The sequence below is a fragment of the Amblyomma americanum genome, chromosome 1 (genome assembly GCF_052857255.1).
Source record: "Amblyomma americanum isolate KBUSLIRL-KWMA chromosome 1, ASM5285725v1, whole genome shotgun sequence".
Classification (NCBI taxonomy): domain Eukaryota; kingdom Metazoa; phylum Arthropoda; class Arachnida; order Ixodida; family Ixodidae; genus Amblyomma; species Amblyomma americanum.
In genome coordinates, this window is record NC_135497.1 from 151,217,985 (window position 1) to 151,290,073 (window position 72,089).

The 72,089-nt window shown below is 45.0% G+C and overlaps 1 protein-coding gene across 1 annotated transcript; it reads right to left on the bottom strand.

Moving 5' to 3' along the window:
- Positions 1-1,011: 1,011 nt before the first annotated feature.
- LOC144113941 (DNA topoisomerase I, mitochondrial-like) lies at positions 1,012-54,560 on the bottom strand. The gene is made up of 17 exons (XM_077647353.1): positions 54,337-54,560; positions 53,803-53,845; positions 45,225-45,417; positions 43,611-43,908; positions 41,743-41,988; positions 36,833-36,933; positions 34,117-34,207; positions 33,298-33,431; positions 30,477-30,592; positions 26,119-26,363; positions 21,588-21,775; positions 14,993-15,536; positions 14,787-14,901; positions 10,284-10,411; positions 4,059-4,153; positions 3,811-3,960; positions 1,012-2,463 (listed from the first exon to the last, which is right to left on the bottom strand). The coding sequence occupies exons 1-17, from the start codon at positions 54,388-54,390 to the stop codon at positions 2,361-2,363; spliced, it is 2,844 nt and encodes a 947-aa protein (XP_077503479.1). The 5' UTR covers positions 54,391-54,560; the 3' UTR covers positions 1,012-2,360.
- Positions 54,561-72,089: the final 17,529 nt, after the last annotated feature.

The following is a 72,089-nucleotide window of genomic DNA, read 5'->3' on the forward strand; positions in this document are numbered from 1 at the left end:
CCGGTGTTTAGCATCATCCGCTTCAAAAGGTGGTTGCTGTATCACAGCCTGATCCAATGATTTTGTGAGTCTGCAGCACCGGCCGATCATGGCGAGATGAAGTGAACATGCTGACCACCAACCTCAATGGTCAGGCACACGTTTTTTACGAGGTTGAACAACTTGCAGGCCGGTTACAAGTGTTTAATGGTGACCACCAACCTCAATGGTCAAGTGCACGTTTTTTACGAGAGGTTGAACAACTTGCAGTCCGGTTACGAGTGTGTAATGTGAATGTTTAAGCGTTAGTTGTGGTGTGAGAGGGATTAGGCATTTTCGTTCCAGCTTCCTTCACAGCATTTTTCACTCTCCTCTCTCAGCAATGCTCAGGCACTCACCGGCTTTCAAAGCAATGTAAGTATACACTGGCACATCCGGACGCGCATCAGCTTGCCGAGCAAACCGCCACTGCAAGTGCTCCTGTCAAGGGCATGCTAAAGTGGCTTCGGGTGCACAGCATCTTGGCCGATCACACCATCCCCACAGGAGCTCTCCTCAAAAGATAAATGTGCCCTGATGCTATCGGCATGCTGCCAAGGTCTGTGCTGTATAGGGTGCAAAACTGGGAAGCTGCTAAGAAGAGCTAACCTTAAAAAAATAAATTCTCAACGACAAAGTGTAAGGAGGGGTGGTTCATTACTGAACCCATATCAATGACCTGCTGCAATACAATACAGCACTTTGCCCCACTCCTGTGTTCTTCGTGTACACAGTGTACAGTCCCAGTCATACTACCGAGCACGCTTCAGCGATCAAACTTTTGACACGCCTTGCCAAACAGAAATTAGGAATCACTTTTAAAATATGATAGCACATGCTGATAGTCCACTCTCGCATGTACTCAAGAAACCATCATATCTTCTCTACAGAACGCGGAAAAGTTCAAACGCCAAAGCGTGCTCTGTAATATTGTGGCCACACCTGTACATGAAAACAGGGAGCATGAGGGAAACAAAGGCACAGCACTTTGGATCCTTTTTTTTAAACCTTTACTGCTGATATGGTAAGACAACGCTTGGAAATGAATAATGCACGTTTACAGATGGTCCAAAAAGAACACAAAGCACCACTGCCTCACAATTTCTTTTTCTCCAGATGATGCAAATGGAAGGCAAAATCATTTACTGGTGTAAGATATGCCTAACTGAAAACTAAGGGTGCAGGTATACATTAATGACAATGTGCAAGTTTGACAGATAAGCTTCATTTCCCAAAAGCGACGACAATCGTACCTAAAATCTAGTGCATTCATATTGCTAGAAACAACATAAAACAAACCGATGGCAAATGTTTAGGTTTACTTATTTTGAGAGTGCCTGTTCACATCTCAATCACCAGGCATGCAGATCATGTACTTGACAGCAACGATTCGAAACCCCATTCTGAGTACTGTACTCAACAGTCGTCGTGCAAAGCACACGCAAAAGTGCCATGCTACAGTTCCTTACAAAGCTGTCTTGGTCATGATTCAGTGTACAGTGGTCAGGTATATTAATATTCAAACAGAAAACATGGTTTATCACCATAAAAGCTCACTTGTATGCCACCAAGCAAGAATCTTACAATGGTATTTGCTATGGAACTGCCTAAAAAAGGCAGGATGAGAAAACAAATTTGAAAAGCTCGCACACACATACACACACAAAAAAAAAAAAACAATGCAAAACTGAGAGTGAACATACTTTGGACATGATCCTTAGCCCTCCTTCCACAATGAAAAGGAATTGTTTTGTTAGTGCCCAATAACAATAACAGACGGCAGAGGAAGTCACAATTGCCATATGTGTACATGCACATGCACCAAGGGTGCTTTAGCCATAAATAAAAGTTATCTCGCTTAAAAGCAAAACATAAAACAGCAGTGCTCCCAGCATATACATTTCGGTCTGCTTACATTCCTCGATACCATCAACAAAGACCACAAGTGAGAGATGAAAATTGGGAAAAAAAAAAAGAGAAAGCCATAACGACTTCACATGATCATGAGCAAAAAAAAAAGAAACAAGGACAAACAGCATCTGGTTGAGCAAGCAGAGAGACCTGAAATGATACAATCTGGCTAGGTGCAGGTTTTCTTTGCATGGCTATGGGACAGTGAGAAGATGGGTGGCGGGAACAGTGGAGGGAGGGTTAGGATCTCAAAGGAGGGCTCCAGCCCCCATGCCCTGCACCCCTGGCTATGTCCTGGGTGTCGAAATTCCAGGAAGAGCTCAATGGCTGGCTTGGCCTGCTGGCGGGCTTGAAGGGCACAGGGGCTGGGGCAGTTTTCATGTCGGTCCCAAAGGGATCAACATGGTAGCGGCTAGCAGGCAGGCCTTAGCTCAAAACTGATAATCTGGGCCCGCCATTTCTATGGCCCAACGGAACTTGTCCCGTTGAGTCTTGTTGTAGATCTTGTCAATGGGGACATCCCACTTTTTGCACCTGAAAGGTCATTTGCAAAGACATCAGTATAAACAGAAGTATAAACATAAGCATTTATTTTTGCAGTGCCAAATGCAGTGCAATCATCACTGGAAATGCCATTTCTCACTAAAAGAGGAGGTGTGACAGGACACACTACAAGTTATTTTCCCAGAATTCAAGCTATTTCAGCGATGCTAGCAGAATGCAGCTGAACAGCAGAGCACCAGTTAGAAAACTGTCCCAGCAATAGCTGGTTACTCTGGCAAGCCCAGACACAACAATACAACAAAATCTCGTTGATATGTTTTTAAAAAAGCTGCGGGAAAAAACATATTATACGGGAAAAAGTATGACCAGAACAGCCTAATTTTGAAAAATGCAACAGTTGAATGAGGTATAAGGACATTTATTGACAATTTCACTTCATAAAAATGTCAATTAGCATTTCTTGGCGCAACATTTGAACAGATCCTTTTCTAGTGCTGGCAAAATTTAGTCTGCTTTGCGCTGTCTTGAGAGTGGAAGGAACTTCGTAGTACATCCAGTCCGTCGAATGCAATAACAAATGTAACCAAAATCTCTTCGACATTTTTGAATGCTTCGCCCTTCTGCACCTAAGTACTGCAGGGAAGCCATCACGGCTGCTGGCTGTCGCATTGTCTTTGGTTTTTAAGCTGCGTTCCCTAGAGTCGGCCCACTCGTATGTAAGCACATCGCTGTAGTTCACTGATGCTTTGCACCCTTGCCCTTATGCACGGCGAAGAAACTCATGCCACGACCTCTCAAAAACAGCTCTCTCGAATGCTAGCACAGTTTTTACTTTTGTTGTTGTTCTTAGCGGCAGTGGTGCTTCGCCTCATCGACCATAGGCACTGCAGAGAAGCTGCCACAATGAATGACTGCCGCTGCATTCCAGCTTTTCATGACACGTGCCCTCACGTTTGGCAAATTTGTACGTTTAAACACGTGCGGTTGATCAATACACGCATTATACGACCACAATTTGAGAAAATTTTAAACGTAGTAGCAAGGAAATCGTGTTATCTGGGAGCGTATCAACCGGGACAAATATAGTGTAACTCTATGGGACATTTTTAATGTCCACGATTTTGAGCGTACTAACAGAGAAATCATAAGAAATGGGAACGTATCAACGAGGTTTTACTGTATATGCCTCCTTTCTTCTGTTTGTACGATTATCAGCACTCTGTTTCTCATCCAAATATAAGCCCCTGCCAGCAAAACATCTCATCAAAAATGTATATAAGAATGGTACAACCTTGAAGAAATTAAACCAACTTGCAAAAATACAGCATGTTTTTTAATGCAATAACTAGGCTAATCCATAAAATAATGCATTCTCACCAGGCAACACTGATTCTCGGGTCCAAATAGTTGAGCTTTGAAGTGCCCAAGGCAATCTGTTTGTTTTCTTCTTTGTCCATGGCTTGTACCTCCAGCTTCTTCATTTGCTCCTCCAATTGCTGCATGCGTTTCTTCTTGCGTTCCAACAGCCTGCACCATGTGTGAGAGGTCAATTCAAAGACCTCACCAGGCTACCTATGCACTGCAATTTGTTTTAACTAAACAAAAGTTTTACACGCTTCACTTACTGCTTGTCCTTCTCTGTTCGGGAGTTGTTGTAGTCAGACTTCAGCTGCTTGAGTTCCACTTTGCACTGTCGAATCTGCTCTTCCTTCTCCTCCATCTGTAGACAACAAAGAACATTAGCAACAGAATTGACAATGCAACAAATTCCACCGTGAAGACATTTATGAAGGCATGTAACCAAAAGATAATTTGTTCAAGGAACTTTCTTACATCATGGCCTTTGAAATTCTTCGAACTAAAAATGTACCTCTTTGGAAAAAGGACTTGGCTGACTACTAAAAACCCGTAATTACACAAGGAAATATTTGCTTCAAGCTTTCATCACCATTATTACGATGTTCCACAGAGGTCTATAGACCACTGCCCACACCTTACAAGCAGACTGAGTGACATCTACGGCCTCTAAAGCAGCGACATTTAAGGCTGGACATCTACAGCCTGTGCCACACCCATTTACCAAGCAGCAGTACAAGCAAGCAGACTCACTTTGGTATGCACACTCAATAATGTATACAAGGTTTTTAAATGGTCACTGAATTATGCTTATTCCAGGCTTCATGCCTTTCTGGGACCTGTTGCTTTAAAGTGTACCACTATTCCTATGCAATTAGACCAGTCCATAGTAAAGAAAGTTCACATTGCCTTTATCATGTTTATTTCCAGCCTTCACACCACTTAGAAAAGGCTGCACTGGGTAATGTTTTTCCAAATGTCATAATGTTTGGTAATGCAGAACAGAGGTTGTAAATCTTTAGCCTTTAGGTACCCCGAAGGCTTTCTAAAGGTGCTGAAGAACCCCACTTGTCTTGGCTTCCACACCTTTCTGCCCAACATACGCACAAAAAGGAGGACAGATGGAAGCTCAAGAAATGCCCCAATTCAATTAAGAATGACTGGCTGTAAAGTGAAACAGTACGCAATGAACAATTACTCTATGATTAGTCGCAAAATTAAGTGGGTAAAGGAAAGGTAGGGGTCCCAACATGCATGGATTTACAGTGAAGCCTCGATAATTTGAGCTCTGATAATTCGAAGCAGCGGCCTGCACTAGCTGGTTTAATTCAAAATCTGAGGTGCTACACAGGAATGCCTGATCCCAAATTGGCTGCAAATCATCTCTTCTTTGACTAATTTGCGTTTCACAGATAAAAATATAATGGCATTACTGCACGAACATTACTTTTGCTGAAAGTTTTCAGGAGAAGCAGAGTGTTCAGCCCAAGACCTCAGTACATCAGCAAGCCAGTGGACTCCGATTATCCCGACCACATTTGCAATACAAACACATGCGACATTCACCAGACTTGGGCCTCTTCAAATGAGGGCCCCAATTTCCCCAGAGCCTTATAGGGACACCGAGGAGAAATTGAAGTTTGCTTGTATCATTAGAATACCAGCTCCTGATCACAAAGACAACACTCTTAGTGAAAACAAAGCTCTTGTAAGAACCAAAATACAGGCATCGTCGCCACAGGCCAATCTCGCAAGTACAAGCGTGGTGACGTCATAGGACGAGAGACGCCGCCTTGGAGGAATTTCCCTTACTCCATGGATGCCACGAATCTCAGAGGCTGACAAAGGAAGGTTGCGCAGTTCAATATTGAAGTAAGTTTTGTTTTGAAACTGATAGTGTACTTTTATTACACAAGACAGACTAAAGACAACCTGAATGTTGGAAGCAAAGAAAACCGATGCTTGGTGGCACCGAACAGCAGAGGAACTCCAAGTGCTGCTTCAAGTGCTAGTTAATCATTGAAGGAGCCTGTTAAGGCTGGTCAAATGATCACCACGGTCAATGAAAAACTATGATGGCACGATGGTCGGTGATCATACAAGGCAGTTAGCAGTATAAAGAGCACTTGTGTCTTCGTATGCTCGCCCGGAGAAACGTTCCCGGCTGTGCCTATCAACGTCGGACTACTTAACGGAAATCATTTATTAGGGACGGGAGACAAGATACAAAGAAAAAGAGATTTGGAACCTGCAGAGACCGTGACTCCGCTCTCCTCCAACTCGTTTGTTTGCGGCTCCATTCAATAGCTTCGGCAGTTGGGCGGAGCTGTTCTCTTCAAGCTCTCGGCTAATTTAATCCATTCACAGTACACATCTGAAGGTACATGCAGGTGGGCAAGAGAGCCTGGTCCAGTAGACCTCGTACCTCCGGAAACGCGCGGAACCCGTTGAAGCGTAGTGCATCGGTTTTACTTTCAAGCCGCCAACTTTAAACGCGAGCGCCCTTGACCACCCATTCATTTTTTTTTTTTTGAAAAAAAAATAAAATAGCCTGGCCCTTGCAACCATGAGAAACCTCCTCGACGCCGCCTGCTGCCCCGTGCACCAACGCCGTTCAAGGAATCACAATCCATTGGCCCAAAAGCCTCGGCCAACCTCCGATAGGTGCGACGCATCGACCTTGTCCTTGCCCCTCGCGACTCCCCGCACTGGGGTTAAGATATTTAATTAGCAATGGCTGCTCACTGAGGAAGGGGGAAACGACCCGCCGGCGCCTAACCCAACCGTGCTCCCTCAAAAGCATCGCACGGTCTGTGGGGCTGAGGCCGCTGAAATGCAGGCCGGAGTTTTTGCGACAACTTCGTTGTTGGGTTGGGGGACGGGATCCATCGTAACGCTGGCAAAATGCAGGTGCAAACGTAAACGAAGCGACGGTAGCGACCCCCGACAGATGCCTTCAACGTGCGGCGGCGGTAGCTTTAATTTCGGCTGCTGCTAGACCGCACCGCTAGCCACCAGAAATCACGGAGTCTGCGTTTACGTCACGCTTCCCGTCACTCCGTCCTGTGACATCATAAGAGGACGCCGTGACGTCATAAGAGTGCGCAGAGTTTGAATCGGAGGGCGGAAAAAACTTTTTCAACTTCGAATCCAAATGTCTTTGAAATAAATGCATCTTCCACTCCTGGACAAGCGGCAACAAAGCCATGAAATGCAGAACCATCAGATTTTGCTAACAAAAAAAAAATTGATAGAGTTCCCCTCATTGTCCCTTTAAAAGGCAACTCCAGTAATTTTTGCACCTCCACAGATTTTACTGAAACTTTCAGGGAAAGTTCTCAGCAGTTTTCGGGTCATTTGTGCCAAATTTCGTAGCCAGGAAACGTCTTGTTGCAGCAAAAAAAAATAATTTAAAACTTCCCATTTCGTGCCCTCAGTCGGGGCGATTTCTATGCACAACGCTGTGTGCGCTAACTTCACAGTTTCGCACACTTGTTGATATTCGATCTGCATTTGCTGAAGGACAAATAGTCATGCTTGTTTTTGGTCACTTCAGACAGTGATTCCTGCTGTATACAGACAGCGTAATCCTGACTGTGCAGATGATAAAACAATACCTAAGCAGGTTTCATTGATAACCAGCAATGGCAAGATAGAGCTTTTGGGCAAAGTTAGTGACATGATGGCCGTAAAACAGTGTCCTGCAGCGTGGGGAATCAAAAACCTTGACGAAATAAACTTGTTTCTCAATGTTTGTGCAAGGCGAGTAAAGAGCACGTATTATTAGTTAGGGGCGAACAGCGATCACAGTGTCGTAGTGAGACACTCGCGCGCCTCCAACTTCGGCAAGAGGTGGCAAAGCAAAGGCACTCATCTTGGGTACCAGCCTCCAGACCTTGCCATCTGTACGCTGGCAATTTCCTTGCTACAAGCATGATTATGTCAACAGGAAATGGTGCGTCCACACCAGAAACCAGCCAGAACTCACTTCAGTGATTTCTAGTTAGCTTTGGTGCCACAAAAATATGCCTAAAATGTTCTCCCCCAATTTCTCACAACTGCATTATTCACACATTCAGAATTTTGGAGGAGCGATATCTCCAGTTTCATTTCAGGTATTACTATAATTCCATTTGCGCTAGAAAGATAAATGCAGAAGTTCTGCATAAATACTGACTTTAAACCACTGCTTCATTAAGAAAATTTTCGAAATGAATCATTTGTCTGTCACCAAAATGACCTTTTTCTCTGCCAAGTTTGAGCAACTGTAACTTTCGTCCAAATCGTCCTCCGATATTCATATATGCCTTATTGCACTTTTTGGTGACTCTAGATCATTTATAAATAGAAATTACCTCCACAAGATCTCAGGTTTATTAACCAAGCTTCCTTCAAACAAAAGACACTTTCCTTGATATATCTAGAGCCGCAATCAGCACATAAAAGTGCACAGAGTGAAAATTTTGTGTTAATCCATCCGTAAACAAATGAAGGACTAAAAGGGGTACCCCCTCTTAAGACATGCAATAAAACCTCTTTATCTGAAGGCTCCCATGTCATACGACATTTTCAAATCAAGTGAAAAAGAGAAAAAATTTTGCACAAGCACTGGCACTTCAATTTTTCATCCAACACAATTATCTGAGGTGGTCATCAAAACAGACTTCCAAATTCAATATTATGGCACCCACACGTTTTTCCCTGCGGGCTAACCGCACTGCTCACTAGAGTTGCATAACATCATGAGCCTCTCAAGCGCATCTGCTCCATTGCCACGGGTCAGAACCAGAAGTGCATCTGTGGCACGTCATTCTGTCATACCACTACGCAGTCGACAACTAGCTGCGAACATGACTGGCAGCAATCCTCTTGTTCTTGAGCACTACAATAAGACACACTCCACACACGAACTTGGGGCAGATAACAGCGAATGTGCGAAGCTGCATCCCATGCATGCTACTGCAGTTTCGCGACAGCCGCTTTAATTCTTCTCTTTTTCCTCTATAAACTGCATATCTTAGGCCACTCAGGTCAAGAAAAATAGACCTCAAAGCTAGCCTGCACAACCACATTATGTACAGTGTGGTCTGTGCGCTGCAGCATATATCTAACCATGCGGTTTCATTTTAGCATCTTCGGTTTGCGACAGCATACAGGCCCATGATGGGCGGGCCACACGCGAGGGTGCCGTTTAAACCATTTATCTCCATTTGCCTCCGACTGCTGGCTTCATGACTGGAGCACTGTGCGTTTATTGCTCAGAGTTGTGCACGTGCTGTTATGCCATCTTACGGGGAGCTATGTAATGCAGGCAGGCACGAGGACATTATGAGTCTTATATTTGGAGTCAGCTTTTTTTCTTTGCCAGCAAGGGTTGGGGGTCGACGTATAGGCAGCAATATACAGTATATATTGCACTTCTGACTTTTGTAGAGTTTTTGTAGGACGTGTTCACTGAATTTATGCACAATTTGGCACCCTCTTTTTCAAACCTTATATTTAAGGGGGGACACTGGTCTTATATCTATTTTCCTTATTTTTAGTCCAATCCTAATGAAACTGTATCAACTTGGTCAGTTTTTTTTTACTGATTTCAAATATGAAATTTCTTTTTAGATTAATTTGTTAGTTCCTAAGATGATTAATTTTAATTAGTTATTTATTAGTACCTCGGTATAAAAGAAATAGCTCAATAAAAAATAATTTTTAACCCATGGCTACATAGTATGGTGAGTAAAGAGTGCAATAATCACAGCAGTTTTTTCATTTTACCCTCATTAGTAATTTTACAGCACTTAGAATAGCAGCATTCAAAGTGTGAATATCGTGCATCGATAAACGTTGGAAAGTTACAAATTCTTGAAGCGTGATTGAACAATTGTGCTTCGATTATTGCATACATTGTGCCTTCAGCTTCACTTAGCAAACAGTATGACATGTCTATCTGTCCTAGACGTTGAGATATTGACAGACTAAGACAGCCAGGTGTCCAAAATTTTCATGATGTTAGATCGCCTGCTCCTGCACAAATTGAGCCCACACAGTGATCTAAATTTAATATTATGGTCAAAATACAAATTTCCTGGAGGAGAAAACTGGTAGAGTTGAACAATAATAGCTATAGGCTTCAAAAATGTCATTTCAAAAAATTGATTTTTAGGTCATTTTTCGGTCCCAAAGACCAGTGTCCCCCCTTAAAGAAGTGTGCAAATTGTACGAGTAAATACGGTATTCATGCATCGCTAGCTGTCGACAAGTTGGCAAGCAGAAATCTGAAAGCACAACTGGAGGTGATGAATTAAATGGGAAGGGGCACACTGAATACAAAAAAAAAATAATTAACACCATAAGTTCCCAAACTACCAGCTCTACAAATCCTGTGTCAACCAGGATGTCAAAACTTATTTCAAATCAATGAGGTTTCACTGTTTTAAACTCCAAGCCGAGGTTTTACTGATGATAGCATCCTGTTAAACAATGAACATCAAACTTGCCTTCTTTTGCAAGTTCTCCATCTGTTTTCCAAATGTCTTGGGGACGGCTCGCTGATGGTTGCAAAGGATGGCTACAGCTCTGTTTGCTCGATTGTAGGCCAGCATCTTTTCAGGCAGTGACATATCAGCTGATGGCAAACAAATATAAAAAAGAGAGAACATTCATTAGTGCCTAATACTCTGGAAAAAAAGAGGACTAGCTACCAAGTCTACACGATGGAACATGTGAAGCAGGAATTTATAAAAAGGCATACAGTGGGACCCCGATAATGTGTCCCTTATTCACGTGACGACCCGCATTTTACGGCGAATTAGTGCGGGCCCGGGGAATCTCCCAGAGAGATAACACATTAAAAGCCTCGATTATATCACGAAAAAATATGCGCGCCCCGCTTCGTACGACTGCCGGCGGGAACTGCCCGGAATGAGAGACACTGGCAGAGCACATTATTGCAGGCCTGACACAACCAAGTTGGTTCCAGATTAGAATCAAGAGAGAGACATGCATGCAACAATGCAATCGAACGCACGATGCCCTCTAATGACAGTTCTGCCGGCGAATTAGGCTCTGCCAACGTTTTTAGATAAGGACAGTCTGAAAACTTGCCTGTAACTTCCCCCGAGAATCGGCCCCACTTCCGTTGCCGCTTTCACCTCAAAAAGACGCGAGCACCATCTCTAGGGTTTTGACAGTGCCACGTTAGTTTTCTTTGTTTTATCCAACGTTATCCAAAAACGCTGCTCAACGTTTTTATATTAGGGCAGCAGGGCGCAGAGCGGACCCAAAACGGGTGCCGCCTAGGCGGTGGTGCTGCGGTCGCTTTGGGATGGGCGCGTCGTTTGCTATTTCCAGCTTGATGAGCGTCAGCAGACTGTGACCCGCGTGCGTACAGAAACGTATTGATAATGAATACAAACGTAAGTTGCGCCTTAGTCTCTTGTGTATTAATGAAACAAGACGGCTTAGTAGCATTTATAACCATAACCTTAGCCGGGCACGTTGAAGACGCGTTGGCAAACAGCTTATCACATGCGTATTAGATACGCATTCGAAAAGTAAAGCTACCGTGCTCCTAGTATCTATCACTTTACTTATAGAAAGTGCCTCAACCACCGTGATGACTATATTTTCACCAAGACTCATTAAAACAGGGAAAGTGGCTGAAGAAAAAATTTAAAGTATGTATGCCGCAAGAAAAAAGAAAGAAAAAGCATTTAGTGTCTTTTAAAGCTTTCACCAGTTCTATTTATAGACACTCAACTTTTAGTGACCTAATCAATAGAGGGAAGTTTACAGTCTACTTTGCCCAACCGCATATTACACACGGGAGAAACCCAAACTACGAGGGGGTAAGCGGCACGTCGTGTTTCTCTGATTTTCCTTCGTGGAACCGCGGAAAGAAGGGTTTTAAGTTTCAGCCGAGATCTACTGCCAAGAGCTCAACCCCGAGCATCTGGCCTCTCGTACTGCAGGCGTAGAGCGCATATGAACTTTGCAATACATGGACGAGCATAGCTTGAAGCAGCCGCACCCGGCGCACAGGATGCGAGGCGCGAGCCAGCGTAGACCAGTTATGGAGCAAACTCTCCACGTGACCCAGCGCAGGCAATGGGCGTAGCGGCGGCGAAGATAAAACCAAGAAAACTGGCGGTACTGCCAAAACCCTAGAGATGGCGCTCGTTTCTCTGAGATGAAAGCAGCAACGGAAGTGGGGCCGATTCCCGGGGGCAAGTTTTCCAACTGTCCCTATCTAAAAACGTTGGGCTCCGCACTTGCGACCTGCGGCAGTCGGTGCGAGGCTGGTCACCTGGCCTGTTTTTTGCACGCTTCGCAGATGAAGGCGTTAGGAAAATAAATTGTATGTTCATCGGCAGCTAGTTTGGAATCGCTTTCCACTGCGGCTTCAGTGCAGGGCACGTTAGGCCTAGTGACACCAAGCAAGCCAGGAGTGAGCGGCGCGTTGCTCGGCAGGCCGCATATCGCTGCCGGCACATTCGTGTCACAGGCAAACATCGTGTTTTCTTTTCCCTTTATGATGCAAATTCCTAGTACCGACACTGCGGCCTACTGCTGCGGAGTGACAGAGGTTCTATAAGTAGTCTGAACAGAAAGACATGTTGCTGGCATGGCCGTACTGTGCATCGCAAAATATCTTCGAAGAGCTGGAGCAGCCACATTTCTGGCGTGTCGTCCAAATCGTCGTTTTCCAGGAGCATGAGAAGTCTATAGTGCAGACAGGAGCACAAGCACGCCTCGCCTAAAGTCGCCTCTTCGATGCTGAACAGCCTGGCTGCGCACGGTTTCAAACCTAATTCTCACAGAACGAAAACGGGTGCTTTTATAACACGAGGAGAAAGGATTTTTGAAAGCCAGAGTAGCGGACGCATTTACTAAACGAACGAGTCACTTAAGCGAGAATTTTTACTATACGATGCCCGGATTATACGACGGTTTCGCGCGGTCCCCTGAAAGTCGTATAATCGAGGTTCTACTGTATTTCATAGCAACTGCATGTAAGTCGAATTTCACAAGCATTTATAACGTAATGTACGTTAGTAAATTGAATGCTAAAGTGTCTATCTTCCAAACTAAGAAAAAGCACTTTATACTAACAACCCATCAGTAATTAGTTGCAACCACTAGACTAATGCAAGACTTCACAAGTATATTCACAACCTGTAAATTATAGAGAATTGCTGATGAATCACTTTTAACTTGCCAGTGGTAATTCTTAAAGGGTTCATAATACTTAGTTCTTCAGCAATTATTAGTGAGCTGTGCAATCAAGTTACCAGGGAAACAAATAACCCTATCATTTCCCAGTTCTGTGACTTGACCACGTTTCCATCAACCAACTACAGTCGAGCCCACATATAACGGCCCCACTTAAGACGAACTTTCGCTTATAACGAACGACACCTGCGCTACCGTCAAAATATACATTATTTTAATAGCACAAAATCAAACGTATAACGAATGTCATTAAGCCCTGCTGATCGGTTACAGCGAACGGATGGCGTAAACCTGGCGCCGCGATGAGGAATAACCTGCCTCCGACCCCTTTGTGCGCCCAGCGTGCGATACGTTTTCCCAAGCCTCATCGCGGGCAAACTGCCAGCCCCGTTTGGCGTCACTCTCAAGCGGGCTACCCTTTCCCTGCCGACGCGCTTTCCAAGATCGCCCTCCCGCCCCTTCTCGCAACTCCGCTCCCCTCTCTTCGCTCTTGCAAATCCGTGCGTGGCCTCCGCGATCAACCGTGCCACAGGTGCTCATCACGGAGGCCACGCTCTGTGAAAAAGGCCTTCTGTGGGAGCCAAGAGGTGGCTGCACCGACGCTCACGGATGCCCCTCATTGGTCTCTCCGCTGACGCTTGATTGCCGCTTGTGCACGTTGCACGTCTACCCCATCACGCGCTTTTGTCACTCTTGTTGCGGGGCAGACGTTTCGTTGGCTTCATTCAAATCTCATGCCCTCGTAATTCGGGATGACGCTCGGGAACACCATGCCCATTTCCATTGTATTCAACGGTAGAGATGATGAAAGCGGCCTGGGCAGAGGTGACGGCCACTTGTGTGCGGAGCTGCTTCCGCAAGGCCGGCTTCGTCAACACAGTGTCTGATGCCGAGCCTGATGCTTTGGAAGATGACCAGCCTGGTGGCAGCGCATCATAGACTCCGACATGGGGGGGGTCATGACATTGGTTGGAATGATTTTATTTCTGTCGACGATGACCCCGACACTGCGGAACCATGCATGGACGAGGGCATCGTTTCTGAAGTGCGGGACGAGAATGACGCGGAGGAATCGGATGAAACTTCGGAGCTAGCACTCATAAGCGCGCCTGTAGCAACGGGTTACACAGAGAGCCTCACACAACTTGTCTATGCCAAGGGCCTCGGCGAAGAGCCCGCTTCTGCTTTAAATAAACTGGAAACCTCCCTCATCAGATCTGCGCTGCAAAAACAGATGTCCATCACGGGGCTTTTTTGCAAAGAAAAAATTTTGTGTTTTGAAAAACAACTGTCTTTACTTGAAAGCTGTGGTCCACTAATTACGAACTTCGGGATATCACAAATGGACACCGCGGAACGCTCATGTTCGTTATAAGCGGGCTCGACTGTACATGCTTTAACACATTCCTATATGCAAGCAATTCTCCTTATTTGAACATACAATAGGCTGAACTTATTTACAAGATTCTGCAATGGTAGCCAAAAAAAGTTTTTACTATATGTATGTACGGTGACATAATTAAAAAGGAACATGAGAAATGGTTAAACAGGCTCTTAATGTGGAGAAAAGTAGGTTTCACTGCAAAGTGAAAAAAAGTGCAGAGCTTGAGGAGATTGAAGCCATGCTCCTGTTTTGCAATAAAACCTACTTTTCTTCACTTTAAGAGCTGGTTTAACCATTTCTCATGTTCCCTCTAATCATGACACATGCTGTACATTCTACTGGGCAAGAAGCAAATATGATCACCTTCTACCAACAAAAATCCTACCTTCAGTTAAGAGCTCTAGCTGTTCTTGAAGTGTCTTAGAAGCATTGTAAGTACGGAAGACCTTGGCAGTCAGGCCTTCCATCAGCTCATTAAGGTGCTTGTTCAGAATACTTGTCTGCAAAGAGGTAAATAAAATACAAAATATAAAACTGCAATGACACTCGTGCATTCCCTTGCATGAGATTAGTCAATGAAAATATACTTACATTGAGTCTATCAAAAAGGTCATCTTGCGGTTTCTTGTTTTCCATGAAGAGCTTCAGGTTCTTATAAACTCGCTTCTCCACAGGAACAGCATTCACATATCGAATGGAGTCCTTTCCCAGGAAGTCAAACTCCACTACGAACTCTTTGCCATCTTTCTCATCATGCAGCTTGATGTGCTCCACACGCAAAGAGCAACAGCCTACAGTGTCAGCAGTTTCGCCCTCTTCCTTCTCATTGCCAGCTCTTAGAGCAAGCTTGTCAATGAAGTAGAGTGCAACAGAACGCTGTCGGATGCGCATCTCCTTGGACTTCCAATCATTCATGTAATTCTGCCGAATCTTGTCCACACAGGATTTGAGCTTGCGAGCCATCTCATACTTCTGCATGTCTTTCTCTCCCTTGAGTTTGGAGCTAGGATTCAACATGATGTACTTGGTCTGCCCCAGGATGTTCTCTGTCCATGATGACAGCCAGGACACACTGTTGTCGTGTCGCACCTCCTTCCACTTGTGTCCTGCCGGTGGATCCGGCACTTTGGCCTCCCTGCACAGAGAGAGCATCTTGTTCATGCTGCATGTCAAGCTAGATGAAGTTACAATTAGGATATGTACTTTTCGGTGTTTATTTCTGAGAAAACCGGTGGATGTTTTCTGATGTTTATTTCGTTTTGGGAAATCAATGCTTTTTTGGCTAGTCGTAAGGTGCAAACTCTAAAGGCGGTGATTATCGGTGAAATAAAAAAAATTCTTGGCCTACAAAAGGGGCAATGATGCAAATATTTAATTTTTTAACCTTATTCGTGCACAGTTGGTTGCAGTGGCAGGATTGCTGACCTTGTTGACTTTATCATGTTAGCACGCTTCTGCCGACAGCATCCAACTTCGAAAATGCTCACTTCAACATTAGTACTGGAGATGTTTAAAGGCACTCGCGACAAAATGGTGTAGTCGCAGGCATACAGTTTCCAAAAGAACAGAGCAACAACCACAGCACTGTCCCTATATCGTGGGATATTTCAACCGCCGGATAAAGCTTCTTCAAGATTCAGTCTGAAGGCCTGTTCATAAGGCGCAAAATCCTCTGGCAGCTTCGTTTTCCACAATTCACAATTTAGAGGTCAATTTTGGGGTCACCTGTGAGCTGCAAGTCATAGTAGTTGTTTCAGTGGATGTTCTCAAGCAACTGGTCTGAACACCTTGAAGAATGATGTACTAAAGCTGCTGGCTACAATCGCAGGTCCTCCTCTACCACATTCATTTGCCTGTCCACGCTTCAGTAGCCTTCTGCAGGTGCCCGATACTAATACCCCTGTCACACAGGCACCGCAAAGGCCTTTGAGAATCAGGTCCTTATATCCAAAGGCGTAAGGAGTGCAGCTACATGGCACAAATGTTGCGCCTTTGCCGTTAAGGGCCTTGGGAGCGAAAGCGCCCGTCCGAGACTTTTGGAGCCCACACACACAGCTTTCGAGAACCTGCGATCGCAGTGCCGTCCAACGTCAAAAAGTAAAAGCAATGAAAAAAAAAAAAAATAGATGCAGCCAACAATGTTTGTAAAAAATCTGGAAAAAAATACAAAAGAGAGTCTGGCTTTGCTTTTCGTATCGGTGTTTATATTTTATGACCATATTTCAAGACAGTAAAAATGTCGCAGCAACACCGAGTGCCCCTGGTGGCCAAGGCAACACACAAAACCTGCTGCTGCTGATTAGAGTAGCTGTTGCAGTTCTTTTAAGGAACTAATTATATAAAAATACTGTCTGTGCTCAGCGAATGAACAGAATTTATTTTTTTTTTAAACACTTTACAAAGACTAATTTTGAAACACTCACTTCAGCCGCCTCGAGCACAGCATCGGGTGCTAAGCCTGAACGTATGTTTCACCTTTGGGCTGCACTGTGTAGCAGCGTCGCTGCTCCTCTAAGCTTTCGCTCCTTTCGTGAAAAAAAGGTGCATTTGCTGGAAAGGTTTCCAGGAATGCCGTGTGACAGGGGTATAAGATGGTTTATGGGGGTTTAACGTCCCAAAGCGACTCAGGCTATGAGGGGCGCCGTAGTGGTCGTCTCCGGAAATTTCGACCACCTGGGGTTCTTTAAGGTGCACTGACATCGCACAGTACACGGGCCTCTGGAGTTTCGCCTCCATCGAAATTCAACTGCCGCAGCCGGGATCGAACATGCGTCTTTCGGGTCAGCAGGCAAGCGCCATAACCACTGAGCCACCACGGTAACTGCTTCACACTAAGAGGAGGACACATCTCACACAGATGGTTCATGCTCTGACTGAAGAGTCTTCATAACCTCAAGTAATGAGGCAGATGCCTCATACAGAAAGGCCTTTTTTAGAAGTTTTGGCAAATATTCTAGTTTAGACAAGTGATTTAAGCTTTTGACTTCTCTCTCTGACGCCGCCGGGGCTATTGAGAAGTGGCGTGATTTGATACTAATGCTTCATAACATCGGTGACAAGCTGATAGAAAATCATGAGGGGCTCACTGTGGAGGTAATTTTTTCCAGTTCAAGGTCTAATAAATAATAAACAGAGTTTAACTTAACGCTACAGTTTCCAGCAGCTTTTCACGAGAGCCGTGATCCAGTACTTTCCATTGAGACGTCTACTGCGTTTGCTCATGAATTCGGTCAAATCCGAGGTTTTGTCGCCATAGGAGGAGGATGATTGTTCCCCAGAGAAAAACAGCCGTCTGCCAACCTCAACATAACCAATTCCAGAATCTTTTCACCAGCGGATGTTTATCGATGTTGTTTGGTTAAAAACGGAAAGTACTCGGCCTAGTTATAATATAGGCATGTGGATACAGACTGCACATCACACACACAAAATTCAGGCAGACCACCAACATAAAAATCACCTCAGAAGCAAAGCCACAGTATTCTCTACACTCCTCCCATTAACGTCATCTTAGCTTGGCAGCTGCCTTTACAAAGGTACCGAAAACTATTTTGATGCATTCCCATTTGCTAATCTTTCTCCACATAAATTAGGAAAACAGAGGAGAGATTAATGGTGGGAAACAACAATGCTAATGTTCAGCGATAAACACAATTACACAAAGAACGACTCAGGCTAATTAAAATATGCCACGAGGAGGTCAACATTTAATTAAATGTGTTAAAAAAAAACAAAAAAGAGAAAAGGCAGTGAAGAGAAAAGTATGCAGCATGCAAACAAGTTAATTTCATAGCATCATTATCCAGTGGCACACTATGATTCATCTTGAAACTAATTTCTTGATTGCAGGCACCTCCAGCTGCAATGTACATGAGAGACCATCACGCTGTGGTGACTCTCTATACAGCAGAACCCCGCTACATTAAGCTCATATATAGTAAAAACCTTGGCAGAGTAAAGTAAAACCCCAGTCCCATTTTGCCCTGCATAGATGACTATAAGGCATCCTTTAATAAAGAAACAGCTACAGTAAGGAGTGCTGGTCATGGTAACATACCTCCCTTTGAGTGACGACATCACGATACGCACACAGTCAAAGGCATCTCAAAGCAACAGACATGTAACTGTGTAGTCACAAGGCCAAAAGTCAGAGGCAAATAGATATTGAAAACGACAAAACGCATTCGTTGGGATGGCTTAAGGGCAACTGAGTGCAGGTTTTAGATTTTTGACTGGTGGGTAAGGGTCTTTTTGTGCTAGCATTTTAAATGGTGACGTAATCGCTGAAAAAGCCAAAGACCATGTTCAGGCTTCTTCGCAGCACGCAGCAGCGCCAGGCAGTGAGCCCGATGATGACACCATCTATGGCAGCGGTACATTTCCAACACAGAAACATTTGCTCTAAAGGAAAAAATAGGGGTGTGCAAATAGTGGCTTTTTCATTCGAAGCAAACAGTCAATCTCACTGTCCAATAAGTTCAGAGACGTTGCTACCTCCCGTCGATTGATGTTGCCAAACATTTCAATATCCACAGCCTCCAGCGCCGCCCTGTTGCTCCAAGGCCTCTGTTAGCAGGACATAGCAGTCATCTGAGCCTTAGCTAACCTCTGAATCACTTGCGCACACTACGAATTTTGCCCATGCGAAGCAATTCTGTTCTGTCAAGGGATCACCCTGCTCAACGCCACCACAAAACCACAAGGCAACAACGCATCCACAACGCAACTAGGGATGCAACTGCACGCATACTGCGAAGTCACATGAGCTGGGTGGAGTGACGGTGATGGCTACTGTGTTGGGGGTAGGGCTTGCGACTATATTACTCTGCAATGCATTCACACACAAACACAGAAGCAGCCGACGCTTCCGGCGCTCCCTATTGACATGGACAACACCGCACTTGTCGGAACTTGGCTGAAATGGCCGCAATGTTGTATCGCTGGCGGTCCGCACATTGATAATGCTTTTAGGAAAAGGCGGAAAATGTAATGCGTCACAGCATGGTATGAACCAAACTGCGACAGAAAGTACATATTAACTGGTAGGCATTTCATGAGCCACTACGCCTTAAACAAGATGTGAAAGGAGGTCTCAACAAAGATGCGATATGCCCAGGATGCTAAAGGACACTGCTTTACAAATATCCTCTAGCAAGAATTTCTTTGATGCGTTGTGTGGAAGCCGAGTTATCTGTAGTCAAAATTTGAATTTTCGCGTTTTTGCGCCTTTCCCTCTCCTCTCGTCAGTTTTTGCACCCTTAAATGTCAGCGTTCCTCCGCCGGTCCCTCGCACTCAGCTCCTCCACCAGCTGTCGATGCGCAAACCAATGATAGCAGCGGTAACGAGCGCTAAATGACGCACTGATCACTGCTAGGCGCGGAAGCGAGAGTTTTTAAAATTCTATTGTAAATTACCGGCTCACTTTTGAGGTCTTGTAAGCGGCAACTTGGCCTGCACTCTACATAATGCAAGCATGTATAGCCAACCTTAAACACCCTTTAAGCGGTCAGCTAATATATGGGTTTCAATGGTGGCTAAGTTAGGGAATTCTCCCAGCTATGTTGCAACTACTACTTGATAAGCGGGTACATATTAATGGGTTTTTACTGTAAATGAATCAATAACAATTAGCAAATGCCATAAAATTGAGTATTTTTGAGTAAAAAAACATTGTTTTCAATAAACATGTGCACTCGGACAAAAAGAAACGCCACAAAGCATGAGAAGAGTAGGTTTACCAGTGGACTGTCTGCAGTAGTGCTAAATGATGCGGAAGTGTTGGCTTCTCCACAATGCACGGATGCTTTTTCAACCAGTGATCATGCTTGGCCAATAGAGACATGAGCAGAACCGGGAAAACAAACCCGAAACTCTGGGAACTTACATAGTAACTATATATATATATATAGCGCCCCCCTATGCGAGCATCTGAAAGGGCCACCCATTTCCGTGTGTCTCGTGCAAGGTTCCCTTCGTGCACTCGTTGTTGCATTTGACCGGCAAATTTCACACGGAGAAGAGTGGCTGCGGCAGCTGCAGTCAACTCAGGTTTATCCTATGGAACCCAAGGAAGCTGTGTGTCCTCCAACTGTTGCATGCTGTCGTGCCAGTTCTGCCATGTGTGCACCACGGGTAACGCGGGCACAGACATCTCGCAGGTGCACATCTGGGTTCTGTGCTTGCTCCTACTCCGTCTGCGACCCGTGCATGCACAGACGGGCTCCAGCACACATGCGGGCGCACAGGCACACAGCGTATATGCCTAGGAAGTGTCAGTCAGGGGTTTGACTTCGCGCGCACCACGGTACCATCCCAGAGGAGGTACGCTGAACCGAAATCACATACAGCAAGCGTTCCATAAACATTATTAGCTTGAGACACACCATGCTCCTTCACCATGAGAGCATCTACGTGGTAAACGCAGCAGTCATCCATTGCTTTTGCTTTTTGGAATGTCGCATCACATGGCACTACAACAATTCATGCACAGAAGCAACGAAAACAACAAAAAAGAGAGAGAGAGAAGCGCACGCTTATTGCCACCACACAGTTGCTCGCGATTTCGGCGCCAGCAGAGAGCGTTGGCGATGCAAGGTGAAGGGTCCATTTCCTTGTGGCAGGCAGACAGAGAGCGGAAACATGCAGGAAAAGCAGGTGCCTCCGCACGACACGACCACATGCTTTCTTCTAACCCGGCCGTGGTGACACAAACACTCCCGTCCTCCCCCACTCCACTCATAGCGGCATTGTGCAAGCTGCGGCAGAAGTGGTGGCGGTTGCTGCCGCAGTGGCGCCATCAGAACAAGCATAAAAAGTTTCCCCGCGTTTATGACATCTGAGTAACAGGGGGTTTACTGTAAACATTTTAAAGGTGATTTCACATACATTATTTCTTATTTTGGCTCCCAATCTGCATTGCCCTTTTTCCAAGTTTTCGTGCAATTACATGTAACGAAAAAAAATCAGGGACTTTTTCAACTACCTTGTATCCAGGTTTACTGATATAGTAAATATTTTTGCTGGTCCAAGCGAGTTTACTATAAAGGGGTTCTACTGTAATATAAGCAGTGCTTGTCTTCCGTGGCAACCCCTGGTGATTCAAATACCGAGATGCAACGATGAATGCCCGGGTGTTTGCAGATCCATTAAAAATTACTTGACAACCTCCAAGCTTAGATGACTTACTTTCCAATGTTGATTATCACGTCCTCTGGCATAATACGACGCTTCAGCATGCCCATTTTCGGATGCTCTCCACGACCACGGAACAAACCAGGTGGTTCTATCTTGAAGTTGCCAATCTTCTGCTTGTGACCATCAATAATGCAGAATCCGTACTCCTCCACCAGTTTCTCATTCTGTACCTTGATTGCCTGTGTGCAAAAATAGGATGCATGAAGCACATGAACACTGCTAATGATGCAAAAAATAAAAGGTACCAAATCACTACTTATTATGAATTACAAACTTTGGCACGGGATGCTTTTCTCTTCAATTTCTCCATGCATTAAGACTTTAAGGGGAAACACGGATAAATGGCACACCTACTTTCATGGAGAAAAATATGAAAACAAGATTTGAACAAGCAGTTAGAAACGTGTCTGAATGACTCATGGTGACCAGAAAAGTAGTGAGTGCTGCCACATTTTGGCCACCTTTGATCTGCCACTGTTCATAGCAACGGTATCGGCTGGAATTGCAGCCATTTGCAGTATGTGGCCAAAGCGTTCTTTATAGACTTGTACCTCAGCCCATTTCTTATTTCCACGAGAAAATAAATAAAAACTTTTTTTCCGCGTCTTCCAAGCACTCCCACTGGATCTTCTAAGTCAAGTGATGCGAATGCGAGACTGCCATTGGCTGCTGCCGAGCAGCGAAGCTCGCCCAGCAGTTTTGTATCCACTTGCTTTGTATCGTATCGCCTCTCGGGAAAAGCCAGCTTTTTTTCTTATCGCAAGTTTTCCCACAATGAACAACGAGAAGCATGACTTCCGTCTCCGCAAGAGACTGACTGTGCTCCTGTACAGGAGGAAGTGCAGACAGAAGTGAAGAAGTGTCATAACGCGCCGGACGCTGCAAGCTCCCTATACGCCAGAACGGCAATATGCCTTCAAATGTTACACGTCTGGCTTTTATCAGTGACTCTTTCGACTTTGTGAGTGCGTCAAAGAAGAAGCTGGCAGAGTTCCAAGATGAGGTAGCAGACCGCAAATGCGGCGCACGTGTTATCTACAAAGCTGAAGCGCTGATACGGCTTGTGAACAGTGCCATTCGCAGGATGTGAGGGAACTTGCTGTTGCACCGGTCGTAAATGAGCACTAGGGCATCATTTCTCTCTTATAGCTTGTGTGCGAATGGAGATGCCCACCAGCAGCAGTCGAACCCGCATCTTCCGGGTCAGCAGCCGAGCGCCATAACCACTGAGCCACCGCTGCGGCGCTGATGACATTTTTTACTTTTTCTGTATAGGCCATGTATAAATAATAATTCACAATTAGTTTTAAAGAGTTGCAGTCTTAAATACTGCAACCTTTTATACTTTACATAATTTTTCAGGATGGCATGCCTTTAGACAAAAACTATGAATAACATCAGGTATGGCAACTCTCTGCCATCAATTCACGTAATTAAAAGCAGCAAAATTCAATGCATAAATTCATTAAAGCTGCATAAAAAATCACCTAATTACACTCTAGACTTGAAATGCAGGGAGAAAAACGAATTTGTGCGCTAAGTTTCACCATTTTCTAGGTATAAATAAAAACCTTAGATTTAAGACCCTCATCGCCCCATAAAACGCAGTCAACTTCAGGCATTTATGTTAAACTTGAAGAGGATTATGAAACATATTCTTATGCAATTTGAAATACACAAAAATACTGATGTAATATATAACTGAAACCTCCAGCTCTGTGGAATGATTTCCTTTGAATGCAATAGTGTGGAAATTACATATTGCGTCTAGTGCCGCAAAAGCTTTAGTGGCAGAAAAAGTTGTACACAAGTGCCATTACTAAACTGCACATGCATAGCATGCGAACTGAATACATATTCCAGGTCTCTATGAGAAACCAAATTCAGTGGAGTACATTTGGCACGGTAAAAAGTGGATGACTTCTCTCAATATAACAAAAAAATGTTTTCTTCAAACTGATTTCCTCGTACTTTGTGAACAAGGAGAACATCTTTCCAAGCCTTCTCTTCTGAAGCACTTCAAGGTTGCATTAGTGTACCATGACCAGTCCGATTTATTTTTTTTAATACTGTCCAGCAATAGAACTCGTTTCCTTTAAGACAAGATTTCATTTATTACACTCAATGCGACCAACTTCGTGTTCACATAAACGTTCACGACTGTTCAAAAAAACTGGTTTATTGGGGTTTAATGTTGCCGAGAAACTCAGGCTATGAGGGATGCTGTTCATATGCATGGTCAAATTAAACAGTATAAGTGTACAGTAAAACCTCGTTTACACAATTTACAGGGGATCGTGCAAAACCATCATATAATCAGAAATCTCGCACAATGGACGCATTTGCGTAATGAACACACCCGCTACCCTGGCTGTGAAAATGCGTATGTATATTTTCCCCCACATGTATAAAAGTGCATGCTTTGGTACCGTATTTACTTGCATAATTTGCATGCCCCAAACTTTTTACCCAAATTACAAAAAAAATCATTTGCGTATTTTGCGTTATCTGCTGCACCAGACCACCAGTATATATGGCGGTGGTCTACCGAACCGTTTGCTGTTCGGTTTGTTGCTAGTACGCCAGGCTGCACACGAGGGCACAGTTTTATTGCCCATTATATCCTTTGCCTCCAACTGCTGGCTTCGTGATTGTATCGCTGAGCGTTCATTGCTTTGGGCTATAGACTCTTTCTCACCACCACTGGCCTCTCTCTTACTTCAGAGAAATCCGTGCTTGTCCTTCTCAACCACGTCTCATACCAGCGCTCGCACAACCACCTTGTTTCCCTCCATCTTTCTAGCTCTCCCATTCCTGTCGTCACCCAGTGCAAAGTTCTTGGTTTCCCTTTGTAAGCGGCCAAGAATCTGCAAGCCCTCCACCAAGCTGTCACGACCTACAACTTGGTAACTAACCTCTTAATGCGCTTGGTCACTCGGCGCTCAGGTCTCCACGAGGTTCATGTGTGCCGAGTTGCCCACCGCTCGCCCTCAACAAGGTATTGCACCTTACGTTTCCTTGATTCAGAATCAACGCTCTTGAGAATGCCTTTGTGGGCATCTACCAGGCAGCTCTCAACCTCCCTATCACTACCTCCGCTGCTAAGCTCTGTGCCACAAGCCTCTTCCATCCTCTCTGTTCTCTTCTCACTCTTCTACACCGGGACTCCCAGCTTGACCGGCTTTTCTTTACCCATCAGTGACAGCGGTTATTGGCTCAGGAGGGTCTCTCTTCTGTTCCCATTTCCCCCTTTACCTCCCCTATCCACACCCCGGCTCCCAAGTCCAATCTTCATATCCTCCCTCTCCAGAACATGTCCCCTGTCCCGCATGCCTGCCATCATCGTGAGACCGCACAGCACCATTTCCCTCTCTCTGATATCCAGGGTGCGGCCTACACAGATGCCGCTTTCGTGGCTCCTCGAAATTCCTGCGGCTACGCTCTGCACAATACCCACCTCCCCACACGTGAAACCCACACCAGCGGGCCATACCTGCGCCTTCTGGACACGCTGTCCCTCGAGGTCCTTGCCATTGCGCACGCCCTCCAGTCATTTGCCCTCCTTCCCTCTCCCTTAGAGAAGACGATCTATTCAGGCTCTCAAGCCACTATCTGCCACAGCCAAAAGTGCACCCTACCCCCTTCATTCACACAGGGGGTCGAACCAGCGGTCTCCGCACTGCAGCCTTCCACCGTTTTCCTCCATGGGTCCCTGGGCATTCAGGGACTGACAGCAATGAGCTGGCCCATCAACTCGTCCACGACACACTTCACTGGGCGCCAGTGATCCCCTACGAGCATGCCAGCAATGTGTCGTTCTGATGAGGTACCATCTAGAACCGCCGTCACTCTATCATTTACAGGGCAGTTCCAGTACGAGGAACTCACATGAGAAAGGAAGAGAAAAAACGTTACGGCGATCACCGCCTGCGCGATGCTACATGCGGGGCAACAGCACATTGTTCACACGATTCTTTAGGCCTAACATGCTCTGCAAGTCAGTGCTGAAAGTGCTCTGCAACTAGCGACCATAAAAGTTTATCATAAAAGTTTTGATCTTGTTACCAGTCACCTCTAACAACATACGTTCATGAAGCGGAAGCACAGGTTGATTTCTGTAATGCTTTCGTACACGAAGCAAGCGGGAAACCGGACCAGGCGAGAGCCGCCTTGCACTGACGACCATGAATCGTATGCGCAGTCCAAGCCACCGCAAAACAGTCATTGCAGGCAGTCATGCACCGGATCATTATTGGTATGTCTCCGTATTAATTCTGGGTGAAACAACATCAGCTAACTGAGTGCTCTGCCAACCTCTTTCATTCCAGTTGGTTCCTGGCGATCGTCATATAAAGCGGGGTGTGTATACTTTCGCATCGCATAATCTGGACATTTAATGCATTCTCTCTATAAAGAGAGGGGTTTCCGAGCCCACGCCAATCAGTCATAAAATTCGGGTCATTGCACGAACAAAAGACATAATTAGGATTGCACAGCTATAATTGCCACAAAAAAACTTTACCTGCTTTTCTTCCTTGCTCATCGCCTTGCGTTCCTCAGACTTCAGTTTGTAGTAGGTATCTATCTCCTTGAAATTGCACTTCTTGAGGTCTGTGATGAGCTCTGCCTCTTTGGCAGTCATGCATTTCCGCCAATCATGGAAGAAATTCTTGTTGAAAGCATCCTTAGATGTGTAGTCATGGTCAAGCATGCGACCATAGAAGCCAGCCACCTCCTCAGCCTCAGGGCTAAGCTTGACCGGGACACCTGCAAATGCAGAAAACATGTGCAGACCCACTAAAACTCTCAGAGCATGCAAGCAGTACTGGTCTATACCTCTGTAGTTCATCTTTCTAAAATTTCAGATGCAACTGCATATTAAACAGTGAAGAACATAAAATACTATGTTTTCTGTGATGACACACTGACAATATCATATCTTTCAGACATTAGCAAGGAAAAAATTTTCTCCACAGCCACAACAGAGGCTACCGCACTTCTCATGCAGACCCAAGAACAGAAGCAAGACTCCCATCATGGCAATTCCACATCAAGCTCATAGTGCCATAAGCAGCTGAATCCAAAGCAGCATAAGTGAAGGTGAGCAAGCCAACCTTGTCAGAAGGCAGGGAACCTAACCATATAAACCCCAGGCTCAATTACTGATAACCTCTCTTCAAACCAAGAGCCTCTCCCCCTATGGCTCTAAAAAGAAGCAGCATGCACACTAACAACCTACAAGAAATTAACACTGGCAAAACCTCTTCAAAAAATAGCAATAAAAACAATGCCACTTTGGCATCACATGATGATACATCCAAACCTAAGCTTAAACAAGTCAACTCAAGCAAATACCAGACCAGTGTAGTTGATTAATAAAGGAACTTAACAAGAGATAAAGGAAAAATTGCTTGCACTAGACTAGAAAATGTCGGAGGCAACACAAAAGCTTTAGCAGCAATTCTCCCATACAACTAACACTACCCACAATGAACCACAGCCTAATAAAACTAATGAACTCCTATGCAACGAAAGTCAAAATGCAGTCTACTCAGAGCATTGCAATATCTCAACAGCACATTCGTCTTCCTATACAAATCACTCATCAGTTAACAAGGATCACTACTCAACCTCCTGCAGAGCCAAACACCAACATGAAAATTCTGCTATGAGCTACCCTTCTCCTCGCATAATTTATGGGGTCAAACAAGTCTGCAGCCAAAATCGGGTAAGGAGATCTCTTGCTGCCTTTGGACCAGTGCGGTTCAACTGTCTCCCTACCGTGCCCACTGAGCATTGCTAGCCCTTTAATGATGACTTCGCACAGATTTTAGAAACTTTGGCACTGCTTACGGGCACGCTGTGTGTCTGGCTTGTAGTCTGAGAAGTGAAATTTTGATTTCAAGGTAGTTTTTTTTTTTTCCCCCGCGGGGCAGCATTTTTTTAACGCACTCTGAAAACGTGGTAGCATCAAATGCTTGGCAGCCTCCGCATGCATGATGCACGCTCCATAACGACACAAATCCCAGGTCTCCGCTTTGATTTTATCAACGACCCCAGCAGCAGTGGGTCTGAAGATGCTGCCGATGCCGACGGAAACCAGCCTGGAACACAAACGCACCCACTCCGGTGCCCTAATATAAGGTTTCCAGCTATCGTTTTGTAGCAAGAATACCACTCAAGACAGAACATTTTTTTTTTTCAGGGATAGTGGCAACAGAATACTAAACAAATTGCATATTTCAGAAAATTAACAGTTTTTAGCTACAAGCATGCCTTTACAAGTTTTGTTCGATTTTCCCCTTAAAATCTTGTTTTTGGCAAATAAAATTTTCTGCTGCAAAGCATAGTTCGTTATTCAAACATATTTATTCGAATCTAGGCCAACAGTTTTTTAAAAACACGACAAATGAAACTCTTAGGCCAGCTTAGATTTGACGATCTTGTTGTATTCATAAAATATGACGACAACGCCTAAAAACAAAAAGTTGCCCGCAGGTGGCGCCCCCAAAAAGCGCTGACCGAAGATGGCACTGTGGCCATTACAGTCGGCGACCGATTTTTCTGACCCTCTAGGGACTGCGAAAACGACCGAAAAATCAGGCAGTCTGGAAAATCAAATTTGACCGAAAAAATCATGAACTTATTGCAAATATGACGGAGGATACGGTCAGATGTATTGCACAGATTCTAAAGCTCCTCATGACTAAATTTCAACGCGCGACATGTGTACAGACGACGGGCGGAGCCAGCTTTCACGAGCTCTGCCTGGCTGTGCTGCCTTCGGCACGCCGTCAATGAACGCATGAAGTGGGACAAAGTCTAATTGGGAGAACGAAGACGCTGCTGCGGGAACTGCGCTGCCCCTGCAGTACGATGGGTCCGGAAAGAGAACACAAAGATGGCGAAACAATAAGAACTGAGAAATGGCCGAAGCAAGCACTCCGTCGGCGTTGGCCTTCGCCATTAGGCCTAGCGATTAGAGCCAAAATTGGCATCATATCCGGCAATATCCACTCTGTGGTGGCTTCCATATAATGAGAGGCGTCTTGCCTGTTATCGAATCGCCAGTTGTTTACGGTTTTACAATGGAAGAGTCAGGGTTACGGTGCATTTTGCCGCGGGTACGCTTACCTCGCTTTGAAATACACCACCATTTCCTCCCACGTTCACTGTCTCCGCGCTTTGCTGCTACCTCTTCCGGGACGAATGACTCGGCACAGATGAGGTTCGCAAACTCTGACTACTGTTCTAGTTCGTGTGGCAGAAGACATTCAAGAACAGTACAAATTAGAAGCCACGCGGGTGCAATGTGGAGCCTGACATAGAATTTCAGCCTTGTAATTTAAAAGGCTGCCTTCAAGTTTGAATTCCATTTTGCTTGATCAAGTTCTCGATCTCTCCTGCAGTTCGAATTAATAAGGTTCCACTGTACACATTATATGGCGGCTTGGATACTGGTAGCGAGTGCGAACGAGGTCCGAAAAATCGAGCAGTCAGTTGCGGGGCGTCTGAAATTTTAGGAACTCTTATACATTTCCTCTATGGGCCATGTTGCGGTGCCGTGAAAAAGTCCGAGTAATCAAGCATGTTTAAAAAATCATGCGTCCGAATTTTCGGTCGTCGTCTGTACTATCCATAACCAATGCCGATAAAGGCACACATGAGCATTGGCTGCCTTTTTGACCAAATTTTCTCTCCGTGTGGTGGCATGGGCATGTTCCACGGTAGTAAAAGTTCTTCATACGTGGTTTTCCACCGACATCACAGCACCAAGCATATGGAGTCATTATAGTGCCACCTTCAAGCAGAAAGTTGTGCTCACTGCAGAGCAGTCTTCAAACATGCAAGCCAATCGGGACATTGGTGTGGACAAAAAGAATGTTCACTACTGGAGGAGGCAGCGTGATGAACTTTTTACTTGCGCCGCAACAAGGAGCTGGGGCCTTCACAGGCCCGAAGTGAATCAACATTGGCAGACTTAGTACAAACGCGGAAGTCAGCAGCCCTTCCAATGACCACAGAAGTGCTACAGGCCAAAGTGAGAGAGCTGGCAAGACAACGAGGCATTCCATGAGACCAGTGAAGCGTGCGAGCAACTCCAAACAGGCCGCATCAAGCGTGCGTCACTAAGAGTTGTAGCTAGCTCGATCGCTGCAGCCTGGGATGACATCCCGGGAAGCTTGATTGCGCGCTTGTTCCGAAAGTGCAGCATTTACAATGCACTTGATGGCACAGAAGATTGTGCACTGTACGAAGAGAACAGTGATAACGAGGTCAGCAATGATGAGCAAGCGGGAGCAGGATTTTGGAAATAAATGCAGTTTACATGCTGTCCCCGTTGTTATTCTGAACTGGTTTTTTTCGGCCGGCTTACATTCAAAGTTTTTTTTATTACTATTTGGGCTCCAACTTTCGGGTGTCTGCTTAGAATCATGGCCAGCCAAAATTCAAGTAAATATGGTATACCTAAAAGGCAGATTTACTTAGCTTTGTTTATGTATACTGCATAAAGTTTAAAATGCAATTGTTTTTACTGAAAAAAAAATACTGAAACCTACAAATAACTAATTTTCCCCACAGCAGGGAAATGGTTGAGCAGACGAGCTAATTTCAGCCAAACACATGGTTGCAATGCCTCATCACTGCTTTGCACAAGAGCATGCTGGCACAAGAGAGTGGTGAAAAACAGAGCTTCCTGAACTAAAGAGAATGCAGCTGAGCTCTCAAGCATTTTCCCCCAGGTGTGTGATGGCCATCATATCTCCTCTTGGTATCTCTCGATTCTAGTTCCAGGCAGAGCTTTCATGCAATACCAGTATGTTCCCATTATGGATAGAAGCTTTTTCAGCTACCAATGCAACTGCAAGCTTAACTCACCATCATAGTAGAAGCGCACATTGTCAGGCAAAGGTTCATAAGGTGGTGCAAAGACCGGTCCCCTGTGCTCCAGCGTGTGCCACTTTTTACCATCGTTCTGCTTCTCTTCCTCCCACCTGTAACAGTAGTACAAGCAGCTTATACTTCATAAACCACGCCAGGACAACGTACAGTTTCAGACCTGCAACAGTAAAAGGTTGGTTCCAAGATGCACAGGACGTCTGAATCAACCGAAGTTCAAACTAACGAAAGTGAACAGAAAATACACTAGACTATGATCAGGAAGTAGCTGGGCAAAGAGATTAGCCTATATTATTGTTCTGAAAAATTCTGTGATGATTTGCATTTTCTGTCTTTCAGTTCTAAGGCCGGAACAAAGCGGAAGGTCTCCTGTTTGCCTCTGGGCAAGCTTGAAGGCTCCCCCAGACTACCCACTGACGTTATCAGGGTGTGGGGCGCAACGGTGCGGTGTCGCCATAACTGGTTGCAAGCTATTGCAAGCAGCAATTTTTTAAAAACTTTAAATTACTGGCTCCACGCAGAGCTTTCAAATATGACTTAAATACCTGAAAGACCACCTCTACAGATCTGTTGCACTAGAACATACCCATCGAAATCATTTCAGGGTTCTTTAAGGAAGAACACTGGTCTCAGACCCACTGTACGTACTCAAGTAAGGGCCACATCCCCAACTTAAAAAAGCCAGCGAGAAGAACTGCTTCATGTGTGCATAATTTTGACCACTTGGTATGTTATGCTGGGAGCTGATAGACGATAACTGCCTGCGACACGCCAGAACCACGAAAGTACTTTGAATCTAGACACAGTTTACCGTAAAAACCCACGTACAATATGAGGTGTAATTTGGGGATAGCAAAAACGGAAAAAAGTTTTCATCCACACATAATGCGAGTAAGGAAAGGCATTCACTCGAGGACGTTCCATAAGTCACGGAAGCCAAACGCCCCACGACTATTTGTGTATGCCCACACGCCGGATAAGTCGAGTGTAGTGCAAACAGCAAGTACAGAGGTGCTGTGCTCTAGCCTACTTGCGTTTCGCGCCACGAGCACGCGCAGACTGCAGATGCGGCATATGCCCTGGCATGACTTCGGAAGGGTCAGTAGTCGGAGTTTTAGTAATTGTCTTCAACGTGTATACTGTCTTCCAAGAGGACCCTGTCAGAGAAATCTTTCCACAGAAACAAGTCTTTGGTACCGGCGACCCCGTTTTTTTTATCCCGCATTTCTTAAGATAACAATCGACGAGCTCCTCGGGAACGCTGGCCCAAGCATCCGTGATCAAACTGCACAGCGCAACTGAAGAGGCCTGTGTCCGGCAGCAGTAATTGCAGGTTCTCCCTACCTCATCCAGACCATGTAGCAGCGCTTGACGCGGTGCCGATGCTTTCAGCAACTAAGATTACTCTCCGCTTAAAAGCAGCCGAGTGCTCCTAGGTCAGCGCAGTGAATTGGCACTGAAACCAAAATTACCGACCTACACCGCGCAGCCTCTAGATAGCGTCTCCTCACACCTGGAAACGTGACGGTGATCCCAGTCGATATTAACGAAACTGGAACTGTAGATTTTAGCCGAAAATTGTTCGGATCCGCATGTAATACAAGGCAGAAATTTGAAATGCTAAAATCTGCAAAGAAACCTCGTATTATATGCGGGTTTTTACGGTACTACAAAAGTCATTACCAAGTTTACTATCACACAATAGGCTCATATTAAAATGAATGTATAACTGATTACCGCCAAGTCCTTCGACAGTGAAGCACGTGGATAAGCAAGCAAGGCGAATGCCACTTCACACTGATGGCCACAAGTTGCACACGTGGCACACCGCTCCAAACCATTGGTCAGTAGAGCGCCAGACCTTCAGAGGAATTTTATCTTAAGGGAGGAGCCTGGTTCTAAAACAAACTTTTTTGCTTTTCACCTATTTTTTCGAAATTTTTCATTTATTTTTACGCACTGATTTCAAATATGCATCGTTTTTCCATAGATTGATTAGTTTGAGATAGTCGGGAATTAATTACCATTGTATTCAGCCTTAATTGAGGAATTGGATTAAGAGAAATTTCATTTTAACCCATGGCTAGATAGCCCAAAAGATGAAGAATCCAATGTTGGAAGCAGATTTTTAAATTTCCACCCTGAAATTTAATTATGTTGAACTATTTTTAACACTTGATTACATTTCAGAACTAAAATTTGATGCAGCATAAATTAAGCAATTTTAGCAAAATTAAAAATCCACTTCCAACACTGGATTCTTCATCTTTTGGGCTATCTAACCATGGGTTAAAATGAAATTTCTGCTCATCCAATTTCTCACAATTAAGGCTGTATATGATAATGACACAGGTGATAGAAGAGGAGGACGAAGGGAACTCGGGCGATAGAAGCAGAGGACGAAGAAAATCTTCTTCCTGCTCGTGCTCGCTCTACCGGCTGTGTAGCTCCTTGGTCCCCGAGTGTTTTTGGTGTACTATTCGTTACAATAATTAATTCCTGACTATCTCAATAACTAATTGATCTATGCAAAAACTGGATGAATATTTGAAATCAGTGTGAAAAGCTGTACAAGTTTGTTTAATTCCGTAAAAATAGGTAAAAAAGCAACAAAAAATGGCTTCAGAACCAGACTCCCCCCTTAACATAGAATCCCTTGATGTTTGCCAGCAAACTTATCTAGCAACCTGTTTTACTTATTGGGTCATTTTTGGTCCAAAAGACCAGTGCCCCCCCCCCCCATCACTTTCCCAACATCCCTACCTTTCCAGTTGTGAAATGACAATGCCATAATACATACCACTTCCACACTTCCACTTCTTCTTCCTTCTTCACCTTGCCTTTCTTTTTAGGGCTACCCTCCTCAGCTTTTGGCTCAGATTTGACTTCAGTCCTTGCCTTTTTCGGCTTTGGGGCTGCAGCTTTCTTGGCATGCTGAAAAATTCAATTTGACACAACACACGACAAACATAACAAATCACGCAAGCAATGAATAGAAAAGCTACTGTATTTGCATGATTGTGTGTCGACCTATCTTTTTAAATTCGAAAATCAAGTGGCATGGGGTCGACTCACAATCGAAACAGCAGCATGGCACCATAAATAAAGGGGAGATAAATGAGATATCAGGGATGCTACAGCGTGACTGAAATTTGTTTGCTCCACATCTCTATCCAGTAGCATTCGGTAACTCTGCATACTTGTTCGGAAGAATCGCTTTTTTTTAATACTTTTTAAGGAGAGACTTGGGCAAAAAAATCGCAAAACACTTCCACTGCAAGCTTGGTTAATGAGGTTGCACGCTGTGACAAAAAATGCAAATCTAGCACACAATAGTTCAATGATAAATATTTTAAGGTTCTCTGAGAAAGTTTCACAAGTTTCACCAACTGTAAACCTTAGCTGTAGCAGCTACACATCAGATCATATAGAAATCGTATTCCACTTTGGAACTTTCATTCTAATTTTATAAATTAATGTACCTTGCTTCAAAGATAAATAAAATAAAATAAGTGACAGAAATGAGTCAATTTACAACCAAATCCTTTCAAGCACGAGTGTAAGTAGACTAGCAATATTTAAAACAGTGCACTGCCATACGAGGAACATCTTAAAATACCTTTATGTTGTCCTCATAGTCGCTGTCATCTGCTTTGCGCTTCTTTTTTGCCTTTTCCTCCGATTTAATTTTCTTTGCTGCTTTCTGTGACCTAAAAACAAAATTCAGTGCATTAGTGCTGCCACCTGGCAACAATAGCATTTAATGAACGCTAAGTGGCACATGGTACAATATGAATGAGCAGCTGATGAGAACACCATCCAGCGCAATGAATTAATAATTTACAATAAGAAGCCCTGAATAAGCGCAAAAACACTCTTGTTCACACTGTGCAACACCACAGCAGACATTATAACATACCGTATTTACTCACATAATGAACCCATTTTTTTTCCAGAAAAACTGACATCAATTTGGGGGGAAGAGTTTAATAAGCAGAAAAAAAAATTACCGAGATTTTTTGTAGGAGTCAAAATTTCCCATCATACGTCCACCTGCTCACTCGCCCGCCCATCCATCATAAACAAAAGCGCACAGTCGACATGTAGCGTCCCTGCGTCACTCACATTCCATGTGTTTGTGTCCAGAGTTTATCCGAAGATTTTGTGGCAGACGGCGCCGGCGGTCAATTGCGACGAGATGAAGCGCACATGCTGAACACCGGCACTGATGGCCAGGTGTGCATTTTTTTTTAAAGTAAATTCTCAACGACAAAAGTGGAGGGTCGGTTCATTACTCCAGTAAATACGGTATGTACATAGTATGTACACCTACGAGGTGCATGATGGTTTTTCAGCAAAGTCTAAACTATCATGCAAGTCCGAATTACTGGAGTCCCAAAAATCGGCTGGCTACTATATTATCGAACTCGAAGAGGATCACCAAATACAGTAGAGCCCACTTATAATGAACCTGGCAGTCACGTGGACTGCGTTCGATGTTCGTAGTACGTGGACTCAATGCATTACAGCCAGAAGCATTGCCAAAAGTGGCATTTACTTCTTAAGGGGGGACACAGGTCTTATGAGACGAAAATTTGCGAAAATATCAATTTTGTCATATTCGGATTCGCGGGGTATTTTTTCTACCAATAGGTGAAGTTTGGAGCCCAGGACACTCTAGCTTTTGAGAAATTTCCCGATAAGCATGCCGCCATGACGCAGGAACTCGCCAAGATGCACCAAAATACGCCCAGTTCTATGCCTGTGCAATTCAACACCAGCTGCCATAATGCTGTTTTGTCTTGTTTGATAGTACATGCCCGCCGGCTTTCTTTCGCGCCAATGCGGCGCCCGCTGAGCTGAATCGGAAGCAGAGAATAACGCCAAAAATAAAATGGAGGCACAGCGTCACGATTGGCTGCCTGCACCAGGTGACGAAATTGGTGTTTTTATTGGCTGTTTTGAATTTCAGTCTTGTCTAGGTGCCACCATTTTAAAAATTCATCAGCAAGAACAATAGCACAGTAGATGCTTGAAGCCTGTTACCCCGATAAACGCGCAAAAAACGGGCAGCAAAGCAAGGAGAAACTATCTGTGGTCATCAGTGCCGATGACAACAGCCACATCGGCGCACAGTTGGGCAAAGTTGATAATCGGCAGCGTCGACCATGGTTCCTTGCAGCTTTCATCGATGGCGCTTACTGTAAGTGATTAGAGAGAAAAAGCTGACAGGAAGACCGCCAGTTTCTCGGTAGCATTTGTGGACCAGCGAGCCTTGCAGAGAGGAAGCTTCTGATCACATGCAACGATCGGAGTCATGTCACACTGGCTGACACGCGGTGGCAACTGCTGATAACATCAGCTGATGCTATCTGGGATACCAGAAACCCTCGAAGGATTGTGTGGCGAACTTCGAGCAGAGATGCCCGATTAGGATAGCGACATCGTGGTTAAGTTACGTAGCCAATTTTTCTTTTTTCTTTTTGCAATATGGCTCCAGGAAATAGATAATAGCATTAAATTACTCGAGGAATTTATTGCTCTATCTCGAAAATAATAGCATATGTCGCCTCTTACGATCACTGCTTGTGAAGTAAAACCGTCCTCTGGCTCTCAGTCATCCGCTGCAGCCGTGATGTGCCCCACGCTCGGAACGAACGCCAGAACGGCTGCTAAGATCGCGTCATACGCCGGTCCACGCTCAGGCTGCTGCTGCTGCTGCTGCTGCTGGCTGACATAACTGCCCACAAACTTGTCTCTTCCGTGTGCTTTTTGCGACCTTTTTTACGTTTTTTCCCAAACTTATGTGCGCTGCGAACTTCCGATACAGTTTCGTGCCACAGTGGTCTTTTTGAAAATGGCATCGCAGGACGAGCGTGGAGCGTTAAAAAAAATGGCACCTGCCAATGAGGCGCTTGAATTTCGCCACGTGACATCCAACAGCCAATAGCATTGCCGCGTTTTATATTGTTTTTCTTTTTCTTGGCTACTGGTGGGAAGAAAGCTGAGGCGTCGCTCTTTCAAACGAGACCAAAATCGCCTCGCTGCACCGGCTACTTTTGACGCGACACACAACACAAAACAGGCATTTTCCAACAACAGATTTTCGCAAGCTCTCTTGTCAAGATTGCATCTTTGCGTGTCGATTTCTCGTAAACTCCGTGGTATTCAGGCAATAAAATGGAAAATGATGAGACAGTCCAACTATGACAAAATTGAAAAGTCGATTTTTTCGACATTTTTTGGTCCCAAAGGCCCACGTCCCCCCTTAAAAGTACAGGTTTTTTACATCACATATGACCTCAGGCACATGCAAAACCACACAAAGCAGATACCTGACTGACAGAGGTTCATCTTCTTCGGAGTCTGTTTCCATAGCATGCTTGCCTTTTGGAGGTGATGTTTCTGACAGCCTCTGCTGTGGCTTGCGTGCAGACTGTAGAGAAAAAAGGAACGGTAGGTAGCTTCAGTACTAACTTTGGAGCAAGTAGAACCCAAATTGGGCTGAATGCCCAGAAAGGTTGTCCCACATAATGAAAAAAAAAAAAGCTGCACCATATTAATGAAATGCAACTCAAGGAGTATGTGCCAAGTTTCATTCCTACAATACAGTAGAATCTCGGAGATACGAATTTCGGTGTGATGCGAATTCGTAAATTTCCCCCGCCGATATGCATTGCGTACAATCGGCCAAACTCGGATGTTCCGAACACTTATCCGCGTCGCGCCAGGTGACATGAACTTCGGTACCGCGGCCGTCGAGCCGCCACCGGCACAGTGTGCGCCAGTGCCAGTTTGGGGTTCCACGGCAGCAGGGAGGCTGACGAGGCAAGCGAAGCTTTCTCTCTCTAGTTTTTGGGGGCGGCCTCTTCACATTTTTCTTTTTACTTTGTTGTTGTCCGAGGCTAGCAGCCTTATTGGTCCGTTCGCCCTGCGAACCAGCAAACCCAACCGGTCGGGCACGATTTTTCCTCTCCACATTTCTCGTGGCCCTGCGCGCCCGTTCCACCGGTCTTTCCTACAGCCAGCGCACAGATCGTCACACCAGCATCAGCTCCCGCTTTTGTTCCCTCGTGCGCGACGACTACAAAAGTGCAGCGTGTTGTTTGCGTGTTTCGTTTTACGAGCATTGATCGTGTCAGCCCAAAAGGTACTGCAATCAGTACGATGCCGCGAAAGCGGAAGGTGCTGTCCTTGAAGGGCAAAATGGAGATTTTAAAGAAGGTGGACGGAGAGCCCAAGAAAAGGCGCATTGACATGGCCAAGGAATTAGGCCTGCCAATTTCTACGCTGTCTACAATCGTCGGTCAGCGCGACCAAATTATGCAGAATGTGCAGCACGCACCTTGGCGTGAACTCCAAAGAAGCGAAGACTGCTCACCATGTAAAGTTAGAGGTTCTCCTAACATGGTTTAAAGAGGTCACCGCAGCCGGCGTCAACGTTGACGGAAAAGTTCTGCGTGAGAAGGCTGCGGACATCGCACTCACGCTTGGAATTGAAAATTTTCAGGCCTCTGGTGGCTGGATTCACCGATTTAAGGCACAGCATGACCTCTCCTACAAAACCGTTTGCGGCGAAGAGAAAAAGGTTGACGCCACCGTCGTTTAAGATTGGATGGCAACCACGCTGCAGTCTTTCATCGCGGGACATGACGCTCGCGATGTTTTTTACATTGACGAGGCAGGGCTGTTTTACGATCTTCAGCCCGAAAAGAGTCTCTGCTTCAAGGGCGAAGCCTGCCAGGGAGGACAAAAAAGTAAGCAGCGTGTGACAAACGCTGACGGGTCAGAAAAAATGAAACTGACCGTCATTGGAAAATACGAAAAGACCCGATGCTTGAAGGCAGCCGGTTGTTTGCCCTGCACGTATAGAGCCAATAAAAAGGCATGGATGACGTCGGCTCTGTTTGTGGAGTTCGTCACATATTTGGACCATAGGATGTCATGCAAGAACAGAGATTGTTTTGCTGCTGGACCACTGTGCGGCGCATCCAAAGCACACGACACTACAGAGCATCAAAGCGGTATTCCTGCCCCCGAACACTACTACTCATTTGCAGCCACTGGATACTGGCATCATCAGAAACGTAAAGCACCACTTCACAGGTTTCTTGGTGCGCCGCCTCCTTGCGAAGATTGACTGTAAGTACGCAAATATGCAGATTAGTCTTTTGGACGCTATGCATTTTATATTGCAGTGGGCTGGGAGCGTGTCTCCCCTGCAACCATCACGAATTGTTTTGCAAAGAGTGGGATTTTTAAATTAACAGTGGCCACCACCTCGCAAGTGCCAGATCCAATTCCGGTTGATGTCTGGAACCAGCTTGGCGTTCACTGCGATCTCGTCACCTGTGATCTGCGCACAGCGGAAGACATTTTGGAGGACGTATCGTCGCAGCCTGGAATTTCGACCAGTGGCGAAGAAGAAGACGAGTGCCAAAATGGTGATGACCAACCATCGTCGGCAGCCGAAACTATGCCCACTCTTGATATTCTGCGCCGTGCTGTGACATCCGAGACTGTGCGTGAGAACACTACAGCCCAGTTCTTCAGCTTCGAAAATTCTCTGCTGACCGATCTCGCGGAGAAGACGACTCGGAAGGACATACGTGACTTCTTTCCACGTAAATAAATGTTTTTTTTTTTTTGCGTGTCTCATGGTTTCGGGACAAATTTCGCTCGTTTTTTGGTGATACGAAATTTCGGGTGGTACGAATATTTTCGCCTCCCCTTGAGATTCGTATCACCGAGATTCTACTGTATACAATTTTTTTTAAACCAAGGCTAACTTAATGCAAGACACAGTATATTCTGGATGTTACATGACCATAATGTGGTGGACACCCTTTGGGTCAAATTCGCAATGTTTCTAAGTGCATGTGACCATGGCTACTAGTGATGGTAACACCATGTTGGTGTTATGGTGGGCTTGAGGATTCTCTCTACCTGCTAAAAAAAAGTACCTATCAGATGGTTCAACATGTGGAAAAGCTCTCTGTAGGATTTAGATAGGCTTCGACAACAAGTGACAATATGTGATTGACACGTTTGGAATGTGTACAGGAAAAGTTAAATGTGCCAGATTACATGGCATGCAAGGTAACTTGCTAGCATTCTTTTAATTTTTTAATTGTGAGACTGAGCATACCGAAGCAACCCAGAAGCTGTTTGGACCTCGAGTTACAAAAAAAAAATAACCTAGAAAACGAACATAAAACCAAGAAAGCAAACTCTTACACAACATCAATGACAAAAACAAAAACAAAATTCATCTAAAATCAATAAGTAGTATTTATTTTTATGGAGAATACCAGTTCTCAGAGGACTTGGAAGCACTGAACAAGCATTGTTAGCGCCTATTCAGATACCAAACGCCCACACACAAAAACATTAATACAGTAGGAGCTCGTTAATTCAAACTCAGGGGGACCAGAAAATTGTTCGAATTAAGCGAAGCTCGAATTATCAAATGGGCGCTAGAATGAGAGGTTACAGCACCCCGTTGTGCGGGCAGAACCCGAAGCAGTCACATCTAGACTAGGCGCTACGACACGTTTGTGGCGGGCATATTCCATGAATTAAATGCATCCGGTCCTAATGGTAAATATAAGCTGATCGGCCAGTTATGCACCAGAAACAAGTACTGGAATGCATTCGCGTGAGCAGCGAGCTTTAGTGCAGGAATATATGACACTATTTATGCTCCAAAACATGTTTATTTTTGGGGAAGGGTTGTCAAAATTAAAAGCAATCAGCGCAGTGCATTTCCTTGCGTCTCTTCTGCCGAGACTCCATCAGCATCATCTGCAGCTTGCCCAAAGCTCCTGCACAACGTCAGAGTTCTCACTGACAGAGAAGTGGCGTGCTGCAGCATTGAGCGCCGACGCTACTTCACACGCACTTGGCGGTGCAATAGTCTCGTTGCCGCCATCAGACTCATCACTGTCGGCTCTTCTCACCGCACGTGAGCCCTGGGAGGTCTGCTGGGAGCATGCATCCTCAATTATATCGGTGTCACTCAAGGGCTCCAACCTCTCCATGCTGCTGACCACGTAGCTCATGCTCGCGGCACCACCAAAAGCCGTCATCACCCGAGCTGCCATACAACATTGTTTACACCACGTGATCGTGACTAAGCGACTGCGGCACAACGAAAACGTGGAACGGCTCGCGCCAAAGCATCAGCGGCGCGGGCAAGTGCTCCGGCAGCGAAAGCCTGCTACAGCATGCACCGGAACACGGGCTCCGTGAGCCTCGTGCGCTCGGCTTTTTTTCCCTTTTCTGTCGTTTTACATCTCTGGTAAATTTGGAGCGTGTTTTACTCGCTATTGGTCAACTTCTATTTACGATGACCAGTGTCAGCAAGGGTCTCCTAGTTCAAATGAACCGTAGCGGATGCCGACTTGTTCGAATTATTGGGAGTTTTCCCCCGTTGAAATACACAGGGCTGTGCCGGGACCCGGGCATCAGTTCGAATTAACGAGCTTTTACTGTACTTACAAACAGCACACACACAAATGTATCCCCTCTGGAAATAAAAAAGACCCTCTGAGTGCTCTCGTCACAAGGTAAAAAACAATGACACTTTCTACAAAACTCAAGCACCAACTTTTGCTATCCATGGATTGTGGAAATTCCCATCTGGTTCTTTCACCAAGCTGAAGAAAAGGTGCATTCTTCCAAGCAACTTCACAGTGGTACCTTTTAGAATTAACATCAACAAGACCAGTCCTGACTGACAGCTCAGACTATTCTTGTCAGGAATTACTCATGTATATATTGAATTATGTACAATAGCACCACAAGAAGCATGGTAATTGTGTAGAGCTCAATGAGTAAGAAAGAAAGTTTAAAGCCACCAAGTGCCATAACGTGTGAATGACAAGCTCATTATTACCTACACTCTGGATTACACACCCCAACCGTCCGATGAAATGTACAGGCAAACCTACACAGTAAAGGGAAGAACATCAACTGCCGAAATACCGTCAATGTATATTCCTCAGAATTTTCAGCTCTGAAATGAAAGCTAATTTTGACACCTCTACATGGGAGAAAAAATAAAAATAAACAAAGTGGCCAAGTGCAAATAACGAGCCAAAAGAACATCACATCAACTCAGTACTAGTATGCACCAGAAAAGGTCACTAGCTTATTGCATTAAAACACGGAATACTGCACTGAATGTGTAAAACCACACTGGTCAAGTGCAAGTACAAGTGAAGATGCCAAGAGGGATACATACCAAGGGCACATCATCATCACTGAGCACCTCGCCCTTGATCTCACTGATGTCGACAGTCTCGGTCTCCAATGTCATCCGTGGAGCAGGAGGATGTGGTGGCGATGACAATTCCACTTTCACTTTTGCTGGAGGCGGGGACAGGCCTTCTTGGCTTGGCTTCTTTGCAGTACCCACTTCCTGCTTTACCTTCACTGGAGATGAGCTATCTCGATGTTTCTCTGATGAGCTCTTATGCTTCTCACGATCCTGAAATTAAAGGGACACTAAGGTAAAATATCAAACTAGGCAAGATGAGTAGATTATTTCTTGAGAACCTTACAGACTCTTTTTCTACGCGGAAAGGTGGCTGCATTACCAATTGTAAACAGCTGTTCGCTTGCGAGACTGTTGAACGTTACTGATTTTCTGCCTGTTAATTTTTTTTTAAACCCACCATTCTGCTCTGCCTGTCTAACTCATTGATCATGCTTTGCAGTTCACCTCCCAAGTGACTCAGCAAGGCAAAGTCTTCAGCGAATCACAGATTACTAAGGTATTCGCTATAACTTTTTATACCCAACTGTTCCCAATCCAGGCTTCTGAATACCTCCTGTAACCAGGCGGTGAATAGTATCGGCGAGAAGTGTTTGCCTGCCTGATACCCTTTCTTACTGGAATTTTACTGCTGGCTTAATGGAGGACTATGGTGGCTGTGTAGCCGTTATAGATATCTTCCAGTATTTTTACATAAGGCTCTTCTACACCCTGATTCCGCAATGACTGCATGAGTGCTGAGGTTTCGACTGGGTGAGATCTCATAAGGGACACAAGGGCGTGCAAATATAGGTATGAAGAAAAAATGACTGAATATCCGTTCAGTATGAAAAAAAAAATTTCACAGTGAGATTCGATTCGTAGCTGAAGAAAAATTTGCCCTGGCTCAGGGACTCCAGCTACGCAGCTGAAGTATCTTCTTCAGCTGCGAATTTTCTTCCCCTAAACACACTGAACTAAGGCAGGATTTTTACACGATCACTAACGCTACCTTCACTCAGGCCCCTCTCAACTGTCCCATGCAAAATTCAGCAAGAGGGCTTTTCTGCACACCACAATTCACCAAAATGAAATGGCAGAGCTTTCTTTAAATGAGTTGTGAAGGCATCAAGACGAGTGCAGCGGGTGTGGGTATGAAGCACATTACGAAAGAATCAAACAAACAGCGCACTTTCGCGTTGCAGCCATTCGAAGCTGGTGGTCGCCCATCACGTAATCACGTGTGATGTGCAGGAAAGCCCGCTTGAAGAATTTCGCATGAGGTCCAAGATCAACAGCCTCCGAATGTGATCAGTTCAGACCGTAAACAACGGAGAAGAAAGTGAAGACAATGCCTTTGAACTGTTTGGATAATTTTCCCAGACATTATGGTTTTGCCACAGTGGTATTTATGGAAGATGGCGCAGCATTTGATCACTGGCAAATATTCATGAAATTTCAGATATTTGAAAACTCTTGAATGCCAACTTCTTGAATCAAATATCAACCGAATGACAAGAATACTTGATTCTTATTCAAAATTCGTACACCTTTAGATAAAATCCAGCAGGTGTGCAAAACACTAAGACACCTAGCAGCAGCACATACGTGCAACAAGCAGATGAACCTGATTAGGTAACAAAAATTCTGCACTTTATATCACTTCCAGCAATTGGTAATGGCTGCAATTTTTTCGGCTTTGGTACAAAAAAAAAAGTTTTCTGCAGGTTAATTCAGACACCTATTTGCATTCTGATAGCAGTGTTTCACACTGATCATTTTTACTTACACTTGGGGGCAAGCTTTACACACAATGCAAAATGTAATGAACAAATTAAGCAACAAGATTTGCTTACCTTATCCTTATCCCTATGCTTGTCTTTATCCTTGTGCTCTTTGTGCTTATCCTTGTGCCTGTCCTTGTCCTTGTCTTTGCTACTGGTGTCCTTGTGCTTGGACTCTGAAGATGGTTTGCTCTCCTTGCTAGAAGAGGACTCCTTCTTGACCTCTGTAGTCTTGTGGGCAGAGGAGGGAGAAGAAATCACATCTTTTGGCTTGGATGAAGAGGATGACTTGTGCTCCTTGCTGCTGGAATGTCCTTTTGAGGATGACGAATGATGGCCCTCCTTATGCTTTGAAGAACTGCCAGTGGTCCTGCAATACAGCATCATTACAGCTAGGCGATGTAGAAAGTACATATCACAGCACTGCAAAGAAATATGCGAACAGTATGTGTTGCAAGCTGAAAGTTTTTTTGCACACCACAAGCTTTTATTTGCCGTATAATCTTTCTTATGCCGTATTACATGTAAAATTTACAAGATATGTGGCCAAAAAAAAAAAGCATGTGTGTGTGTGGGGGGGAGGGGGGGGGGGGATAAGTCCACAACAAAAGCAGCAGTATGTGAAGACGTACACATTGTGGCATTTCTTTCCCTGGCACAAAAACAATGTTTGGTTTAACGTTGGGTTAAAATTAAAGTTTTTGGTTGGAGATGTGCAGTATATTATGTCTTCAAACCCAGCAAGACAGGCAAATCTGTCAAAATGTTTAGTTTTCAAGAACAGAATGACACAAAGAGTTCACAGCTTTTGCCTTCAATGCAATGTAAAGGTCAGCAGAAACCAATGCTGCACACTTGCAAGGGGTACAAGGCCTAAAAAATACTACCAAATGTGTTCTTTGATATCTCCAATATGAGTACTGCTACTATGCTCCCAGTTCATGCATGCTCAAGAATAGCACACCTGGTGGAAAGATTCACTTAACTTGTGCTTAGCAGCACCCTGTCACTGGCATAGTACGCAAACTGCACACAACCCAATGGTCCCACACACTGCTCCACTTTGTGCTCTTGACATCAGGACAAGTGCAAGCTATAATTCAAAATGGCCAATCCATGCCAGTACCTCGGTGCAACTAGTCAAATTTTGCTAAACAAGTTGTTTAAAAATTTGAGAACCTCATTTAGCCTAATATTTTGATCATTGTTTAATATGAGTCATTAACTGATAATCGAATGTTGCTTCGGTAACAACCACCTCAGCTAACCGTGGCGGCCACCTCTGCGTATGTTTTTATGCGGCATCAGAAGTACAACTACATGTGCCACAGCTTGAAAATGTGACATAATGATTACCATCATTAATATCATTAAAAAGCCTGTGCTATACCACTGCATTGCTGCAAAGGTAGAATGGACATGGCAGAAAGCTGCTCATGCCTACCAGTATCCCTTAAAACATGCAAAGGAGACCAGAACTTGCTTACATGCTAAGCTTAGTGCAAAAGCACAAGGCTCGCTGATTTTTCATGAAACTGAAAGCACAGAACATATATTTTTTGGCTTCATCATTAGCTGCTGCCCTGCTTAAGACAGTGTGACCCTTTTATGCAACACATCACTTGGATAAGAAACCTGCAGGGCACTTTCGGTGCTAATGCTTATATGGGGAAAGAGGCTGCTTACCCAGTGGATGATTTGTCCTTATGCTTGTCCTTATGTTTGTCCTTATGCTTATGATGGTCATCCCTGTGTTCTTTGCTGCTTTTGTGGTGTTTGCTGCTGCTATGGTTATGCTTGTCAGATGACGATTTGTGATGGCTGCTACTGCTGCTAGTGGTGTTGTTGACCACCACACCGTTAACACCATTTGTCAATCCTGCAGACCAAAAATTGGTAGATATTGCACCTTGAAAAAGAATGTGCTCTTTCAGAACAAAAAAGGAGCAATTTATGCAAAGCCAGCAATTGCCACAGCCTATGCCATAGCCATACCATTTACCATACCTATACCATAATGAGGTTGGCAAACTGTCCTAAAATCAGGTTAGCACACACAATACCTGTTGTTGCATAATGCTCATGCCACCGAGTGAGTAGGCGTAGAACACCGCACCATTCAAGACTTGATAACGGGGGCAAGGTCTCCTGTACCTTATAATATTGCATTCTGCAAGTTAATGTGCTGAACACAGAAACAGGGGAAGTTTTGCATTATGTCCTTGATTACGTCTGGACTTCCACAGAAACATTAAATATAAATTATGTAAGCCTGTCCAGCCATCTGTGGCATGGCATCTGCGACTGTTCATGAGAAACTTTTTCTTTGAAGTATGTAACTTTTTGCACAAATCTGTTATCCCCTCCAGGCGCCAAATAAATCTGCTGAAAGGAAAAAAATCTTTTTTTGCATAAATCATGATCAGTGGCCCAAGAAGTGATGAGCAAAAAATTATGCAAAAATATTCACATTTGATCACATTTTATTCGCGTCCACATATGTGGACATAGCACCTCAAAGCTGCTACATGAACACAAACACTGCAACATTTGCTTAACTTTTCTAACTGATCCTTAGACATGAATAATGTTTACTGTGACAATATATGCTTCGGAGAATTATTCTTTAGTTCACGACTTATGAAACGGATAAAAACAGTCATTCTGTGACGACAGGCAGAGGAAAATTCGGCATTTCCGGCACCGAACGTGGCTTTCAGGTGTGCAGCCTTCACGCCAGCACCGTTGTGCAATTAACGTGTTTAGAAGTTCGGGCGAATGGTTACTTCCATCATAGTCTGTGCTTTAAGTCTGGCTCCATCGAAGGGGTCTAGAGTGATCTGAGCTCAGGTGAAGGAGAGAGAGAAAGCAGCGTGTGGTCTGTTTTACACGTTTTGTACAGAGAAAACATTTTTGAAAATTTTTTTAAACATTTTTAACCGCTTTTATTCCCATCCCCTCCATCAACGTACGGTGATGGAAATAATAATATTATTATTATTATTATTATACAATCGCTGTTTGCTCAATTCAAGTCAGAGACCTGAAACAAACTATCCCCATGCTCTATCAGTGCGCTGATTGTTTTGTAGGCTTAGAGCTTAGCGGCCAGCTATGGACTGACTCATGGTGCGAGGGCTCAGGCTTCCTTTTTTCATCCCCCCTTGTGTAATGCTGCCACTTCGTATTTTTCTCAGTCTCCGGTTTATACAAAATGTTAATGATTCTTGCTAAAATCCACAGAGAAGAAATGCTCAGACCACCACTGAAAAGGAGCACAAAAATGGTTTCCTGCTTCGGATTCACGCAGTCTACATTCTAAAAATGTGGGGTCCCAGATCAATTTTCCATACTGCACCCTCCAAGACCCCCGACTTTAAGCACTAATCATAGCCTGCTGTGTTTGTCAACAGCGGCTCAGCATAGTGGCGGTTCTTTGCAATCATCTGCGGGTCTTCATTGCTCGGTCAGCCGCACTTTATTGGAGGCGCTTCTCCATTGGCTATCTTCATGAACAATTCTTCAGCGCAGGAGTCATCCAATGTTCTTGTAGAAGCATAGTTTTCAGTACATGCAAGCATTAAGCAATAAGCAAATTTCGTACCGCACTTGCCCGAAAAAACGGTGCATAGTGGGCAGAAAATGACCCTTTGATATCTTTGTCATTAAGGCGTCATGTCCACGTTTATGAACGCGCCACTCTGAACGTCCACCGCAGTCCTTTTTCTTTGTCTATGACAATGAAAAATGGTGTGCTATTTCTAATTAACCGACTGACACATTCCGAACGGTAAATTGCATCATTCACGACCACTTGAAAAGATAGCATGAAAAAATAAAAGCAGTTTACCCTTCCGCCAAAAAAAAATTCGGGGGGCACTTAATTGACCTAAAGTGCGGTGAGGCAAAGCCTTTAGCGTGATGTTGCTGCTTGTGTCAGTGACGTGTGGTTAAGAGGTTAATTAAGTACACTAGTGTTTGTGAATCTCAAATGCTGGAGACATTGGAGGGCATTTTGGAGGCATCCGTCTGATTCGAAGCCTTTCTGCTAACACTCTTCAGCGTCCTAGACAAGGAGAACTACATATGCGTTGGCAGGAAGTAGCGTAGTCGTTAACACGCTCAGCTGCGGAACGGAAGGATGGTGGTTCGAATCCCATCGTGCACAAAGATTTTTTTCTTATCGAGTTGGAGTGTCACGGACAGACGGACACCGCAAGTATGAGCCATTAAAGGCTTTCGCCTTAAAACGTGATGCCCATCTTATTTTTTTACAAACACATTCCACTGTAGCTGCAAGAGGTGGTGCCACAAGCTTGGCAGGCAGGGTCCAAATGGTAAGAGTGCGGTATTCAAAGGTGGAAATTCGCCTTGTATACGAAAATTTGAGCACGCTTAGGTCGCGTCCACATATAGCGCCTGAAGGGGTTATGCTGGCTACATTTTAAATTCTTGCTGGACAGGGAGGCAGGGCCATTTCTATAAAAAAAAGAACTGATTCTTCCAAAGCAAGAAATAAATGCAGATGCCACAAGTTCAATGGCATGCCAAAGAAGGGCAGTCTAGCGCAGCCTCATCTTTTTTCTATCACTCTGTGGAATGTTTAACTAAAGGACACTGTAGCTGAGTTTCTGCTGTGAAAGACCTTCAGAATATTTATAGGAATTAATTGAAAATATATGTGCTCGACATATATGACTAAGTGTCTACGTGCGTGCTTTCGTCTGCGAACTCCTAAAATTTTTGAGCAATTCATGTATTCGTGAAGTAGGAGGTTGTAAATAAACACAAAAGTTTTCAGATTTTTCTCAACACTAGAACATCATGTATGAGCAAGCATTCATGCACATTAAAGGGACTATGCAGTAAATTGAGATTATGTAAAGCAGACGAGAGATAGGCATTTCATCACTCGTCACCCCAACGCAAGAATTTTTAAGCTAGCATCAATAACACCGAAGATATAGACGATTAAAAATTACGCTTCTCTCCCCCGTCAACTCGTACACATGGGGCACCAGACAAAAAGAAAACAGCTCTGGGACTGGGCCCCGCCCATGAATACGTCATCTGCTGACGTTCCTTTTGCAACTTCCGGTTGTCGCTCCTAGCGTCCCAGCAGCAGTGTCAGCAGCGTGATTGCAGCGCGCGTCGGGTTTCTTTGCTTGTCGTCTGTTGCAGTTAGCAGTAATGGCCCCAGACCTCGAGGCGCGACTGCTCGCTCTTACGGCTGCAATGGGCATCGAGCCCTCTGCGTTCACACTGTACCGGCTGAACGCCAGCGATGACAGTAGTGACTCGGCGAGCCACTGCGAGCGGCTCCGGAACTCCCGACAGAAGGAGGCGGCAGAGGAAAATTGAAACCATATGCGCGAAGGCAATGCCCTGGCTCGCGCACCGGCTAGAGGAGACGATTTTCACAGCTACCGGAAGTGTGCCCGTGACGTCGTGGCTGCCGTAGCTCCAGCGAATGAGCGTGTGGTGGCCTGGCGACGTCATGGGTACAGTGAAGCCTTTTTTAACGATTTTAGTTCCAAAATGGGTCACTACGAGCACACCAATCGGCTCGCTAATTTTAAAAAACACGGATTTTAAAAATTCATAATAAATTGCGGGCTCAGTTCCGAAGACTCATACTTGGTGTGAATGCTTCTTAGCATCATTTCTAAGCATTGAAAACATTTATTTTACAAGCGACTTTTTATTCATTGCATAGTCCCTTTAAGACTTATGCCTCAAATAGGATGACTGTTGCATACGCTGCATTACTACTATATTTCAAAGTAAAACGCTTACAGACCATAGATAATCCTTATAGACCAGATTCATTTAACCTTGGACGCAGGTTGAGGGCGCGCTCCTACTCTTGACACCAGCCACCATCTGTCGGTGCGCGCAGCCCAGTGGATTGCGGGGAGTATGCATGCTTGTGTGGGCGCATGCTTCATTTCTGCCACTGACGCACTCTACCATCTAACGTATGCAGGTGTGCGTTGTGCATCAGTATTCATGCTAAAGCATGTTTTCGATCACCAGTGGTTCGTCTTCAACATCCATGCACTGAGCTTGCTATTGCATGGATGTTGCTATTGCATGGATCTACAGGGAGTATTCACCGATGTCACAACAGCCGCCATTTTGTGGTCTGTGGAGCCCTGCGAAAGGCCGCCGGTGCCTAAAGGGATTAGCCTCCTGCTCCGCCCTGCGCTACTGAAGTTATGCGTAATACTCAATCTCTCAAGCTGTTTGCAGCCCTGTGAGGGCTGCAGCGATCTAAGCCAATCAGGACACCGTGACCTGCAAAACGTGTTCCTCCACCCCCTTATCCTAGTGGCTCCATCTCTGGGGAAAAAGAGCACCAGCCTCCAGTTACTGTGCGCAGGGGACTGCCGATTCAGTGGGAGCTATGTTTACGAATGGCGGCACACCACTTCTCTGCAGGACTCCGCAGTGCTGTGTTCCCGCAGACTTTGTCTGCTAATTTAACCAGTGAAAGAAATGCTCGCTGTACTTGCGAAACACCATCTTTTCAATCATTGCAATAATTGCTTGAAAAATAGTCACAACACTACATAAATATCTGAGGAACTATTTGTTCTCTTCCTTGGCCCTAATTGGATGAGAGAGCTCTACCTTTCATAGCGCTGCAAACAGCTTGCGAGACAAAACTGCATTCGCAACGTCACATGAATACCCCCTATACGTCTGAACACCACCACATTTTCATCAGCTTTCTAGCTTCTAACTCCCAGCTTCCTTTTATATTCTTATAACCAAAGTACTGGAACGCATCTCTTCTTATCACTGAAGCTTCAACACTGAGAGGCCAAAATTCGTGCTTGCAGGTTAGGCTGGCACTTTAATTTGGATATGCCTGCACATTTGTTCACCGCATCCCAACACGTATGCCAGTCATCATCTCAACAAGGCAGAGGCTAATTACAGCATAACAAAGATTTTCCACAAAGATGTTTGTTGTTCTCTCCCATGCAACAGACATCCCTCCACTTCCCCCCACCTCCCTCCAGACAGGTCCACTCCTCATCAATTAACATCTGCTTATTTCAGGCAGCATACGAACACCCTCGTTCCCCCAAGTATGAACCCCCTTTCTAATATAACTTGGGTAGAGGTCTACAGTAGGTGGCTGCAGGTCAGTGTGGCCCTTACCCTGATGGTTTGACCACAGCGGTACCGTTAGACATTACTAGTGCTCCCAGTGTGCAGCACTTGCCTCTGAGATTACTGTGTGCCACATACTGTGGACATGTCCTGCAACATCAGCAGTCCACAATGGAACTCTCTCTCCCACTTACACTTGTAGCTGACAGCCAGTGCTTACACTCACAATTTATGCATTTATTTGCTCCGAAACGGATTGCATGCATACCTGTAACCCTTTCTAACCCCTCCTTGTTGTTTTAACTCTCCCCCTTCTATTTTCTCTCCATTAATTTACACTGCTTTTGTACCCATCTTCAATGCCATATGGCGTACCGTACAAAGAAAAAAAATTGTGGAACTTCATGCAACGTATGCAGCACAATACCATTATAGCTGTTGTGGCAAGCATCAGCAGAGTACAGCAAAGCACGAAACATCAGTAATATCCACCTAAAACCAAAGGAACTAAAGCCTGAACCAAACACGGTGTGTGCAGGCATAGTTGCATTCCTCGGCAGTGAACCACCAAAATTCACAAATTGTGTATTCTTTCACATGAGTTAGGAAGATCTCAGTACATACAACTAAATATGTGCAAGAGAGAGAGCCGTGATGGTGAAATGACCTCTGCAAGGTTCTCACCAACAAGGTTCTAAAGATCCCATGTGACGAAAAGTGGAAGTATAGTTTTCACTCTTTCATGGAACAAATCCCAGTGCTCAGATGAGAACCCTCATTAGGTATACCCTTAAAATTAGAATTATCAGGAATAAAAGACCTACAATGACCCCAAGGCAAGCAGAACGCTTCAATATACACTGTCAAATGGCTCTTCTGCCCAAAGTCACACAGCCACACAGGCAAAGAGCTTTGGCGACCCATGGTTCAGCAGTTAAAGTGAAGACGGGCAAACAGCTCAGAGGTTCTTGAATGTGGTAAAGTGCGATGATATCTCCACTTCACTATTCATAAAAATGTAATTGGTCATAAAGTAATGCAACCTAGCTACTATGCACATGTGAAAGCCAGAACTTCTAGCAAAGCGCAGCAACCAAATTGTCATGCACCAGGAACAGTAGAACTCCCCTGCTGGCACAAAACCCTTGAAAGGTCCACGGAATGCAGACTGTTTTGAAACCAAACTGTGCAAACGAATAAACAGCCCTCAATATGCCCCAATCCTCTCTTCTTGTACCCTCACCTCTTTCATTTCATTTCTCCATTCTGCCTGCGATCCTTTATTTCCGCTGCACCAGCTCAGGTGCTTCAGTATCGATGGCAGATGCCAGGGCTAGCAAAAATCTTTTCCTTCCTTTTTATTATTATTTTAATAAAACCACTTGCAACTCAATATGCAAAAAATCTGTACTAAATTTTGAACATCTTCATTAAAATATACATGATCCAAACTACGTAAACAGCTCAGCAGTAATCATAACAAAGTCTGCACAACATGTTGTACGCTCTCAAACCACCTTAATGATCAAGTACAGACCCCTGGACATGTCATTGGTATACAATGAACTATGTTTGAATGTTCCGAAGACATTGTATGAGACTTGCCCGAGTGGTATTTTCATATAAATTATAATGTAAGCCACCGCAGTGGCTCAGTGGTTATGGTGCTCGGCTACAGACCCGAAAGATGCGGGTGTACTGTACAATGCCAGTGCACGTTAAAGAACCCCAGGTGGTCGAAATTTCTAGAGCCCTTCACTACGGCGTCCCTCATAGCCTGAGTTGCTTTGGGACATTAAACCCCCATAAACCATAAATTATAACGTACTTTAAAACATGCCTGAACTACAACTATTGTATGTAGATTTAAAAACATCTGGGTTTCTCCTATGTAGACATATGCACCTATCTTTCTACCACCTGGAATATGCACCTCCATTTCATGAAGACATCACCACTCGCCAAGAAATAAAAAACTATGCCCAATATTTAATATCCTGTTTTTATGGCATGCATATACTGCTATTTCAAAAAATGACGCTAAGATTAAACCCCTGGCACACAGCCAAAACAGGATGTAAATAGATTGTGTAATGGATAATGGGTACCAACGAATGATTACCAGATAACCAGAGATGACTGCCATGGTTTGCCAGCATGGACGATGTCGTAATGCACTTCAGTGAACCTCTTCCTAGACACGCTGAACGCAGCTGTCCGCTAAATAAGACTTTCTCCGATGCGTGGCCAGAAAAGTTTAAGATCTTTTATGATACACAACTCAAGTTTAATGCTTTGTCACAGTCAGAGAGACCACTCTACCTCTGCAGCAAAAGTTCCCCGGTGAACGCGTCCGTGTGGGAACGCAAACGTCTCAGCGGAATCATTAATTTGCTCACAATTTACAGCCAGGTCGAGCAATCACACGCGCTCACTGAACGCTGCGGCTTCTAAGAAGCCGTGGAGAGTTAAAGAACCGACGAAGAAAACAGGCTGGCTACTGCGCTGCGACGCATCCTTTCCCATGCGGTCGACCTCGGTCACGGCGCAGCGCGTCCACGGCGAGCACCGGCCTGCACGGCAAGAGATCCGGCGCCAGACCCCAATTGACGCGAGCAGCCTTTAGCTGAACTTCCTGAATGAGTTCCCATTTATGTGCGTCGACGCTTCGTGCACACCATACGCAACGACCAGATCGCGTCGTGCACCGATGAAACGAGACGCCGAAGAGTCGAAGTCAAGACGCACTATCCCGCAGCTCACAGGCTAATCGAAAGAATGATACAGATAATAAATGTATGGCGGCTTTAAAACCCTTTACCGCAGAAGCCATCAATATATTTTTCCCACGGTAACCGTGGCACTCAGAAACATTCGATATTCAAATCTCCACGGGGGTAAAAATTTTGCGACGCACACCGGACAAGACGCGCATTCAACAAGCATTTCCTGGTTTAACGAGGCAGAGCACAAAGTTTCTTTTTTTTTTTCCCTTTCACTATGCCGTACCCCTCGGTATTAGGACTCGGATAGTACAGGCGCCTTCGAGACCTGCTTCAGGCAGCGCAATGAACCCGATACTGCCGTAAGCAACACGAGGCGTCTGCCGAGGCCAAAGCTCTCCCCCCGACTCGGAACGTACCATGAGAGACGTTGCCGCAATCCCCGTGGCTTCCGCTTGGTGACTGAGGGGGAAAAAGAAAGGGCGAAATGAACACGATTAATTTCCACACGTGCAACAAATCTCGCCAAAGCCAGCAGCAAGAGTGCGTCCACACAGGACGAATCAGACCCAATCTGCATGGCTGCCGCAACACAGGACTTAGATCAAAAAGCTCACCGAGACAAAAGCGCCGGTAGTTCGCGTTCCAAATTAGAACGCCGGTTTTCATGAACGCTGAACAGACCCTAATCACACCACCAATCCTACGCATAAATTTCGGCTAGCTTTAAGGGCTGTGGGTCGATCGGCTAAACGCCAACACCAATCTCTAAGCGAGCCCTACTACCACCACTGCTTCTGGACTTAGAAAAATTCGTCGCCATTGCGACTTAGAAAATGCGGCTGCCCGCACGTCGGTAACCTCATCAGGCTGCAAGTCGCGAAATGGGCTAAACACCTTAGAAATAGGGAGTTCCGAATCTACATCTAGGCCTACAACAAGAATTTACTTACTTTAAGGCCTGTCGGCGAGCTGCCTTCGGCTGAATTCATCTCTAACATCTCCATCCACTGGGTACAACTTCAATTATGGCGACAAAGACCGAACAGCTATGCCTGGCTGTGCGCTGAAGACTAAGTCCAACATCCGCAACTCTGCGCATGCGCTGTCACCTGACCACGAATGCCAGCGCCCTCAACCACACCAATGCCTCCTGAAGAACATGCCTGAAGCGTCTGCTCGATTTCAATGGGCCCCGAGATCACCTCCACATTGCGCAGACTGACCGCTAGGCGGCGCTGAGAGACTGTGATACTTGCATTGGGGTTTAGGGATAGTGAAGGGAAAGTGGATTTTAAGAGGTTAGAAGTAACCAAGCGGAGATTATCTGATTGGTGGCTAAAAGCAAGACAGGAGTAAAATTACACAAGACATGGCGTGGTGGCTTGAGCCACCGCCCGATGTAAAGGGTTCAGCCGTATCCATCCATCCATCCATCCACTTTTCTGTAAAGGGCTTCACCCTACAGTGGAAGGCAGCGGGGCTGACTTACCCAAGGCATTGGGGTTTAGGGATAGTGAAGGGAAAGTGGATTTTAAGAGGTTAGAAGTAACCAAACGAAGGTTATCTGATTGGTGGCTAAAAGCAAGACAGGAGTAAAATTTCACAAAACATGGCTAGGTGGCTTGAGCCACCGCCCGATGTAAAGGGTTCAGCCGTATCCATCCATCCATCCATCGTGCGGCGCCCGATCATGCTGTTTCATCCTTTTTTCAGGCTTTGAGCAACAACGTTTATTTTGTTAACGCCAAGAAAAACATATTTTTCAAGGTCTTAGAGTGCAGCAAATGCTTAAGAAGTCTGAGCTGACTTCCACATAATACTGAAAGAGGATCATCAGTTTCGTTGTCGAAATCTGAAAGCGTGCTGTGGACGCCGTTCTATCATGCCGTTAGGACCTTTTGCCTGCTGCATAACCAGCAACTTTTGGACGGTTTACAACAAAATGAATATGTTCGAAACATCTATATTGCAACAAGTGCTTGAAGTGGCTAGAAATGCCGCAAAATAAGTATTTACACTGCATGCTACATGGTTGTATAGTGTACTGCTGCCAATGGCAAGAAAACTACTTTTATCGGACAAGCAAAGAGGGAAAACAATCCGTGATATAGAATAAGGACAGGAGGAAGTCTGGAATTACCTGAGCTCTCAAATGTAGTGGTGACCAGTGGGAAAGGGGGACTGCATGGCGCTCAATGGATGGAAGCCGGAGACGTCGCGGTAACCTGTCTGGGGAGTCGTTGGCCCGCGGGGGCACATCCCTCATATCTAATGTTCTTACAACTTTGCGAAGCGCGCGTCTGTTACAATCTTGCTGTGGAGCATTGCGAGAGATGTTTCGATCGGGTGAAGCAGACCTTGGAAGGCCCAGCGTTCACTGTTTCTGGTCATTTTTCCGACGGGCTTTCGCCGATTGGTACCTCCTTGAATAACGTTGACAAATTTCAAATAAACACATGCCCATCTTCTCTATTCTTTCCGCAAGAAACACACCTCACTAGGTTCCTGTGTGATGCACACGCGCACAGTGACTTTGGGAGCAACACAGCACGCCTGACTCACCGGATTTCTCCAAATGACAAGCACGTGCGTTGATTAAATTAGAACTGGAACACCTGTACATCTTCGCAGACGCAAGCAACGCGCACTGATTAGCTGCTGCGAAAGAACATATAACAGTGTTTGCGATGAACAGCTTCCCACTTCGTCGGCTGTTGATCAAGATTTGTATTTACTCCTGCACAGATATTTAAGCCATCTGTTTCGATCAGAATGTTTTCAGGGTCAGTGACAAAAGCTACGGTTTTGAACAGCTGCTTGTGCAGCTTATTGTAGCTGTTCACGAAGCAGCTACCATCGTCTTCCAAGACAACAGCCTTGGGATCACTAGACAGCTTGCTGCTATAGCTTTATGCAGTAGAAAACTGTACACACCTTCCCATGCAGTTATTTCGTCCTATATAGATTCATGTTGTCAGTCCGTAGATGGTAGAATCGCATCGCCAGGTCACCAATCGTGAGTGCAGTCGACGTAGAACTGGTTTCCGCCGAGCGGGAAAGAGGCATCAGCTCATTCGGGCTGACTGCCTCTACGCATGTCTCCCCAGACAACGCTGAGGCATCCTGGAAATGTCCCCAGGATGCCACCACTGCGATGTTTGGTTGTTCTCAGGATGTCCTTCAATGATCCCCAAAAAGGTCTGAACAAGTCATTTTGTCCGGCCTCAGTATGTTTTGAGAACATCCTCAAAAGGGCACCCCAGGCCTTTTATAGTGCATTTTCAGGACATTTGTATGACCTCAGGACATCCTGACAAGTGCAAAAGTGACTTTTTTAGTACATTTTTAGGGCACTATATTGCTGATCTTAATTGCTTCATTCGATGCTCAGTGGTGGGTGTAGTTCATATCTGTAAGCCCTATGAGGTGTACCAAACTGCACGTGCTGCTGGAAGTCCTCGATGTCGCTTAAAGGGGCTCTGAAGGGGGCTCTAATAAAGTTGCGGCATGCCTGGGATATTGAAGCACGCCACTTCACAAATAGTGTCAAGCAAGGATTTTTTAAATGCGCTTTGTAGAAGCTGAGTTATCTGTAATTAAAATTTGAATTTCAGCGTCTTAACGCCTTTCCCTCTCCTCTCGTCACTTTTTGCACGCTGGAAGGTTGGCGCTCCTTTGGCGACCCACCCTCTGGGAGCGGAGCTTCCCGACCCGCCGGAGCTGAGCGGCTTATTGGCCGCGGCCACAGTAGCTGCCTGACGTCTGAAAGAATCTAACCAATGGCCACCTCTCACCTTCTCTACGCAGATGCGGGGGACGGAGGAGGGGGCGAGCATGAAAAAGTCGCCGGGAAGAGCTCGCCAACTTTGACGCGCGATTGTGGGTCGCCTGCTGAGTGTAGAAGAGTATTATTTGGCTCTGGTTTTCATGGCAACACAGTGCAGTGATTAAGTGAGTTAATGTGCTCTCCTCGAAAGGCGTTTCAGAGCCCCTTTAACAGCTGTTATACTCGAGGACAAGACTGTGCAACGCTTCAGTGGAAACTGCACCCAAGGGGCACAAGCAGTTAAAAATTTAGCTCACGTTTCCACGTCAGTGCCAGAAAGTTGTCCTCAAGTATAGCAGCTCTGAGAAACAGTCTGGTGTAATGAACACCAGTTCAGCATGAGCATAAAAACAGGAAGGAAGAAGAGCAAACAAAAGTACAGAGCTGAAATAATTTATTGCCACACTCTTTACACTCGTTCAGTGCAGTCGGAGACTCCTTTTCTTGAGAGTATTCAGAGAAGTCAAACTATTGGACTGGGCCTCAAAAAATAAATTCCGGTAAAAACAGTGCACCTTCAAACCAACATAAGTACACACTGGAACCTTATGCTTTATTGGGACAATTTGGGTGCTTTCATGCAAGCAGTTATTTTTGCTAACAAGAACTATATCGTGCTCTGAATAGCGCTGCATGTGGAACAATAGGTTAGGTCAAAGTGCTGGAAATTCTCTCCAGTAGTCAATGCTTTCATTTGAAATGCATCACATCGCATTTGAGCTTCCATTGTACTGCACAGTGGAAGCTCAAATGCAAACTATAGCTAGAAGAATAAAAACGAGGTGGAGCGCATTTGGCCGGTTCTCTCAGATCATGAATAGCAGTTTACCAATATCCCTCAAGCTGTATCTTACCAGTGCTCACCTATGGGGCAGAAATGTGGTGCTAATGAAAAAGGGTTCAGCTTAAGTTAAGGACAACACAGCTAGCTGTGAAAAGGAAAATGATGAGTGTAATGTTAAGGGACGTACAGGAAGAGGGTGAATGGGTCGGGAAGCAAACACGGTTAATGACATCCCAGTAGAAATCAGACAAAATGGGCTTGGGCAGGGCATGTAAATCAAAGGCAAGTGATGGTGGTTGAGGGTAATGCACTGGATAAGAAGAGAAGGCAAACGTGGCAGGGAATTGCAGAAAATTAGGTGGGTGGATGAGTTTAAGTTTGCTGGGATAAGGTGGCTGCAGCTGTCACAGGGCAGGGTTAATTGGAGAGACATGGGAGAGGCCTTTGTGCTGATGATGTACAGCGGAAATACCTTGTATGAAGGAAATAAGCCTGTACATGGAAAGAGTCCCTCCCACTTGTGCCCTGAAGTAGGGCACATATGAAGGAAGCCAACAATCACCAAGAGCAAGGGCAGCATGGGGGATCTTTTATTTTTTGGTATTAATGAAAAATTAGCAGCACAATCATTTTTTACACTCAAGATAATTGATTAAAAAGTGACTAATAGAAGGTGACTGGATTAGATGACTAATAGCAATTGTGGTGAACGCAGACAAACAGGCGATGGCAGCAATATCATATTAGAACGAATAGTGTATCTCTAAAGGCTACAAAGAAATGTCTTTAATGCCTGCACAATCCTTTTCAGCACACTTGTGCACTGCAACAGTAACACACATAACGCTTCTGCTTCTACAATAATTGAAATACAACCTACCATCAACTGCATATGCTGCACAGCTGTCAAATGTAGCTTCCGGATCTTCTCTGCTGAATGCCACAACCAAACCTTATCGATACTTTCGATGTCATTTTTTTTTTCGTTTCTAGAAAGCTTTGCTTCACAGCCTCTGAAAAAGAAAAGCACTCATGACAGCATGCATTTGCAATACTCAAAATAAAATTTACACATGCTCAAAGGTGCATGCAGAGCATATAAAGGTAAATTACTATGCAAAATAACTAACTGCCACCCTCATCAAGATGCTGCCGGACAAATGAACAAATTAGGAACCTGACAGACACACGCCAATGATCTGGATTTTTTTCCCCAAAGAGCTACATGCACAGGGTGGAAAATTTGTCCAATTCGCATATCCAACCGCTGCTCTTGATGACGATGCCTAATAAAGTTCAAGCCCAGCATGCTGAAGGATGTTTTGCACCACAGAGTGCAAGCCCACCTCACTGTGCGCGCCAGGAATACCTGTCGCATCGTCGCATCGTCACTGTCCGATGCCCATCCGTAAGTCAGTTCCCCACTTTCTGCTCCAAAACCGCTTAAGAAGCGCCTGTTTGTCGACCCCGGTGCACACTCACGCGATGTAGGGTCCGAGGTGGTGACGAACAACGCTATTTGCGACGGGTTCCATTCATGCGAAGCAGACGGTTCCACGGCCAATTCACTTCGAGCACAGTTTACCAGCTGGAGGCATGCGTCAACAATTAACCCGTTTTCTTTCCCGGCGGAACTGCCGCTCGTTCGTCCTCACCATGTTCAACGATGAACGGCACTAAAATCGTAAAATCTTTTGCCCGGATCACTAATTCCGATGAGTTGAAAATGGCGCGAACGTATCTAGTGGTAAAGAAAAACAAAGATTCTACAGAAACAAGTGACAAGCGGCATTGCTCATCGTTCTTGCTTATTTCATATGATGTTTCTATTAGCCTTTTAACTTTGTTTTTCGTGACAACAAACATTAATCTGTCGCTGAACGTAAAAAAAATCTCACCTTCCCTTCCATGGAAGCTCTACTTTCGTTCCTTCGTCCACACCCTCTGGTGTGGCTTGGCTTGATCTGACTTGACTAGAAGGCGTACGTACAAGTACAGTGGTGCCAACCATGAAAACGGCCACGCCGAAGATATCTTTTGTGAAAAAAGAAAATACCTTTAAACTTACAGAAAATGCAAAAAGTCAACACCCGTGCGCTACGCTGCAGAAAGCATACGCACCTCAGAGTCCAGAACAAAAATATTTCTAAGGAAGTGCTCCCTATTTACCTCTTAAGAAGAGGAAGAGGAGTAATGAAAGGAAGAGCGGAAATAGTAAGAAACTCTTTAGAGTGGACAATGCGCCAACTGCCGAGGTGATACTCCCTCCTCCCCACATCCCCTTTCTCCATCCCCGCTCCAAGCTGTGCCCCCGCGATATGGGTGGCAGAAATCGAGCACATTCCCCCCACGTAGCCACAAGAAGAAGAAGATATGGTGCGGTGGTGTTGCGCGCGTCGCGGGCTGGCAGGGCACGGCGCGCCGCCCGACGTGTTGTGGTTGTTCTTTAGCTTCAAGCAGAAAAGTGATGAGACCCACTTTCTCAAACGGGTACCCGCCGCGCCGGAGATACGAGCAAGCGTTACGTTCTGGAAATCTACCAACGCGTAGCTTTTCTTTTCTTTCTGACCTGGAATTTGTGCAGTGTTCCGCTTTTTAACATCATGAGAAAACAAACAACACATAGAATTTGTTTCTAAAAACTGCGTTCTTATTAGGTCCTCGAGTTGACATTTCTATGGCCACCAAACCCCCAGCGTCTTTGGGACGTCCTGAGGACACTGCCAGAGCTCATGGGGACGTTTGTATCTTTTGAGGACGTCCTCGGGACGAGTGGTGCTGTCTGGGTCGCCTGAGGAGGACGCACTGTCGCTGCAAGGATCTTCACACTTATCATTCTGCATGACAGCACGCGTTTTTGATGACTTTCGCCGGCATTTCACAATTTTTGGCTTTGAGAATCGGTCTGAAAGGCCGGGAAAGAGTCGAGGGACGGCACCGGGCACTAGCGCCCAGTTCCCGCCGGGAATTCGGACCTCTTCCTGTTCACAATCTGCTTGTACTCCTTGATAATATCTTCATGCTCAAAATGACGCTCACATATCTTGCGATGCAACATCTGCTCCCACCTTTTAAATTCGCTTTCATCGCGAGGCGGTTTGAAATAATGATGACCGGTGGCATTCGTTTCTGTTGCCACTTGTCCAGCCGGGCGCAAAGCAGGATAGCATGTGTACCTATCTGTTGAAGCCACCAAGTGCACATATTTCACCACAAACACGTTTTCACAACACTAACAGCACCATCACACGAAAAAACAGCTTGAAAATCTGACTAGCCTGTCGTAACTGCAGCGAGCGAAACTCCCGCGACAGCAGACGATGTAGAAAAGCTTGAGAAAAGCTAGACTGCAGCGCCACTAGTTCCCGCGACCGCCACTTTAGCCACCCCCCAAACGATGCCAACTCCCGAGCGGAGCTGCGAAACAAACTGTCTAATATAACGTTGGTGAATTGAAAATTGGTTTTGGGGGAAATGAAATGGCGCAGTATCTGTCTCACATAACGACGGACACCTGAACCGCACCATAAGAGAAGGGATAAAGGAGAGAGTGAAAGAAGAAAGGGAGAGAGAGGTGCCGTAGCGGAGGGCTCCGGATAATTTCGACCACCTGGGGATCTTTAACGTGCACTGACATCGCACAGCACACGGGCGCCTTAGCGTTTCGCTTCCATCGAAACGCGGCCGCCGCGGTCGGCTTCGCACCCGGGAACTCCGCGTAGCCGAGCGCCGTAACCATGAGCCACCGTAACCATATGAGCTGAGGTCCGATTTCGTGCACTGCCAAAGGCTGACTTCCGGGACAAGGCCGTTTACTTCTGGTGGCTTCACTTTCGGGCGGATGGATGGAAAGTAGGAGCGTCCCCTTTGAAACGGGGTGATGGCAGTTGCCCTGTTCTGCGTTTCTTTTTGTACTTTATTTTTGTTCAACTGTGTTGTAATTTAATTATTAAAATTCGTCATTTTGTTTAAACACGTCTTCCTACACTTCTAATCGTATGTCCCCTCTCTGCTTTTGAGCCTTTCTGCTACTTTCCACCGCAGATTTATTTACTTGACCATTGTTCTCTAAACCCGCGGCTCGAGCGAGGAAGAAAACGGCAACACCTAAGAGGGGCGAGAATATGCTGCAGAACTTGAAGAGGAAAGCTTTTCTAGCAACTGCGGCGCGGAAGAAAAAACAGAGCGAGGTCGTGGCACAGAAAGCAGCGCTCTCAAAGATTACAGATCAAGGAATCGAGCTAGCACTGGTTGATCTCCCAACTTAAGTGTACTGCATTGGATATCTTGCATTTTAACTGCGAATATATTTGTTTTCTTTACTCTGAATCCGTACAGCGTCATGATTTCTTGTTTAAGCCGTCTTTGTGCAAAACGAAAACGGCAGTGCTTGGCAAGATTTCAGGAGCTATATTCACGCTTCGAAGTCCTAGCTTATAGGAACCTGTCATGCAAAAGCATCAGGCCGCTTATAATTCTAGACACTAGTTAATACGTACCTGTCAGCAGGCAAGCTGAAGAGGCTGATAGATTTGTTTTAGTGCAAACTTTAAGTGTAGAGATTGTTGACGTCAGCGTACCGGCCGAAGGCTCATATACGACCATGCAGTTATATTGATTGAAGGTGAGTGCGCGCGGTAATGAACCCGTTGTTTTATAACTCTAAGATGTCAAATCTAAGAGGCTGATTGCGTGGTCTTTGCATAATGTATGGGGGAGGGGGAGTGAAATGAGAACCTCCCACTCACGCCGGACAGACGTCGAGCGAGCGTGCGTTCTCCTTTCGCGTGAACGGCGGTCGCAGCAGGTAGCAGTGGTGGGGCAGTGGCGACCCCACCGAGGTGTGGCGGGAGGCGGAAACAGACTGCATTGCGAGGGCTGAGCTGGCCGAGCGCGCTCTCTTCGAGACCGGCCGTCGTTCAAAATGTGGCGCGCTCGCTTTCGCCACCTTTCGCACTCGTTCTTTCTCTATGCTTTCGCTGTGGTCGGTAACTTTTTGCTGCGGAATGCTGCAGTTCGTTTGTTCTTGTCTTGCAATTGTGGCTTTTCTTTCGTCACACACATATACGACCCAAACTCCGATTTGCGAGTTGTGCGTGCGAGCTCGAGGAATGCCGCAGGTCGGGCAGCATTGCCGCGCGAACATGTGGCGCGTGTACCATTCTACTACTGAAACAGATCACCTGGCGTTCTAATCTAAAAGAAAACGTTGCCTGACGTTCACCTGTTACTGCAGTCCCAATTGCCTTCACCTGCGCTTTCAAAATTCGGAATGCTATATATGCTATACACTAACTAGCCCAACAGACGTCTTTAGGGACCAGGATCTACGTATGCCAACCAAATATTTTTCGTAGCGCGGCGTACGTTTGTGCGCTTCAGAGCCACAACTGTGCACCGAAATACTATGCTTCCGTGTTACCATTACACCGCACGCGAACACATCATTATTCAAAATTAAATCACACCATCCAAAACACGATGCGCAATGCACGCGACACGCATATGCCGAGGGCACCTCCCGATCGTGCGTGCGCGCCCATGCACGCATGCGTGTGCTCTTGCACAAGGCGCACTTCGCTCCGCGCATGACGAAAGTCTTGCGCGAAATCCCATAAATGCTTTTGAGTGTTGTATGCTTAGTTTGACGCGAATCAGCACGTGACCAACTGCCTGGGTTAACACGTAATCATTGCGCGCAGAGAAGTAGAGAGGAAAACCCCACATTTCAGGCATAAGAAAAATTCTCTGCACCTGTTCGACAGCATTGAAGACTTGGAAGCACGAGAGGGTGTGCTTCTCATTTCGGAAACCACAGCGTCTGCCTCGCATGCAAGGGGAAATCAAAACAAGATTATGGGTCACGTAAGAGAATTTGCAGCATGTCAGAATTTTATACAAAATTCGTTTCTCTGACACACCTGTGTTGTACAAATACCAGTGCGTGAAGAGTGCAGAGCAATGGTGTGCCCCATTTTTGCAGTTTCTGGTAGTCCTGCAGGTGGCTAAAACACTACTCCAGGGGGCATCTGCGAGTACATTCACCATCCAGTGACTCTACATTCACCTACTGGCACACTTGTAAACAAGACGTGTTTGCGATGATTAGCTGTCTGCATTCCTGATGCTCTGCCTCCGAAGTTCATTGGAAAGGTCTCCTCTCACTGCTACGTCGTCTCAAAATTGACCTCAACCTACTGATGATGCTGGTTGACAAATTGACACTCTACAAATGGGCGACCAAAGTTGTCAGCGAGGACCCAATCACATGTGCGTTACACTTTGACCGCATTGTCCGTGTCATTACGTCCATCCTGTGAAACAAGACCATATTGCCGTGTGTGCCATACTGTGTGGTCAAATATTTCAAGCAGATAGAGTTTCAGCACCACGGCAGCGCACACACACACATTCTTACTGTGGCTGAATGGTGTGCGCGAAGAGCTGCTGGGACCTGACGCCGACTGACAATCAAGATGGCAGAGCATTTGGCATCGGCTGATGTCAGAATCAAGGCCGGGGTGTCCAACACATCAGCACACAGATGCATAGTACAAGAAGTCACCAGAAATGCCGATTCAACGCACAATTCTGGCACATGGAGAAGAGCTTGATAATCACTCTGCTGCCACTGCAAACATCAGATAAAGAAGTCACTCGCAACAAAAAACTTAAAGTGTGTTAAGACACCATCCATGCGGCACTCTGAAAAACTGTCTATGAGAACCTTGAGGAAATATGGAAACGTAACAGCATCGCCAATATTGAGGAATACATTTTCATTGTACTCTCACGAGTCACGCGGCTGAGTACCATATGCTCAAAAGACACACGACACAGATGAAAGTAATTTACCTCATTCCTTGGATTTCATTAGTGACCAACTTGAACATGGACATTCAGGTCGTGCTAGACGTCTATGCCTGCACAGCACACGTCGTCAAGTATGTAAACAAGGCAAATTGAGGGATGTTCAACCACCACCGTGTAATCCAAAACATTGTCCAAGAATCGCCTAATTCGGAAATAACATACAGCAAAGATCTCAGACCAATTAACCTAAAAAAGCTGAATGGGGTAGAGATGTCTGCACAAAAGGCCACATGGCTCTTGCTCCAACTTGGCACGTCCAACGAAAGTCTAGACGTCGTGATTGCCAAGACCCAGTGGCCCGAGCAACACGTACGAGTTCGCAAAATGGTGGAGGAAATTAATGCCGAAGGCGTCGATGAGTAGAGTATGGATGCCTGGAAGTGGTCTGCCATTGAACGGTATGTGGACAGGGACGAGCGTCTTCACGACATCACCTTCACCGACTACCTGCAAATTTACAGGCTGCCGAATGACACATTGCGCAGAAGACTGGCAATCTTTCAGTTTCACTGCTATCCGAAGAATGACGTAGTCAACTACAAGTGCAAACACGTCGTGCTCTTCTACCTGTTTGAGAGCAAGGTGGACATTCTTGATGGCAACAGATTCCTAGAAATCTTTGATGATGAACACTACGTCGCTATCATGAATGAAAAAAAGAAATACACACACAACATAGACACCCAAGAACCCTATAGGACGTGTGAGAAGATCACTGATGAGGAAGCCAATATACGCAAGGCTGTGCAACGTGCTGAGGAACGTAGCCTCCCCCTGGATGCATCTGCCATGGTCAGATTTGTCAACACAGCCGACAATGTGGACACTATGCAAGACGCAGATGACATCACCAAGGTAGTTACCCAGACGCCCAGCCATTTAGACATGGACAGACATTCTGCTTCCAGAGGTGTTCCTTCAGGAAATGGGACTCGCCAATCGCAGTCAATCCGAGATCCTATGCAAAGTGATTCATTGTCTGACAACGCCCGAATCCGCCTCGCTGCAAATCTTCACGGGTGCAGCCGGTTGTGGAAAGACCTTTGTGCTGCGACTCATTATGGACATATACAAGACATCACATGCGCGATGTATATACATACATCACATACGCGACAACAGGCAATTTAAGTGGCAGTGGCACCGGAAGGAGACACAGTGCACTTGGCATTCAAACTGACGGTGATGGCGTGCAACCGAGGCTGAGGCCTCAGCAATAGTAGCCTCAATGCCTTCAGAAATGCTTTCATGAACATCCGATGCATCATCATGGATGAGTGTCTGTGGTGATGATGTCTTCTACGATGTCTGCGGACATGCCGGTCCTCATCGAATCGAGAAGTGCCTCAGCAGCGTCTCAATGCGTCTCAACAAGCCAGTCGGAGCCTACAATGTCATACTCTGTGGGCATATGAGCCTACGATTTGGTTGTGATGGAGTACGCCAAACCTTACTCGCAAATATTGGTATACATCGTCCTCAACAGAGAAACACACATCAATGGACTATATCTCACAAACAAGAAGTCCGATTTCAAATTCTATCATGGCAAAGAAAATTACGATTGAGCATTGGCAGATGAATTCTGAAGATTGCAGGAACACCCTCTTTCGAATATCATGAATGAATGCGATCAAATAGCAGAGACCACTAAGCTACTCGTTGCCTGCTTGAATGCGAGATTGCTGCTGAAACACAAGGACCATGTGGTGCACGACATCAACAATAAACAGGCCTCGATCCTTTGCCTTACAGAAACCTGGATGAATCCAAATGATAGCCGCAAGATTCAGGGGTATCAATATGTGTGCGGTGCGATGCTGCCACTGGAGTTGCAGTATATGTCAAGCATGACTTCAAAGTCAATGCCTGTGCAGCTCGCAGAATGGTACGACCATGCTGAAATATGTGCGGTGTCGCTTCAGGCAGGACTTATCGTCTGTGTGTATCTCGCCCCCAACATGTCGGAACACGACGCTGCATCATTTGTCATCAGGAACATTCTGCTCAAAATCCACAGCAAACCACTCGTCATCCTAGGGGACTACAATCAGGATGCTCGAAGAAACGGCGCATTCCTCAACACTCTACAAGACCTGCAAGTGCAACTTGCCAACTCACGTACAGCAATCACTACTGCAAGGTGCACATGTAAGGATCCGGCATTTCATAATCAGGACTTGATCAAAGATGTCAAATAGATGTCAAATAGTAATGTTGGTCAAACCAAACCCGCCACCACCACCTCGACCACTGCGGCCCGAGGACTACACCCCAGATATATATCCCTTGAATGACAGACATTGTCGCAACTGCGGAAGATATAATCACGACTGATCTTCCACTCAGCATCGAAGAACTTATCACCTGTAATAAACTCAGTTCGCAAACCGTAACCAAACACCTACGTCTTGTGTCCACAACGTGCAAACTCGGCCAACCTCATCATTATGGAGCAAGAGGGTCCGAACGTTTGCGGTCTAGTGTGCAACCAAAAATTAGTTGGAGGCACTTAGATATCTCTAAACTGTGGGAAGGCGAAAGCCATTTGCAACTCGGCTGATATGAATTTGCCGCGCTTGAATTCATTTCATGCCGGAGGAGAAGAGCAGCTGGCGTGAGCGTGGCAGAGAGATCACGTGACATCACAAGGTTACGTGATTTTAAGGTCAAGTGACCTAAAATGTAAGGGACAGATGCGAGTATGAGCCATTAAAGGATATCGCCTTAATACGCAGACATATAAGCTCTTAGAAAAGAACTTTAATGCATGCACAAACATCATGCGTTAACAATGCAGCCAGGAACAGTAATACTTTTGCATTCCCACAAGTAAACAGTCTCTGCCATATTTTTTTTCTTCCCGCTTGAGAAGTGGCAACTTCAAAACCCTATAACTCAGCTTCTATTATACGCAGGGTGATAATTTAACCTTGTTGCATTCACCGATGTCAAGAGAAACTAATCGCATGCATTTTAGCAAGTTCCCTGCAGCAGAAGTTCTTGAAAGCTCTTGGCAAAAAGTTGCCTAAAATATTACATCAGTGCAGAAGGACTTGTTTCACATAAAATTAAATTACATATTTGGAATAGACATGCAAAAGTATATGTTTCCTGAATGTGACTTCACTAATAAATTTTTTTTAAAGTCTCCCTTCGCCTCTGAAATTATACTTCTCTAATGAAGTTTATTTTTGCAAGACGGATGAATGAAATACATGAGCTTAGATAGCTGCTTGGATCTGACATACTGCACCGTCATTTTTTTTGAACAGGTGACCATCACACAAGGAAAAGTTTCTTGGTCCTGTTAGGCAGAAACAACAATAAGCTAAAAATTGCATTACACTGTACATATACAGCTTATGAAGCTATTAGGTTTTGATGCAGGGAGAATGATACAACTTAAGTCTGCAGTGAAGCTCCGCCCACATTCAGGACTGCCGCACAGAATTCCTCCATGACAGAAAAGTTGTTCGTTATTAAAACTTTTCTAGTTGCCTAAAATGAAGCTAACCACAAGAAAAAAAAACTGTCAGCTCTACGGTTTTTATATCTGGCTTGTTTAATAAAGTCAAACATTAAAAGCTGATTTTCATTTACTTTTGTGACTGGCTAGTGGAGTAATACAAGACGCTGCGAACCGTGGCCCAGTGTTAACAACTGCTGTTTTTTTAAGTTGTATCCTACTATACAGTCGGATACAACTCAAGAACGAAGTGGCAAATGCCCCTCAAAGGATCCCCTCGAGCCAATGGTGTCGACCGATCCGGCCCCTTGACTGATCCTTTTGGACCTATTAGCGTGAAATATCAGACGGTGGCAGATGAATGGTGACTAACCACAACTTAATCGGATTAACCGTGGCATCTTGAAAATTGGTCCCTGCCATTGGCTGGAGGGTTTTGTTTGAGGGGCATATGCCACTTCGTTCTTGAGCTGTATCCCACTATGAATGTGCATGCACTTCTTGAATGTGTGTACAACTTGTAGCCTACTTTGAGAATCGTGTTCCTGGCCTTTACTCTTCTCTAGCTGCTCTATGGCATGCTTGTAGTCATCTGGGTCATTGCCTTTGGGCTTGGTCCCTAAATGATGGATAAGCATGTAAAAGCCAGATACCTCATTGTGCCAACTAGAAGCTAGTGAGAAATATTTTTTTTTTCACCTAGTTTCTACCGGTAAATACCGAGAGAGAAAAAAAAAGGCACACACTGCAAACACTGAACATGGCTCTTCAAAAAAAGGTGCAGGAAATGAAGTTCCAAGCATGATTTCACTGCCTGGACCAAAGCTGCATAGTACTGACTAATTTATGGACTGTTATATGCCAAAACAACACTGCAGGTTACCAGGCACACCACAGTGAAGGACTCCAGATTAATTTAAATCCCACTGGGCTCTTTACTGTGTAGTGAAAACTCAGTACACAGGCATTTTTGCATTTTGGCTCCATTGAAATGTGGCCATCATGACTAGGATCAACCACACTCTCCCATGCTCAGCATTGAGTGCGATCGAGCAACTGCAGTGTCTAAATGGGCACTGCCAATGACACAGGTATTTTTTTATATATATCTTCCCGCACCTTAACCCTTAAATGCCCTAATTATAAAGAAATAAAAAAAAATTGCTGCCACATTATGCTAGCTAATGTGGCCACTTTCAAAAGCCAATGCAATTAATCTGTTAGCAGCTCCGCTGAATTTGACCCGTCGGTATGTCGGGAACACAAAACAATGAGCACCCTAGTCAGTTCTCGAACTCAAAAATATCTTCCTAGTTCTCCCGCAAATATTGCCAGAAAATGAAAGAAGAGGAGTTGAACACTAGCCGTAAGTCACATATTCGTGTCCCATTTTTGTTCCCACGGCTTTGTGCAAGCTGCATGTAGTAATGATTATGTGGCATAGACAGTTTCCACGTATTTGCGACACTGGGCATTACACTTAAAACAAGAGTAGATTCAGTGTCATTTTCAATAAGTTAATTTTGCTTCATGAAGTGTTACTTTGGTAGCACGGCACATGCTACACAAAGAAGAAAACTGTTTTGGAACTGATGCTGATCACAATCAGTAAACCTAAAACATGCTCAGAATTTTCAGAGACCAAAAACTGAATTTTAAGAACCCAAATTATTTTTTTGAGCAACAGAAAGTTTAGTGTCCAAGGTGCCTGATCCCACAATTATTAAATTAGTAACGCTGTAGAAGATTTTTACTCAGAATTTTTTTATCAGTAGATGCGACCGTTTTAAGTACCTCAATGTTGGAAACCATGATCAGAGAGTGTGTGTTGTGTTGGGTTTTATGGCACATAGGCAGCTAAGGCCATCATGTGCCAAATCCTAGTTTTAATATGTCTGTTTGGTGTGAGGAAGTTTAAAAATTATTTTGTAACACTACAGCAGGTTTAGGGCATTTGTATTAATTAGGAGCAAAACAAGAAAAAGGTTTTTACTAGTGAATTTTCTCCCAGGAGTAAGCAAGGGTGTACGTAATGGGATGTGCTCGTCATAAAATTGTTGGAAATGCTTTTTTTCTAAGTTCATCAAGTTTTGTACAGGATATTAATATGTGATTTGTGGTGACCATCTCTCCACAGTGTGCACATGTAGGTTTGTCTTTCTTTGCAAGAAAGTTGTGTGTTAACTGCATGTCTACAATACGGTGGCATAAAATTACTATGTCTCCTATGGACTATGTCTGTTATGGACTATGTCTGTTATGGACTACGTCGCCTATGGACTATGTCTCCTATTAAAGGCTTTGTTGCATTTTTGGGATGCAGTGATATAATTACGCTGAGGGAGTCTGTATAAATGATACTGTTTTCAATGCTGTTCTTTAGTATTTTTTCTACTGCTAGGGATCAACGCTTTAGTGTCTTCGTGAGAGCCCTTTAATTATGTTGAGAGCTCGAGAGGCTTTAACTTTCAAGTTATTTATGTGTGAGAGAAATATGAGCTTTTGTTGAATGTTATACACCTAAAAATTTATGTTCTTGTTTTATTGGAAGAACGGTTTCATTTAAGTGCAAGGTGCGATCGGGCTGCAGGCCTCTCCTGAGAGAGAAAAGGGTGGCAACTGTTTTTTGAGGGGAAAACCAAAATCCATTTTTTTTTTCTGCCCAAATACCAAGTTGTTTAATGTGAATTGTACCTGTCTTTCACACGTTGATAAGCTGGATGATGTGCATACAATTTGGAGGTCACTGACATACACTGAGTACATAACAGACTTTGGGATTACTTTGGCTATGGAATTAATTTTTACAATTAAATATGTAGTGCTTAAAATGCATTAATGAGATACACCATTCTCTTGAGTGAAGTTCTTTGAGAAGGTTGAACCGAGGCGGACTTGAAATGAGCGGTTCTACAAGAAATCTTTCAGGCAGTTTAACATTTTGCTGCGGATGCCCAGATCTGCCAGGTCGCGGAGAATTCCAAGCCTCCAGGTGGTATCATGAGCTTTTTCAATATCAAAGAAAACTGCCAGACAGTGTTGATTATGTATGAATGCTTCTCGGACAGTGTTTTTAAGCCGGCCAAGATGGTCCACTGTTGAACAAGCTTTTCTGAAGCCACACTGGTGGAGGTCAAGCAGTTCTCGAGATTCAAGAATAAACGTTAACCTAATATTTATTATGCTTTCGAAGGATTTGACAAGGCACATGGTAAGGGCTATTGGCCTGTAACAAGTAGGAGAGGTTGGGAGTTTTCCGGGTTTCGAGAATGGTATGATAACTGCCTTTTTCCAAGCATTTTCCCTGACACTTCGATTTTGTTAAAAAATTTCAAGACTGCTTCTACCGCAGGTTCAGACAAATGGGCTAACATTTGATAATGTATCTCGTCAGGGAATAATTATGACACATGATTCCAGCATCCAGAAACACACGGACAAGGAGAGTACACACCACAGACGCCGGACCGAAACAAAAACAACAAACCAAACCAAAACAAACCAGCCCCTCTGTTGTGCTCTGGAAAAAATAATTAGACTATCTGAAGGCAAATGTGTTTGGTGGATAAACTAGGTAGGCGTTGTGTTGAATGTGAGGGGCAAAATACCCTTATGCCTATGTTTTCGTTTTGGTCCGGCGTCCATGGTGTCTACTCTCTTTGTCCGTGTGTTTCTGTATGCTGGAGTGATGTCTCATAATTATACCCAGAACCAACTAGCCCAGCTCTCTACGCTTATCTTGTCAGGCCCT

Excerpts from the sequence above, each read along its gene's own strand:
- LOC144113941 (XM_077647353.1), bottom strand. The coding sequence starts at position 54,390 with ATGGAGATGTTAGAGATGAATTCAGCCGAAGGCAGCTCGCCGACAGGC. Across the intron at positions 26,364-30,476 it reads TGTGCGCTTCTACTATGATG|GTGTCCCGGTCAAGCTTAGC; the intron begins GTGAGTTAAGCT and ends CTGCATTTGCAG. Across the intron at positions 14,902-14,992 it reads ACCTTTTTGATAGACTCAAT|ACAAGTATTCTGAACAAGCA; the intron begins GTAAGTATATTT and ends ACCTCTTTGCAG.